Here is a 69,973-nt window from a genome sequence, read left to right as displayed (position 1 = left end):
TGGATCCAACGGGGTCCAGGTCAAAACAACAGCATATATGGACGATGTGTCACTCATTTGCACCAACACATCGTCGGTACCATCGGATTAGTAATATCCTTGAGAAGTACTGCACGGCGACCGGGGCAGTGATTAATAAGTCCAAGAGCGAAGTCTACGTGTCTAAAAATTGGCAGGTAGATAGGGAACTGTCGGACATGTACCCTGTCAAAAAGGACAAAATCAAGATTCTGGGCCTCATTTTCGAGAACAATAGCTCGGGGGCCCAGAGCTGGACGGCGGCCATTAACCAGGTCCGTAAAAAGATTGGCGGATGGAGCACAAGATCCTTAACAATGACGGGTAGAGTATTAATAACCAAGTCTATACTGTTCCCCATCCTCTCTTATGTAGGAAAAATCTTTCCCCCAGACAGGACCACCAAAAAAGTGGTGGACCGCATTATCCACCGCTTTATCTGGGGCAGCAAGATGGAGAGGGTAAAGCGAGCCACTCTGAGTAAAGCCGACAAGAAGGGAGGTAAGGGGGTCCCGGACGTTGTGCAGCTCACCCGAGTGCAGGGGCTCACGCAAACTATCAAGAACATCCAGGCCCTGGACAGGAAGGTATGTTACATGAATCGTTTCTATTTTGCCACCTGTCTCAGGGCCTTGGGCCTCTGCACTATTGATAACACCGTGCCGTACTCCTGGGACCCCCCATTGTATTATAGAACCTTAAGGGACACTATATATAAATTGGGCTTAGATAAAGCAAAATTGGCCTCCTGGGAATACAAGGCTGTAACTAAATATCTTGCCGGTTCCCAGGAAATTGAAAAAGTAGCTACTTTCTCCCTCACCCAAAGCCAAAAAATCTGGGAGAATGTGTCTCACAGCTGCCTCAGTAATGTCCAGAAGGATATAGCATGGAACACCGTCCACAGTGCACTCCCCACTCGAGCGTTCATGTTCAGGAGGGGACTAGCCCAAGTAGAAACATGCCCCTATGCAAAGTGCCGCAAGAGAGAAACACCAGCCCATATCTTCTGGGAGTGTGATGTGGCTGGCAGTGTCTGGCTCTCTGTCTCTGTCTTCCTAAACAGGTTTGCTGACACGGCCAAGATGACCGCTGAGACTGTGCTCTATGGGCCTGCGGGAGGAATCGCTACCAGCACAGCTAAGTGCGTTTGGCGTGTCATCAATGTTGTCAAGCAGATCCTGTGGGAAGGCCGTAACGTCTGTGTCTATCACAAGCAGGAGCTAGACACTATCACCACGACCAGAAGGGCACAAACTCTTATCAAGGACTTTGTAATTCTGGACATCCGGACCCTCGGGAAGGACAAGGCCTGCGCGGAGTGGAGGATCGCCGGACTTCAGGACGTGAAGATGGAATAAGGGAAAAAACTGGAACCGCTAGCTCCTAGGAGCGGGACTACGGGGCACCGCTAAGCCTTTTATTTATTTTGTCATGCCAGCATTCCGCCCTTTTTAGCTGGCATGACCGTTTTTCAACGGTGCCCTGGTTTTATGTAGTCTTTTTGTTTCAGTTTTATGGACCTTTGATTTAATTTGAATGTTTTATTTGATTTTGTTTTGTTTTGTTTTATGTATCTTTAAGATTTTTAATGTAAACTATTAAAAGTTACATTTTAAGTGTTTTAAAATTTTAGAATTTTAACTCACTGTTTTATACACTGTCCCTTTTCCCCTGTCCCTGTTTTAGATCTAGTTTTATGTTCACTTTTGAACCTTTTAGAGAGCACTCCCCGGCCCTCACAAGCACTGGTTTTTTATAGATGGTTCTTTTTTTCCAGTCACTTTTAAAGCAGCACAGGTTTTTTTCATGTTGATTTTAATCTGTGTCTGTTTTAACCATGTATAAAGCACAATTGTCTTGGTGTTTTTAAATGTGTTTTAAATGCTTTTAAAACAAAATGTATGTCTGTATGCATGAATGTCATCTTTAAAAGAAATGTAAAATGAATGAAAAAACGAATCTTTAGTAAAAGGCGAAAGATTTATTCGAACTGAAGAGAAGCCAGAGTGTGGTTTTACTGGTAGCCCAGCCCTTCCGGCCGGCCCAAAGGCCTTCTCCTCTACCCGGCGGCAAGGCCAAACAAAACCAAACAAAACAGGGAACTCTTCCCAAAACGCAAGTGCCGTTCGGTCCCGGCAAAGGGGCGCTTTGCTGCTGCCGCCTTGAAAGCGAGGGCTCCTTGCCCCACTAAACAGCTCCGTTTCTGCTTTACCGCTGCGCTCGTCCTCCTCCTCCCACGAGCGCAAGGCCTTCTGGGTACACTGGCCTGCTGCGCGAGCAGAGCAGACTGTCCATCAGTTAGGCAGGCCTGCCTTCCTTATTTGGAACAAACAAACAAACAAACAAAAAAAAAAAAAAAAAAAAAAAAAAAAACAACAAAAAGAGCGGGAAAAAATACAACCCAGAAAAAGGGAGAGGGAGAGGCTGGCTAGCGCTCTCTCTGTCTCTCTGTCTCTCTGTCTGCCTGTCTGTCTGTCTGCCTGCCTGCCTGTCTGTCTGCCTGCCTGTCTGTCTCTCTCTTTTTTGACCTTTCTTGTGCACCGTTCCCGGAGGTACTGCAATACCGGGTCGATGCGTGGAGTGGACGGAGCAAGCCCCGGTTCCATCTCCTGCTTCCAAAAATCAATTTAATATAGACGGGTCCCCCTATGGGGGACGTATCAGATATTAAACTGATAAGAACAGATACTACACTTGATCTGAGCCAAGAGGCCAAGAAGCGATGCCCACAATGGTTTTGACCAAACGCCCCGGGCGCGGCCGCCCGCCGGAGCTGCCGGGGTACTCGCTTCTTGGACTGAGGGGAAAAATGGGAAAAAGAAAAAAAAAAGAAAAAGAAAAAAAAAGGTGCCAGGCTCTAATTATTAACACGGCCGGCGCCGCTGTGCTCGTTCTGCTTTTAAACCCATGTCGAGCCCCACCCCGAGGGGCAGGCTAGCCAAAAATTGCATTGAACTCATAAATGCTCCTCTCCACGGAAATCTTTAGTAAAATACTCTTTTATTGAGATTTTACATTTTTTTTACATTTACACCCATTCGTTTTTTCATTTCATTTTACATTTCTTTTAAAGATGACATTCATGCATACAGACATACATTTTGTTTTAAAAGCATTTAAAACACATTTAAAAACACCAAGACAATTGTGCTTTGTACATGGTTAAAACAGACACAGATTAAAATCAACATGAAAAAAACCTGTGCTGTTTTAAAAGTGACTGGAAAAAAAGAACCATCTATAAAAAACCAGTGCTTGTGAGGGCCGGGGAGTGCTCTCTAAAAGTTCAAAAGTGAACATAAAACTATATTACTAAAACAGGGACAGGGGAAAAGGGACAGTGTGTGGAACAGTGAGTTAAAATTCTAAAATTTTAAAACACTTAAAATGTAACTTTTAATAGTTTACATTAAAAATCTTAAAGATACATAAAACAAAACAAAACAAAATCAAATAAAACATTCAACATAAATCAAATAAAAGTCCATAAAACTGAAACAAAAAGACTACATAAAACCAGGGCACCGTTGAAAAACGGTCATGCTAGCTAAAAAGGGCGGAATGCTGGCATGACAAAATAAATAAAAGGCTTAGCGGTGCCCCGTAGTCCCGCTCCTAGGAGCTAGCGGTTCCAGTTTTTTCCTTTATTCCATCTTCACGTCCTGAAGTCCGGCGATCCTCCACTCCGCGCAGGCCTTGTCCTTCCCGAGGGTCCGGATGTCCAGAATTACAAAGTCCTTGATAAGAGTTTGTGCCCTTCTGGTCGTGGTGATAGTGTCTAGCTCCTGCTTGTGATAGACACAGACGTTACGGCCTTCCCACAGGATCTGCTTGACAACATTGATGACACGCCAAACGCACTTAGCTGTGCTGGTAGCGATTCCTCCCGCAGGCCCATAGAGCACAGTCTCAGCGGTCATCTTGGCCGTGTCAGCAAACCTGTTTAGGAAGACAGAGACAGAGAGCCAGACACTGCCAGCCACATCACACTCCCAGAAGATATGGGCTGGTGTTTCTCTCTTGCGGCACTTTGCATAGGGGCATGTTTCTACTTGGGCTAGTCCCCTCCTGAACATGAACGCTCGAGTGGGGAGTGCACTGTGGACGGTGTTCCATGCTATATCCTTCTGGACATTACTGAGGCAGCTGTGAGACACATTCTCCCAGATTTTTTGGCTTTGGGTGAGGGAGAAAGTAGCTACTTTTTCAATTTCCTGGGAACCGGCAAGATATTTAGTTACAGCCTTGTATTCCCAGGAGGCCAATTTTGCTTTATCTAAGCCCAATTTATATATAGTGTCCCTTAAGGTTCTATAATACAATGGGGGGTCCCAGGAGTACGGCACGGTGTTATCAATAGTGCAGAGGCCCAAGGCCCTGAGACAGGTGGCAAAATAGAAACGATTCATGTAACATACCTTCCTGTCCAGGGCCTGGATGTTCTTGATAGTTTGCGTGAGCCCCTGCACTCGGGGAGCTGCACAACGTCCGGGACCCCCTTACCTCCCTTCTTGTCGGCTTTACTCAGAGTGGCTCGCTTTAACCCTCTCCATCTTGCTGCCCCAGATAAAGCGGTGGATAATGCGGGTCCACCACTTTTTTGGTGGTCCTGTCCTGGGGGAAAGATTTTTCCTACATAAGAGAGGATGGGGAACAGTATAGACTTGGTTATTAATACTCTACCCGTCATTGTTAAGGATCTTGTGCTCCATCCGCCAATCTTTTTACGGACCTGGTTAATGGCCGCCGTCCAGCTCTGGGCCCCCGAGCTATTGTTCTCGAAAATGAGGCCCAGAATCTTGATTTGTCCTTTTTGACAGGGTACATGTCCGACAGTTCCCTATCTACCTGCCAATTTTTAGACACGTAGACTTCGCTCTTGGACTTATTAATCACTGCCCCGGTCGCCGTGCAGTACTTCTCAAGGATATTACTAATCCGAGGGTACCGACGATGTGTTGGTGCAAATGAGTGACACATCGTCCATATATGCTGTTGTTTTGACCTGGACCCCGTTGGATCCAGGCAGCTGGAAACCAGTTATATTGGTATCCCTACGAATTGCCTGCAGGAGGGGTTCAATGCACACGACATATAGCAGTGGGGATAGTGGCAACCCTGTCTGACCCCTGACTGGATAGATATTTTACCAGTCAGGTGCCTGTTCACCAAGACTCGGGTACTAATGTTTGTATATATGGTTTTAAACCCACTCCCTAAGTCCAGGAGCGAATTTCATCTGGTCCATCACTTTGTACATATATTCATGGCTTACCCTATCGAACGCCTTCTCCTGGTCAAGGTTGAACAGGCAGAGGGGATGGTTCCGTTCTCTAGAATAAGCCAGAATGTCCCTTGTTAACATTAAAATATCCGTGATGGACCTCCCTGGGACGCCACAAGCCTGGTCAGGGCCAATGACCAAAGGGAGGTGTACTTGTAGCCGGAGCATCAGAGCTTTGGCTAGTATCTTGTAATCCACGCAAAGGAGGCTGATTGGGCGCCAATTCCGTAGATCTTTAACTTCCCCTTTCTTATGAAGGAGAGTAATTACACTCTCCCGCATAGAAGGGCCCAACCGCTTCTCCCTGTAGACCGCTCTGTAGACCTCCGCTAAATGGACTTTTAGCGTGTCCCAAAAAAGATGGTAATACTCACCCGGGATGCCATCTGGACCTGGCGTCTTACCGGTGTTCATGGTCTTAACCGCCTGGGTGAGCTCCTCCAGCGTGAGTTCTGGGTCCTTCTCCTCCTCCTCCTCGTCCCGCACTGAGTCAGGCTCCAACTGGCTCAGGAACCACTCTATCAGGGTGTCATCTGTAGCTTTGATGTTATACAGGTCCCTATAGAAGTTCTCTACCACTTTTTTCACTCCCTCACTATCCTCTACTATCCTCCCCCTGCTGTCGAGCATGGAGGACATCAAGTGCCGCTTCTCCCTCGTTTTCTGGAAGAAGAAGCGAGTACACTTTTCGTCTTCCTCCATTTTTTGCACTTTTGCATTGTGCATGACCTTTCGTTGTTCCTCCCTACAAAGCACTGAAAGATCTAGCTTGGTCTGGGCTATCTCGTCGCTTACAGGGAACCCCCGAAGCTGAAGCAGGCTCAGACGCTGGAGGGCAGCATTCAGGTATTTATATTTGGCCCTCCTTTCTTTTGCTTTCCTCTTGCCTGCTGCTATGAAATAACCCTTAGTTCTCATTTTGACCATCTCCCACCACTCTATAGGGGAGTTGAATAGGTCACGCAAAGTGGTCCACTCAACAAGCCTGCTCTTATAGGCTGCAGCTATGGAGGGGTCATCGAGTAAGGAGGTGTTTAATTTCCAGACCCCTGACCCCATCTGGGAGGTCTGAGGGACCTGCAATGTTACCTGCAGGAGCCTATGGTCAGAGAAGAAGACGGCCTGGGTGTCTACTGCCGTCTTCGTAAGGGAGCTGGTATGCAGGACGAGATCTATACGGGAGAAGGAGGTCCCAGATGAGCTCACCCAGGTAAAGGGAGGCACCAGGTCCTTACCTGCATCACACAGGGAGAAATCAGATATTACGGAGGACAAAACTCTACTAGAGCGGTCGTTGCGTGGCCTGCTCCGGTCTACGTCCCTGAGCACAATTGAAGTCACCTGACACGATGACGGGTACGTTCCCCAGCAGGAGTGGACGCAGCTGTGGAAAAAATTGAACTCTTTCGTTTTGGTTAGTGGGTGCGTAGACATTGACCAGTCTGAGGGGAGTGTTGTTGTATGTCACATCCACGCTCAGAATTCTACCAGGTTCTACCTCCCTGCTGCTGCGGGAGGTAATAAATGGGTTTTTAAACAGGATACCTACTCCGTCGGCTCTGGCTATGTTGGAGCCCGACCAGAAGGAGTCCCCCAGGGTCCAACTCTCCTTCAGGTCCCTATAATCAGGGCTCGACGAAATACCACACTCCTGCAGAAAGATGAGATCTGCTTTCAAGTTAGCTAGATAGTTTAGTACATCAAATCTTTTTTGTGTCTCCCTGATGCTCCTGACATTAACAGACACACATATCAGGGCCATCAGGGTAGCTAACAAGAAAAGGAGTCGCTGCGTCCACCCCATAGCGACTATGATTGGGAGGTCGGGACACTCTTCCTACTCTTAGCTCTACGCTTGCTTCGAGGGGGCTTGGGCTTATTTGCAACTCCCATCACCCCTGAGAAGGTACTCACTGCTGCCTCGTCCAAGAAGGCACCGTCTTTATATGCACAGTACGTGGAGTTGTTGGGGCTATTCAACTCCCCACAAGGTAAGTCTGGTGGAACTTGCTCAGGGCCCCTCGGAACGTGTGGGTCAGCTTTGTCCTGGGGGGGGGTTATGACAGACAGCATTCTTTGGCTGTTACCGTCTGTTGAATTGGAGCTGTTAGCAGACTTCTGGCTTACCGCGTCCAGGGGTATTCCCATGTCCTCCAGTGCTGTATCTAGGAGGACCTCTAGGGGGCCCCTGGTTTTGCCCATACAAGGGAGGGGGTCAAGGATGCTTTGAAGGGAGGCCCTTCGCTTGAAGAGGGTCATTGCTACCGAGGTACTGCTGGTCAGGGAAGGTGTTGACCCCGACCTCTCCCTCGGTGCATTAGTGAACACCTCTTCTGCGAGGTGTGCTAGGGTTTGTGCCAACGACTGGGAAGGCTGGCTGGGGATGCCCTGGCTGGCTGCTACCTGCCCACTAGGCGGCAGTGTAGCCGTCCCACTCGCCTCCGTCTCTGCCTGCGAGGGCAAGACTGGGGACTTTGTGTGGACATTAGCTGGTTTTGGATCTATGGGGGCCACCTGCAACTTGCTGTCTTTGATCCTGATCTTCTTTCTTTTCCCCCCCTCGTCTCTACCCTTTCTTTTCCCCACCCTCTGCTGGTTCTTCACTCCCTTCCCCTCCTTCTCACTCTCACTTTCACTGTCGCTTTCGCTTTCCTCCCCCACGGACTCAATCCTTATGGCATCATAACGAGAGCCGAGGGGGAGTGCTGGCGCTGAGAGGGCCCTACTCAGGGGGAGGCCGCTGCTGGGTCCGGGCTCCCTCCCTGCCTCGTGTTCTGCATCAGAGGAGCTACTGGAGGAGCTAGTGGAGTAGCTGTTGTACTCTCTCTCTGGGCTGGGGGAAGGGGTCCTCGTAAAACGGGACATGTCTCGGGGGCAGGGGGGTGAGGGGGGTGCTGGTGATGATGGTGGTGCTGGAGTCTGGGTCTTGGATACTGTTGGTGGTGATGTGGACTGATCTTTGTTACTTGCTCCCTCTTCCTGCTCAGGCCTAGGCTTGTTTGTGTTTGCCTTGCTGGCTCTGGCCATGTTGGCATAGGAAGAGGGGCAGTCCTTAAACAGGTGCCCCTTCTTTCCACACAAATTGCACTGCCTCTCTTCTCTGCAGTGGCTGGTCTCGTGGGGGGCGCCGCAGTTCCTGCACTTGACTACAGTACATGCGGCCGCCAGGTGTCCTAATTCCCCACATTTCCTGCAGAGTTTTGGCATCCCATTATAGAATACCAGCCCTCTGTTGGGCCCTAACACTATGGAGTTTGGAATGTGGCGGACGCCTCCAATGCCCGATGGATCAACATTAAGGCGTACCAGCCACTTTCTGGCTCCTGTCCAAACCCCATCTTCATCTGTAATTTTCCTCCCTTCTGATGACACCCTCCCATAGCGGTTAAGCCATGTTGTAATATCATAGTCGCTAACAGCCTCATTGAAAAATTGGACAGTAACAACTTTCATTTCTCTGTCTGTCAGTGCATCCACACAAAATTCTTTGTATGGAGCGAGATATTTATTCTCCCCCCAAAAGGACCACATTTCTTGTAACTTTTGGGGGTTCCTAAAACTGACCTCAAACACTTCCTTAAGCCCTGGCAATTTCACCAAACAATTCAAGTCAGAAGGGGAAAAACCCATACCCCTCTGAAGAATGGTCCGGCTGAACTCCAGTCTCGTCAGTCCTGGTTCCGTTTCCTCTTGCTGGGTCCTTGTGAAGCGCACCGCATTGTGCCTCCTGGTCTCCTGGGTTGGCCGGAACGCCATCCTTCAGCTGGCTCCTCCGATTGGGGTGGGAGAAGCCTCTGGACGTCCGGGTTGTCTCTCTCTACGGAAAAGAGACAACGTAAGCAGCAAATCTGGGCAGTTGAAGGAACTATTACTTTAGTCCCTGAGGAGATGGTCGCCTCGCAAGAGGACCCCCTCCCCAGGTGAACGGTGTCCTTCCCTGGCGGAGTAGGGGGCGCTGCTTGGCACCGAGACCACGTAGGAAGAATCGTGGCTGTGACGCCTCCTCGGGGTCCGGGGCTGCCCTCTGCTCCTCCCAGATGGCGCCCTCTGCTGGGCGCCTGCTGCTCTCTCGGTCTGGATCTCGATTACAATCAAGGGCTGGGGATGAGGTCGTCTAGGTCATCAAAGGGTCCTCAAAGGTCGTCTGGATGGTAGGTCCTCCTTCTCTCTAACTCCAGGAACGTCTGGAAAAGCCTGAAAAAGAAAAAAACTGGAACCGCCTGAAAAAGAAAAAACTGCTCTCAACAGTCAACAAAATCTTGAAAGACCCTCGGCCTGGATTGGGCAAGCCAAAACCAGACTGAGCATTAGTCTTCCAAAAAGTTGCCGAGCTGAAGAAAGCCAGTCAAAAATAAAAAAAAAATTCTGTTCCTCCTCACCCGAACAAACCTCTCACAGACCCTCGGAGGGAGCGGGCAATGCCACTACCCTCTAAGCCTTAGTCTTAGAAAGATTTATTCGAACTGAAGAGAAGCCAGAGTGTGGTTTTACTGGTAGCCCAGCCCTTCCGGCCGGCCCAAAGGCCTTCTCCTCTACCCGGCGGCAAGGCCAAACAAAACCAAACAAAACAGGGAACTCTTCCCAAAACGCAAGTGCCGTTCGGTCCCGGCAAAGGGGCGCTTTGCTGCTGCTGCTGCCGCCTTGAAAGCGAGGGCTCCTTGCCCCACTAAACAGCTCCGTTTCTGCTTTACCGCTGCGCTCGTCCTCCTCCTCCCACGAGCGCAAGGCCTTCTGGGTACACTGGCCTGCTGCGTGAGCAGAGCAGACTGTCCATCAGTTAGGCAGGCCTGCCTTCCTTATTTGGAACAAACAAACAAACAAACAAAAAAAAAAAAAAAAAAAAAAAAAAAACAACAAAAAGAGCGGGAAAAAATACAACCCAGAAAAAGGGAGAGGGAGAGGCTGGCTAGCGCTCTCTCTGTCTCTCTGTCTCTCTGTCTGCCTGTCTGTCTGCCTGTCTGTCTGTCTGCCTGTCTGTCTGTCTCTCTCTTTTTTGACCTTTCTTGTGCACCGTTCCCGGAGGTACTGCAATACCGGGTCGATGCGTGGAGTGGACGGAGCAAGCCCCGGTTCCATCTCCTGCTTCCAAAAATCAATTTAATATAGACGGGTCCCCCTATGGGGGACGTATCAGATATTAAACTGATAAGAACAGATACTACACTTGATCTGAGCCAAGAGGCCGAGAAGCGATGCCCACAATGGTTTTGACCAAACGCCCCGGGCGCGGCCGCCCGCCGGAGCTGCCGGGGTACTCGCTTCTTGGACTGAGGGGAAAAATGGGAAAAAGAAAAAAAAAAGAAAAAGAAAAAAAAAGGTGCCAGGCTCTAATTATTAACACGGCCGGCGCCGCTGTGCTCGTTCTGCTTTTAAACCCATGTCGAGCCCCACCCCGAGGGGCAGGGCTAGCCAAAAATTGCATTGAACTCATAAATGCTCCTCTCCACGGAAATCTTTAGTAAAATACTCTTTTATTGAGATTTTACATTTTTTTACATTTACACCCATTCGTTTTTTCATTCATTTTACATTTCTTTTAAAGATGACATTCATGCATACAGACATACATTTTGTTTTAAAAGCATTTAAAACACATTTAAAAACACCAAGACAATTGTGCTTTATACATGGTTAAAACAGACACAGATTAAAATCAACATGAAAAAAACCTGTGCTGCTTTAAAAGTGACTGGAAAAAAAGAACCATCTATAAAAAACCAGTGCTTGTGAGGGCCGGGGAGTGCTCTCTAAAAGGTTCAAAAGTGAACATAAAACTAGATCTAAAACAGGGACAGGGGAAAAGGGACAGTGTATAAAACAGTGAGTTAAAATTCTAAAATTTTAAAACACTTAAAATGTAACTTTTAATAGTTTACATTAAAAATCTTAAAGATACATAAAACAAAACAAAACAAAATCAAATAAAACATTCAACGTAAATCAAATAAAAGTCCATAAAACTGAAACAAAAGACTACATAAAACCAGGGCACCGTTGAAAAACGGTCATGCCAGCTAAAAAGGGCGGAATGCTGGCATGACAAAATAAATAAAAGGCTTAGCGGTGCCCCGTAGTCCCGCTCCTAGGAGCTAGCGGTTCCAGTTTTTTCCTTTATTCCATCTTCACGTCCTGAAGTCCGGCGATCCTCCACTCCGCGCAGGCCTTGTCCTTCCCGAGGGTCCGGATGTCCAGAATTACAAAGTCCTTGATAAGAGTTTGTGCCCTTCTGGTCGTGGTGATAGTGTCTAGCTCCTGCTTGTGATAGACACAGACGTTACGGCCTTCCCACAGGATCTGCTTGACAACATTGATGACACGCCAAACGCACTTAGCTGTGCTGGTAGTGATTCCTCCCGCAGGCCCATAGAGCACAGTCTCAGCGGTCATCTTGGCCGTGTCAGCAAACCTGTTTAGGAAGACAGAGACAGAGAGCCAGACACTGCCAGCCACATCACACTCCCAGAAGATATGGGCTGGTGTTTCTCTCTTGCGGCACTTTGCATAGGGGCATGTTTCTACTTGGGCTAGTCCCCTCCTGAACATGAACGCTCGAGTGGGGAGTGCACTGTGGACGGTGTTCCATGCTATATCCTTCTGGACATTACTGAGGCAGCTGTGAGACACATTCTCCCAGATTTTTTGGCTTTGGGTGAGGGAGAAAGTAGCTACTTTTTCAATTTCCTGGGAACCGGCAAGATATTTAGTTACAGCCTTGTATTCCCAGGAGGCCAATTTTGCTTTATCTAAGCCCAATTTATATATAGTGTCCCTTAAGGTTCTATAATACAATGGGGGGTCCCAGGAGTACGGCACGGTGTTATCAATAGTGCAGAGGCCCAAGGCCCTGAGACAGGTGGCAAAATAGAAACGATTCATGTAACATACCTTCCTGTCCAGGGCCTGGATGTTCTTGATAGTTTGCGTGAGCCCCTGCACTCGGGTGAGCTGCACAACGTCCGGGACCCCCTTACCTCCCTTCTTGTCGGCTTTACTCAGAGTGGCTCGCTTTACCCTCTCCATCTTGCTGCCCCAGATAAAGCGGTGGATAATGCGGTCCACCACTTTTTTGGTGGTCCTGTCTGGGGGAAAGATTTTTCCTACATAAGAGAGGATGGGGAACAGTATAGACTTGGTTATTAATACTCTACCCGTCATTGTTAAGGATCTTGTGCTCCATCCGCCAATCTTTTTACGGACCTGGTTAATGGCCGCCGTCCAGCTCTGGGCCCCGAGCTATTGTTCTCGAAAATGAGGCCCAGAATCTTGATTTTGTCCTTTTTGACAGGGTACATGTCCGACAGTTCCCTATCTACCTGCCAATTTTTAGACACGTAGACTTCGCTCTTGGACTTATTAATCACTGCCCCGGTCGCCGTGCAGTACTTCTCAAGGATATTACTAATCCGAGGTACCGACGATGTGTTGGTGCAAATGAGTGACACATCGTCCATATATGCTGTTGTTTTGACCTGGACCCCGTTGGATCCAGGCAGCTGGAAACCAGTTATATTGGTATCCCTACGAATTGCCTGCAGGAGGGGTTCAATGCACACGACATATAGCAGTGGGGATAGTGGGCAACCCTGTCTGACCCCTGACTGGATAGATATTTTACCAGTCAGGTGCCTGTTCACCAAGACTCGGGTACTAATGTTTGTATATATGGTTTTAACCCACTCCCTAAGTCCAGGAGCGAATTTCATCTGGTCCATCACTTTGTACATATATTCATGGCTTACCCTATCGAACGCCTTCTCCTGGTCAAGGTTGAACAGGCAGAGGGGATGGTTCCGTTCTCTAGAATAAGCCAGAATGTCCCTTGTTAACATTAAAATATCCGTGATGGACCTCCCTGGGACGCCACAAGCCTGGTCAGGGCCAATGACCAAAGGGAGGTGTACTTGTAGCCGGAGCATCAGAGCTTTGGCTAGTATCTTGTAATCCACGCAAAGGAGGCTGATTGGGCGCCAATTCCGTAGATCTTTAACTTCCCCTTTCTTATGAAGGAGAGTAATTACACTCTCCCGCATAGAAGGGCCCAACCGCTTCTCCCTGTAGACCGCTCTGTAGACCTCCGCTAAATGGACTTTTAGCGTGTCCCAAAAAAGATGGTAATACTCACCCGGGATGCCATCTGGACCTGGCGTCTTACCGGTGTTCATGGTCTTAACCGCCTGGGTGAGCTCCTCCAGCGTGAGTTCTGGGTCCTTCTCCTCCTCCTCCTCGTCCCGCACTGAGTCAGGCTCCAACTGGCTCAGGAACCACTCTATCAGGGTGTCATCTGTAGCTTTGATGTTATACAGGTCCCTATAGAAGTTCTCTACCACTTTTTTCACTCCCTCACTATCCTCTACTATCCTCCCCCTGCTGTCGAGCATGGAGGACATCAAGTGCCGCTTCTCCCTCGTTTTCTGGAAGAAGAAGCGAGTACACTTTTCGTCTTCCTCCATTTTTTGCACTTTTGCATTGTGCATGACCTTTCGTTGTTCCTCCCTACAAAGCACTGAAAGATCTAGCTTGGTCTGGGCTATCTCGTCGCTTACAGGAACCCCCGAAGCTGAAGCAGGCTCAGACGCTGGAGGGCAGCATTCAGGTATTTATATTTGGCCCTCCTTTCTTTTGCTTTCCTCTTGCCTGCTGCTATGAAATAACCCTTAGTTCTCATTTTGACCATCTCCCACCACTCTATAGGGGAGTTGAATAGGTCACGCAAAGTGGTCCACTCAACAAGCCTGCTCTTATAGGCTGCAGCTATGGAGGGGTCATCGAGTAAGGAGGTGTTTAATTTCCAGACCCCTGACCCCATCTGGGAGGTCTGAGGGACCTGCAATGTTACCTGCAGGAGCCTATGGTCAGAGAAGAAGACGGCCTGGGTGTCTACTGCCGTCTTCGTAAGGGAGCTGGTATGCAGGACGAGATCTATACGGGAGAAGGAGGTCCCAGATGAGCTCACCCAGGTAAAGGGAGGCACCAGGTCCTTACCTGCATCACACAGGGAGAAATCAGATATTACGGAGGACAAAACTCTACTAGAGCGGTCGTTGCGTGGCCTGCTCCGGTCTACGTCCCTCAGAGCACAATTGAAGTCACCTGACACGATGACGGGTACGTTCCCCAGCAGGAGTGGACGCAGCTGTGGAAAAAATTGAACTCTTTCGTTTTGGTTAGTGGGTGCGTAGACATTGACCAGTCTGAGGGGAGTGTTGTTGTATGTCACATCCACGCTCAGAATTCTACCAGGTTCTACCTCCCTGCTGCTGCGGGAGGTAATAAATGGGTTTTTAAACAGGATACCTACTCCGTCGGCTCTGGCTATGTTGGAGCCCGACCAGAAGGAGTCCCCAGGGTCCAACTCTCCTTCAGGTCCCTATAATCAGGGCTCGACGAAATACCACACTCCTGCAGAAAGATGAGATCTGCTTTCAAGTTAGCTAGATAGTTTAGTACATCAAATCTTTTTTGTGTCTCCCTGATGCTCCTGACATTAACAGACACACATATCAGGGCCATCAGGGTAGCTAACAAGAAAAGGAGTCGCTGCGTCCACCCCATAGCGACTATGATTGGGAGGTCGGGACACTCTTCCTACTCTTAGCTCTACGCTTGCTTCGAGGGGGCTTGGGCTTATTTGCAACTCCCATCACCCCTGAGAAGGTACTCACTGCTGCCTCGTCCAAGAAGGCACCGTCTTTATATGCACAGTACGTGGAGTTGTTGGGGCTATTCAACTCCCCACAAGGTAAGTCTGGTGGAACTTGCTCAGGGCCCCTCGGAACGTGTGGGTCAGCTTTGTCCTGGGGGGGGGTTATGACAGACAGCATTCTTTGGCTGTTACCGTCTGTTGAATTGGAGCTGTTAGCAGACTTCTGGCTTACCGCGTCCAGGGGTATTCCCATGTCCTCCAGTGCTGTATCTAGGAGGACCTCTAGGGGGCCCCTGGTTTTGCCCATACAAGGGAGGGGGTCAAGGATGCTTTGAAGGGAGGCCCTTCGCTTGAAGAGGGTCATTGCTACCGAGGTACTGCTGGTCAGGGAAGGTGTTGACCCCGACCTCTCCCTCGGTGCATTAGTGAACACCTCTTCTGCGAGGTGTGCTAGGGTTTGTGCCAACGACTGGGAAGGCTGGCTGGGGATGCCCTGGCTGGCTGCTACCTGCCCACTAGGCGGCAGTGTAGCCGTCCCACTCGCCTCCGTCTCTGCCTGCGAGGGCAAGACTGGGGACTTTGTGTGGACATTAGCTGGTTTTGGATCTATGGGGGCCACCTGCAACTTGCGGTCTTTGATCCTGATCTTCTTTCTTTTCCCCCCCTCGTCTCTACCCTTTCTTTTCCCCACCCTCTGCTGGTTCTTCACTCCCTTCCCCTCCTTCTCACTCTCACTTTCACTGTCGCTTTCGCTTTCCTCCCCCACGGACTCAATCCTTATGGCGTCATAACGAGAGCCGAGGGGGAGTGCTGGCGCTGAGAGGGCCCTACTCAGGGGGGGGCCGCTGCTGGGTCCGGGCTCCCTCCCTGCCTCGTGTTCTGCATCAGAGGAGCTACTGGAGGAGCTAGTGGAGTAGCTGTTGTACTCTCTCTCTGGGCTGGGGGAAGGGGTCCTCGTAAAACGGGACATGTCTCGGGGGCGGGGGGGTGAGGGGGGTGCTGGTGATGATGGTGGTGCTGGAGTCTGGGTCTTGGATACTGTTGGTGGTGATGTGGACTGATCTTTGTTACTTGCTCCCTCTTCCTGCTCAGGCCTAGGCTTGTTTGTGTTTGCCTTGCTGGCTCTGGCCATGTTGGCATAGGAAGAGGGGCAGTCCTTAAACAGGTGCCCCTTCTTTCCACACAAATTGCACTGCCTCTCTTCTCTGCAGTGGCTGGTCTCGTGGGGGGCGCCGCAGTTCCTGCACTTGACTACAGTACACGCGGCCGCCAGGTGTCCTAATTCCCCACATTTCCTGCAGAGTTTTGGCATCCCATTATAGAATACCAGCCCTCTGTTGGGCCCTAACACTATGGAGTTTGGAATGTGGCGGACGCCTCCAATGCCCGATGGATCAACATTAAGGCGTACCAGCCACTTTCTGGCTCCTGTCCAAACCCCATCTTCGTCTGTAATTTTCCTCCCTTCTGATGACACCCTCCCATAGCGGTTAAGCCATGTTGTAATATCATAGTCGCTAACAGCCTCATTGAAAAATTGGACAGTAACAACTTTCATTTCTCTGTCTGTCAGTGCATCCACACAAAATTCTTTGTATGGAGCGAGATATTTATTCTCCCCCCAAAAGGACCACATTTCTTGTAACTTTTGGGGGTTCCTAAAACTGACCTCAAACACTTCCTTAAGCCCTGGCAATTTCACCAAACAATTCAAGTCAGAAGGGGAAAAACCCATACCCCTCTGAAGAATGGTCCGGCTGAACTCCAGTCTCGTCAGTCCTGGTTCCGTTTCATCTTGCTGGGTCCTTGTGAAGCGCACCGCATTGTGCCTCCTGGTCTCCTGGGTTGGCCGGAACGCCATCCTTCAGCTGGCTCCTCCGATTGGGGTGGGAGAAGCCTCTGGACGTCCGGGTTGTCTCTCTCTACGGAAAAGAGACAACGTAAGCAGCAAATCTGGGCAGTTGAAGGAACTATTACTTTAGTCCCTGAGGAGATGGTCGCCTCGCAAGAGGGACCCCCTCCCCAGGTGAACGGTGTCCTTCCCTGGCGGAGTAGGGGGCGCTGCTTGGCACCGAGACCACGTAGGAAGAATCGTGGCTGTGACGCCTCCTCGGGGTCCGGGGCTGCCCTCTGCTCCTCCCAGATGGCGCCCTCTGCTGGGCGCCTGCTGCTCTCTCGGTCTGGATCTCGATTACAATCAAGGGCTGGGGATGAGGTCGTCTAGGTCATCAAAGGGTCCTCAAAGGTCGTCTGGATGGTAGGTCCTCCTTCTCTCTAACTCCAGGAACGTCTGGAAAAGCCTGAAAAAGAAAAAAACTGGAACCGCCTGAAAAAGAAAAAACTGCTCTCAACAGTCAACAAAATCTTGAAAGACCCTCGGCCTGGATTGGGCAAGCCAAAACCAGACTGAGCATTAGTCTTCCAAAAAGTTGCCGAGCTGAAGAAAGCCAGTCAAAAATAAAAAAAAAATTCTGTTCCTCCTCACCCGAACAAACCTCTCACAGACCCTCGGAGGGAGCGGGCAATGCCACTACCCTCTAAGCCTTAGTCTTAGAAAGATTTATTCGAACTGAAGAGAAGCCAGAGTGTGGTTTTACTGGTAGCCCAGCCCTTCCGGCCGGCCCAAAGGCCTTCTCCTCTACCCGGCGGCAAGGCCAAACAAAACCAAACAAAACAGGGAACTCTTCCCAAAACGCAAGTGCCGTTCGGTCCCGGCAAAGGGGCGCTTTGCTGCTGCTGCTGCCGCCTTGAAAGCGAGGGCTCCTTGCCCCACTAAACAGCTCCGTTTCTGCTTTACCGCTGCGCTCGTCCTCCTCCTCCCACGAGCGCAAGGCCTTCTGGGTACACTGGCCTGCTGCGTGAGCAGAGCAGACTGTCCATCAGTTAGGCAGGCCTGCCTTCCTTATTTGGAACAAACAAACAAACAAACAAAAAAAAAAAAAAAAAAAAAAAAAAAACAACAAAAAGAGCGGGAAAAAATACAACCCAGAAAAAGGGAGAGGGAGAGGCTGGCTAGCGCTCTCTCTGTCTCTCTGTCTCTCTGTCTGCCTGTCTGTCTGCCTGTCTGTCTGTCTGCCTGCCTGCCTGCCTGTCTGTCTGCCTGCCTGCCTGTCTGTCTCTCTCTTTTTTGACCTTTCTTGTGCACCGTTCCCGGAGGTACTGCAATACCGGGTCGATGCGTGGAGTGGACGGAGCAAGCCCCGGTTCCATCTCCTGCTTCCAAAAATCAATTTAATATAGACGGGTCCCCCTATGGGGGACGTATCAGATATTAAACTGATAAGAACAGATACTACACTTGATCTGAGCCAAGAGGCCGAGAAGCGATGCCCACAATGGTTTTGACCAAACGCCCCGGGCGCGGCCGCCCGCCGGAGCTGCCGGGGTACTCGCTTCTTGGACTGAGGGGAAAAATGGGAAAAAGAAAAAAAAAAGAAAAAGAAAAAAAAAGGTGCCAGGCTCTAATTATTAACACGGCCGGCGCCGCTGTGCTCGTTCTGCTTTTAAACCCATGTCGAGCCCCACCCCGAGGGGCAGGGCTAGCCAAAAATTGCATTGAACTCATAAATGCTCCTCTCCACGGAAATCTTTAGTAAAATACTCTTTTATTGAGATTTTACATTTTTTACATTTACACCCATTCGTTTTTTCATTCATTTTACATTTCTTTTAAAGATGACATTCATGCATACAGACATACATTTTGTTTTAAAAGCATTTAAAATACATTTAAAAACACCAAGACAATTGTGCTTTGTACATGGTTAAAACAGACACAGATTAAAATCAACATGAAAAAAACCTGTGCTGTTTTAAAAGTGACTGGAAAAAAAGAACCATCTATAAAAAACCAGTGCTTGTGAGGGCCGGGGAGTGCTCTCTAAAAGGTTCAAAAGTGAACATAAACCTAGATCTAAAACAGGGACAGGGGAAAAGGGACAGTGTATAAACAGTGAGTTAAAATTCTAAAATTTTAAAACACTTAAAATGTAACTTTTAATAGTTTACATTAAAAATCTTAAAGATACATAAAACAAAACAAAACAAAATCAAATAAAACATTCAAATTAAATCAAAGGTCCATAAAACTGAAACAAAAAGACTACATAAAACCAGGGCACCGTTGAAAAACGGTCATGCCAGCTAAAAAGGGCGGAATGCTGGCATGACAAAATAAATAAAAGGCTTAGCGGTGCCCCGTAGTCCCGCTCCTAGGAGCTAGCGGTTCCAGTTTTTTCCTTTATTCCATCTTCACGTCCTGAAGTCCGGCGATCCTCCACTCCGCGCAGGCCTTGTCCTTCCCGAGGGTCCGGATGTCCAGAATTACAAAGTCCTTGATAAGAGTTTGTGCCCTTCTGGTCGTGGTGATAGTGTCTAGCTCCTGCTTGTGATAGACACAGACGTTACGGCCTTCCCACAGGATCTGCTTGACAACATTGATGACACGCCAAACGCACTTAGCTGTGCTGGTAGTGATTCCTCCCGCAGGCCCATAGAGCACAGTCTCAGCGGTCATCTTGGCCGTGTCAGCAAACCTGTTTAGGAAGACAGAGACAGAGAGCCAGACACTGCCAGCCACATCACACTCCCAGAAGATATGGGCTGGTGTTTCTCTCTTGCGGCACTTTGCATAGGGGCATGTTTCTACTTGGGCTAGTCCCCTCCTGAACATGAACGCTCGAGTGGGGAGTGCACTGTGGACGGTGTTCCATGCTATATCCTTCTGGACATTACTGAGGCAGCTGTGAGACACATTCTCCCAGATTTTTTGGCTTTGGGTGAGGGAGAAAGTAGCTACTTTTTCAATTTCCTGGGAACCGGCAAGATATTTAGTTACAGCCTTGTATTCCCAGGAGGCCAATTTTGCTTTATCTAAGCCCAATTTATATATAGTGTCCCTTAAGGTTCTATAATACAATGGGGGGTCCCAGAAGTACGGCACAGTGTTATCAATAGTGCAGAGGCCCAAGGCCCTGAGACAGGTGGCAAAATAGAAACGATTCATGTAACATACCTTCCTGTCCAGGGCCTGGATGTTCTTGATAGTTTGCGTGAGCCCCTGCACTCGGGTGAGCTGCACAACGTCCGGGACCCCCTTACCTCCCTTCTTGTCGGCTTTACTCAGAGTGGCTCGCTTTACCCTCTCCATCTTGCTGCCCCAGATAAAGCGGTGGATAATGCGGTCCACCACTTTTTTGGTGGTCCTGTCTGGGGGAAAGATTTTTCCTACATAAGAGAGGATGGGGAACAGTATAGACTTGGTTATTAATACTCTACCCGTCATTGTTAAGGATCTTGTGCTCCATCCGCCAATCTTTTTACGGACCTGGTTAATGGCCGCCGTCCAGCTCTGGGCCCCCGAGCTATTGTTCTCGAAAATGAGGCCCAGAATCTTGATTTTGTCCTTTTTGACAGGGTACATGTCCGACAGTTCCCTATCTACCTGCCAATTTTTAGACACGTAGACTTCGCTCTTGGACTTATTAATCACTGCCCCGGTCGCCGTGCAGTACTTCTCAAGGATATTACTAATCCGAGGTACCGACGATGTGTTGGTGCAAATGAGCGACACATCGTCCATATATGCTGTTGTTTTGACCTGGACCCCGTTGGATCCAGGCAGCTGGAAACCAGTTATATTGGTATCCCTACGAATTGCCTGCAGGAGGGGTTCAATGCACACGACATATAGCAGTGGGGATAGTGGGCAACCCTGTCTGACCCCTGACTGGATAGATATTTTACCAGTCAGGTGCCTGTTCACCAAGACTCGGGTACTAATGTTTGTATATATGGTTTTAACCCACTCCCTAAGTCCAGGAGCGAATTTCATCTGGTCCATCACTTTGTACATATATTCATGGCTTACCCTATCGAACGCCTTCTCCTGGTCAAGGTTGAACAGGCAGAGGGGATGGTTCCGTTCTCTAGAATAAGCCAGAATGTCCCTTGTTAACATTAAAATATCCATGATGGACCTCCCTGGGACGCCACAAGCCTGGTCAGGGCCAATGACCAAAGGGAGGTGTACTTGTAGCCGGAGCATCAGAGCTTTGGCTAGTATCTTGTAATCCACGCAAAGGAGGCTGATTGGGCGCCAATTCCGTAGATCTTTAACTTCCCCTTTCTTATGAAGGAGAGTAATTACACTCTCCCGCATAGAAGGGCCCAACCGCTTCTCCCTGTAGACCGCTCTGTAGACCTCCGCTAAATGGACTTTTAGCGTGTCCCAAAAAAGATGGTAATACTCACCCGGGATGCCATCTGGACCTGGCGTCTTACCGGTGTTCATGGTCTTAACCGCCTGGGTGAGCTCCTCCAGCGTGAGTTCTGGGTCCTTCTCCTCCTCCTCCTCGTCCCGCACTGAGTCAGGCTCCAACTGGCTCAGGAACCACTCTATCAGGGTGTCATCTGTAGCTTTGATGTTATACAGGTCCCTATAGAAGTTCTCTACCACTTTTTTCACTCCCTCACTATCCTCTACTATCCTCCCCCTGCTGTCGAGCATGGAGGACATCAAGTGCCGCTTCTCCCTCGTTTTCTGGAAGAAGAAGCGAGTACACTTTTCGTCTTCCTCCATTTTTTGCACTTTTGCATTGTGCATGACCTTTCGTTGTTCCTCCCTACAAAGCACTGAAAGATCTAGCTTGGTCTGGGCTATCTCGTCGCTTACAGGGAACCCCCGAAGCTGAAGCAGGCTCAGACGCTGGAGGGCAGCATTCAGGTATTTATATTTGGCCCTCCTTTCTTTTGCTTTCCTCTTGCCTGCTGCTATGAAATAACCCTTAGTTCTCATTTTGACCATCTCCCACCACTCTATAGGGGAGTTGAATAGGTCACGCAAAGTGGTCCACTCAACAAGCCTGCTCTTATAGGCTGCAGCTATGGAGGGGTCATCGAGTAAGGAGGTGTTTAATTTCCAGACCCCTGACCCCATCTGGGAGGTCTGAGGGACCTGCAATGTTACCTGCAGGAGCCTATGGTCAGAGAAGAAGACGGCCTGGGTGTCTACTGCCGTCTTCGTAAGGGAGCTGGTATGCAGGACGAGATCTATACGGGAGAAGGAGGTCCCAGATGAGCTCACCCAGGTAAAGGGAGGCACCAGGTCCTTACCTGCATCACACAGGGAGAAATCAGATATTACGGAGGACAAAACTCTACTAGAGCGGTCGTTGCGTGGCCTGCTCCGGTCTACGTCCCTCAGAGCACAATTGAAGTCACCTGACACGATGACGGGTACGTTCCCCAGCAGGAGTGGACGCAGCTGTGGAAAAAATTGAACTCTTTCGTTTTGGTTAGTGGGTGCGTAGACATTGACCAGTCTGAGGGGAGTGTTGTTGTATGTCACATCCACGCTCAGAATTCTACCAGGTTCTACCTCCCTGCTGCTGCGGGAGGTAATAAATGGGTTTTTAAACAGGATACCTACTCCGTCGGCTCTGGCTATGTTGGAGCCCGACCAGAAGGAGTCCCCCAGGGTCCAACTCTCCTTCAGGTCCCTATAATCAGGGCTCGACGAAATACCACACTCCTGCAGAAAGATGAGATCTGCTTTCAAGTTAGCTAGATAGTTTAGTACATCAAATCTTTTTTGTGTCTCCCTGATGCTCCTGACATTAACAGACACACATATCAGGGCCATCAGGGTAGCTAACAAGAAAAGGAGTCGCTGCGTCCACCCCATAGCGACTATGATTGGGAGGTCGGGACACTCTTCCTACTCTTAGCTCTACGCTTGCTTCGAGGGGGCTTGGGCTTATTTGCAACTCCCATCACCCCTGAGAAGGTACTCACTGCTGCCTCGTCCAAGAAGGCACCGTCTTTATATGCACAGTACGTGGAGTTGTTGGGGCTATTCAACTCCCCACAAGGTAAGTCTGGTGGAACTTGCTCAGGGCCCCTCGGAACGTGTGGGTCAGCTTTGTCCTGGGGGGGGGTTATGACAGACAGCATTCTTTGGCTGTTACCGTCTGTTGAATTGGAGCTGTTAGCAGACTTCTGGCTTACCGCGTCCAGGGGTATTCCCATGTCCTCCAGTGCTGTATCTAGGAGGACCTCTAGGGGGCCCCTGGTTTTGCCCATACAAGGGAGGGGGTCAAGGATGCTTTGAAGGGAGGCCCTTCGCTTGAAGAGGGTCATTGCTACCGAGGTACTGCTGGTCAGGGAAGGTGTTGACCCCGACCTCTCCCTCGGTGCATTAGTGAACACCTCTTCTGCGAGGTGTGCTAGGGTTTGTGCCAACGACTGGGAAGGCTGGCTGGGGATGCCCTGGCTGGCTGCTACCTGCCCACTAGGCGGCAGTGTAGCCGTCCCACTCGCCTCCGTCTCTGCCTGCGAGGGCAAGACTGGGGACTTTGTGTGGACATTAGCTGGTTTTGGATCTATGGGGGCCACCTGCAACTTGCTGTCTTTGATCCTGATCTTCTTTCTTTTCCCCCCCTCGTCTCTACCCTTTCTTTTCCCCACCCTCTGCTGGTTCTTCACTCCCTTCCCCTCCTTCTCACTCTCACTTTCACTGTCGCTTTCGCTTTCCTCCCCCACGGACTCAATCCTTATGGCGTCATAACGAGAGCCGAGGGGGAGTGCTGGCGCTGAGAGGGCCCTACTCAGGGGGAGGCCGCTGCTGGGTCCGGGCTCCCTCCCTGCCTCGTGTTCTGCATCAGAGGAGCTACTGGAGGAGCTAGTGGAGTAGCTGTTGTACTCTCTCTCTGGGCTGGGGGAAGGGGTCCTCGTAAAACGGGACATGTCTCGGGGGCAGGGGGGTGAGGGGGGTGCTGGTGATGATGGTGGTGCTGGAGTCTGGGTCTTGGATACTGTTGGTGGTGATGTGGACTGATCTTTGTTACTTGCTCCCTCTTCCTGCTCAGGCCTAGGCTTGTTTGTGTTTGCCTTGCTGGCTCTGGCCATGTTGGCATAGGAAGAGGGGCAGTCCTTAAACAGGTGCCCCTTCTTTCCACACAAATTGCACTGCCTCTCTTCTCTGCAGTGGCTGGTCTCGTGGGGGGCGCCGCAGTTCCTGCACTTGACTACAGTACATGCGGCCGCCAGGTGTCCTAATTCCCCACATTTCCTGCAGAGTTTTGGCATCCCATTATAGAATACCAGCCCTCTGTTGGGCCCTAACACTATGGAGTTTGGAATGTGGCGGACGCCTCCAATGCCCGATGGATCAACATTAAGGCGTACCAGCCACTTTCTGGCTCCTGTCCAAACCCCATCTTCATCTGTAATTTTCCTCCCTTCTGATGACACCCTCCCATAGCGGTTAAGCCATGTTGTAATATCATAGTCGCTAACAGCCTCATTGAAAAATTGGACAGTAACAACTTTCATTTCTCTGTCTGTCAGTGCATCCACACAAAATTCTTTGTATGGAGCGAGATATTTATTCTCCCCCCAAAAGGACCACATTTCTTGTAACTTTTGGGGGTTCCTAAAACTGACCTCAAACACTTCCTTAAGCCCTGGCAATTTCACCAAACAATTCAAGTCAGAAGGGGAAAAACCCATACCCCTCTGAAGAATGGTCCGGCTGAACTCCAGTCTCGTCAGTCCTGGTTCCGTTTCATCTTGCTGGGTCCTTGTGAAGCGCACCGCATTGTGCCTCCTGGTCTCCTGGGTTGGCCGGAACGCCATCCTTCAGCTGGCTCCTCCGATTGGGGTGGGAGAAGCCTCTGGACGTCCGGGTTGTCTCTCTCTACGGAAAAGAGACAACGTAAGCAGCAAATCTGGGCAGTTGAAGGAACTATTACTTTAGTCCCTGAGGAGATGGTCGCCTCGCAAGAGGGACCCCCTCCCCAGGTGAACGGTGTCCTTCCCTGGCGGAGTAGGGGGCGCTGCTTGGCACCGAGACCACGTAGGAAGAATCGTGGCTGTGACGCCTCCTCGGGGTCCGGGGCTGCCCTCTGCTCCTCCCAGATGGCGCCCTCTGCTGGGCGCCTGCTGCTCTCTCGGTCTGGATCTCGATTACAATCAAGGGCTGGGGATGAGGTCGTCTAGGTCATCAAAGGGTCCTCAAAGGTCGTCTGGATGGTAGGTCCTCCTTCTCTCTAACTCCAGGAACGTCTGGAAAAGCCTGAAAAAGAAAAAAACTGGAACCGCCTGAAAAAGAAAAAACTGCTCTCAACAGTCAACAAAATCTTGAAAGACCCTCGGCCTGGATTGGGCAAGCCAAAACCAGACTGAGCATTAGTCTTCCAAAAAGTTGCCGAGCTGAAGAAAGCCAGTCAAAAATAAAAAAAAAATTCTGTTCCTCCTCACCCGAACAAACCTCTCACAGACCCTCGGAGGGAGCGGGCAATGCCACTACCCTCTAAGCCTTAGTCTTAGAAAGATTTATTCGAACTGAAGAGAAGCCAGAGTGTGGTTTTACTGGTAGCCCAGCCCTTCCGGCCGGCCCAAAGGCCTTCTCCTCTACCCGGCGGCAAGGCCAAACAAAACCAAACAAAACAGGGAACTCTTCCCAAAACGCAAGTGCCGTTCGGTCCCGGCAAAGGGGCGCTTTGCTGCTGCTGCTGCCGCCTTGAAAGCGAGGGCTCCTTGCCCCACTAAACAGCTCCGTTTCTGCTTTACCGCTGCGCTCGTCCTCCTCCTCCCACGAGCGCAAGGCCTTCTGGGTACACTGGCCTGCTGCGTGAGCAGAGCAGACTGTCCATCAGTTAGGCAGGCCTGCCTTCCTTATTTGGAACAAACAAACAAACAAACAAAAAAAAAAAAAAAAAAAAAAAAAAACAACAAAAAGAGCGGGAAAAAATACAACCCAGAAAAAGGGAGAGGGAGAGGCTGGCTAGCGCTCTCTCTGTCTCTCTGTCTCTCTGTCTGCCTGTCTGTCTGCCTGTCTGTCTGTCTGCCTGCCTGCCTGCCTGTCTGTCTGCCTGCCTGCCTGTCTGTCTCTCTCTTTTTTGACCTTTCTTGTGCACCGTTCCCGGAGGTACTGCAATACCGGGTCGATGCGTGGAGTGGACGGAGCAAGCCCCGGTTCCATCTCCTGCTTCCAAAAATCAATTTAATATAGACGGGTCCCCCTATGGGGGACGTATCAGATATTAAACTGATAAGAACAGATACTACACTTGATCTGAGCCAAGAGGCCGAGAAGCGATGCCCACAATGGTTTTGACCAAACGCCCCGGGCGCGGCCGCCCGCCGGAGCTGCCGGGGTACTCGCTTCTTGGACTGAGGGGAAAAATGGGAAAAAGAAAAAAAAAAGAAAAAGAAAAAAAAAGGTGCCAGGCTCTAATTATTAACACGGCCGGCGCCGCTGTGCTCGTTCTGCTTTTAAACCCATGTCGAGCCCCACCCCGAGGGGCAGGGCTAGCCAAAAATTGCATTGAACTCATAAATGCTCCTCTCCACGGAAATCTTTAGTAAAATACTCTTTTATTGAGATTTTACATTTTTTACATTTACACCCATTCGTTTTTTCATTCATTTTACATTTCTTTTAAAGATGACATTCATGCATACAGACATACATTTTGTTTTAAAAGCATTTAAAATACATTTAAAAACACCAAGACAATTGTGCTTTGTACATGGTTAAAACAGACACAGATTAAAATCAACATGAAAAAAACCTGTGCTGTTTTAAAAGTGACTGGAAAAAAAGAACCATCTATAAAAAACCAGTGCTTGTGAGGGCCGGGGAGTGCTCTCTAAAAGGTTCAAAAGTGAACATAAACCTAGATCTAAAACAGGGACAGGGGAAAAGGGACAGTGTATAAACAGTGAGTTAAAATTCTAAAATTTTAAAACACTTAAAATGTAACTTTTAATAGTTTACATTAAAAATCTTAAAGATACATAAAACAAAACAAAACAAAATCAAATAAAACATTCAAATTAAATCAAAGGTCCATAAAACTGAAACAAAAAGACTACATAAAACCAGGGCACCGTTGAAAAACGGTCATGCCAGCTAAAAAGGGCGGAATGCTGGCATGACAAAATAAATAAAAGGCTTAGCGGTGCCCCGTAGTCCCGCTCCTAGGAGCTAGCGGTTCCAGTTTTTTCCTTTATTCCATCTTCACGTCCTGAAGTCCGGCGATCCTCCACTCCGCGCAGGCCTTGTCCTTCCCGAGGGTCCGGATGTCCAGAATTACAAAGTCCTTGATAAGAGTTTGTGCCCTTCTGGTCGTGGTGATAGTGTCTAGCTCCTGCTTGTGATAGACACAGACGTTACGGCCTTCCCACAGGATCTGCTTGACAACATTGATGACACGCCAAACGCACTTAGCTGTGCTGGTAGTGATTCCTCCCGCAGGCCCATAGAGCACAGTCTCAGCGGTCATCTTGGCCGTGTCAGCAAACCTGTTTAGGAAGACAGAGACAGAGAGCCAGACACTGCCAGCCACATCACACTCCCAGAAGATATGGGCTGGTGTTTCTCTCTTGCGGCACTTTGCATAGGGGCATGTTTCTACTTGGGCTAGTCCCCTCCTGAACATGAACGCTCGAGTGGGGAGTGCACTGTGGACGGTGTTCCATGCTATATCCTTCTGGACATTACTGAGGCAGCTGTGAGACACATTCTCCCAGATTTTTTGGCTTTGGGTGAGGGAGAAAGTAGCTACTTTTTCAATTTCCTGGGAACCGGCAAGATATTTAGTTACAGCCTTGTATTCCCAGGAGGCCAATTTTGCTTTATCTAAGCCCAATTTATATATAGTGTCCCTTAAGGTTCTATAATACAATGGGGGGTCCCAGAAGTACGGCACAGTGTTATCAATAGTGCAGAGGCCCAAGGCCCTGAGACAGGTGGCAAAATAGAAACGATTCATGTAACATACCTTCCTGTCCAGGGCCTGGATGTTCTTGATAGTTTGCGTGAGCCCCTGCACTCGGGTGAGCTGCACAACGTCCGGGACCCCCTTACCTCCCTTCTTGTCGGCTTTACTCAGAGTGGCTCGCTTTACCCTCTCCATCTTGCTGCCCCAGATAAAGCGGTGGATAATGCGGTCCACCACTTTTTTGGTGGTCCTGTCTGGGGGAAAGATTTTTCCTACATAAGAGAGGATGGGGAACAGTATAGACTTGGTTATTAATACTCTACCCGTCATTGTTAAGGATCTTGTGCTCCATCCGCCAATCTTTTTACGGACCTGGTTAATGGCCGCCGTCCAGCTCTGGGCCCCCGAGCTATTGTTCTCGAAAATGAGGCCCAGAATCTTGATTTTGTCCTTTTTGACAGGGTACATGTCCGACAGTTCCCTATCTACCTGCCAATTTTTAGACACGTAGACTTCGCTCTTGGACTTATTAATCACTGCCCCGGTCGCCGTGCAGTACTTCTCAAGGATATTACTAATCCGAGGTACCGACGATGTGTTGGTGCAAATGAGCGACACATCGTCCATATATGCTGTTGTTTTGACCTGGACCCCGTTGGATCCAGGCAGCTGGAAACCAGTTATATTGGTATCCCTACGAATTGCCTGCAGGAGGGGTTCAATGCACACGACATATAGCAGTGGGGATAGTGGGCAACCCTGTCTGACCCCTGACTGGATAGATATTTTACCAGTCAGGTGCCTGTTCACCAAGACTCGGGTACTAATGTTTGTATATATGGTTTTAACCCACTCCCTAAGTCCAGGAGCGAATTTCATCTGGTCCATCACTTTGTACATATATTCATGGCTTACCCTATCGAACGCCTTCTCCTGGTCAAGGTTGAACAGGCAGAGGGGATGGTTCCGTTCTCTAGAATAAGCCAGAATGTCCCTTGTTAACATTAAAATATCCGTGATGGACCTCCCTGGGACGCCACAAGCCTGGTCAGGGCCAATGACCAAAGGGAGGTGTACTTGTAGCCGGAGCATCAGAGCTTTGGCTAGTATCTTGTAATCCACGCAAAGGAGGCTGATTGGGCGCCAATTCCGTAGATCTTTAACTTCCCCTTTCTTATGAAGGAGAGTAATTACACTCTCCCGCATAGAAGGGCCCAACCGCTTCTCCCTGTAGACCGCTCTGTAGACCTCCGCTAAATGGACTTTTAGCGTGTCCCAAAAAAGATGGTAATACTCACCCGGGATGCCATCTGGACCTGGCGTCTTACCGGTGTTCATGGTCTTAACCGCCTGGGTGAGCTCCTCCAGCGTGAGTTCTGGGTCCTTCTCCTCCTCCTCCTCGTCCCGCACTGAGTCAGGCTCCAACTGGCTCAGGAACCACTCTATCAGGGTGTCATCTGTAGCTTTGATGTTATACAGGTCCCTATAGAAGTTCTCTACCACTTTTTTCACTCCCTCACTATCCTCTACTATCCTCCCCCTGCTGTCGAGCATGGAGGACATCAAGTGCCGCTTCTCCCTCGTTTTCTGGAAGAAGAAGCGAGTACACTTTTCGTCTTCCTCCATTTTTTGCACTTTTGCATTGTGCATGACCTTTCGTTGTTCCTCCCTACAAAGCACTGAAAGATCTAGCTTGGTCTGGGCTATCTCGTCGCTTACAGGGAACCCCCGAAGCTGAAGCAGGCTCAGACGCTGGAGGGCAGCATTCAGGTATTTATATTTGGCCCTCCTTTCTTTTGCTTTCCTCTTGCCTGCTGCTATGAAATAACCCTTAGTTCTCATTTTGACCATCTCCCACCACTCTATAGGGGAGTTGAATAGGTCACGCAAAGTGGTCCACTCAACAAGCCTGCTCTTATAGGCTGCAGCTATGGAGGGGTCATCGAGTAAGGAGGTGTTTAATTTCCAGACCCCTGACCCCATCTGGGAGGTCTGAGGGACCTGCAATGTTACCTGCAGGAGCCTATGGTCAGAGAAGAAGACGGCCTGGGTGTCTACTGCCGTCTTCGTAAGGGAGCTGGTATGCAGGACGAGATCTATACGGGAGAAGGAGGTCCCAGATGAGCTCACCCAGGTAAAGGGAGGCACCAGGTCCTTACCTGCATCACACAGGGAGAAATCAGATATTACGGAGGACAAAACTCTACTAGAGCGGTCGTTGCGTGGCCTGCTCCGGTCTACGTCCCTCAGAGCACAATTGAAGTCACCTGACACGATGACGGGTACGTTCCCCAGCAGGAGTGGACGCAGCTGTGGAAAAAATTGAACTCTTTCGTTTTGGTTAGTGGGTGCGTAGACATTGACCAGTCTGAGGGGAGTGTTGTTGTATGTCACATCCACGCTCAGAATTCTACCAGGTTCTACCTCCCTGCTGCTGCGGGAGGTAATAAATGGGTTTTTAAACAGGATACCTACTCCGTCGGCTCTGGCTATGTTGGAGCCCGACCAGAAGGAGTCCCCCAGGGTCCAACTCTCCTTCAGGTCCCTATAATCAGGGCTCGACGAAATACCACACTCCTGCAGAAAGATGAGATCTGCTTTCAAGTTAGCTAGATAGTTTAGTACATCAAATCTTTTTTGTGTCTCCCTGATGCTCCTGACATTAACAGACACACATATCAGGGCCATCAGGGTAGCTAACAAGAAAAGGAGTCGCTGCGTCCACCCCATAGCGACTATGATTGGGAGGTCGGGACACTCTTCCTACTCTTAGCTCTACGCTTGCTTCGAGGGGGCTTGGGCTTATTTGCAACTCCCATCACCCCTGAGAAGGTACTCACTGCTGCCTCGTCCAAGAAGGCACCGTCTTTATATGCACAGTACGTGGAGTTGTTGGGGCTATTCAACTCCCCACAAGGTAAGTCTGGTGGAACTTGCTCAGGGCCCCTCGGAACGTGTGGGTCAGCTTTGTCCTGGGGGGGGGTTATGACAGACAGCATTCTTTGGCTGTTACCGTCTGTTGAATTGGAGCTGTTAGCAGACTTCTGGCTTACCGCGTCCAGGGGTATTCCCATGTCCTCCAGTGCTGTATCTAGGAGGACCTCTAGGGGGCCCCTGGTTTTGCCCATACAAGGGAGGGGGTCAAGGATGCTTTGAAGGGAGGCCCTTCGCTTGAAGAGGGTCATTGCTACCGAGGTACTGCTGGTCAGGGAAGGTGTTGACCCCGACCTCTCCCTCGGTGCATTAGTGAACACCTCTTCTGCGAGGTGTGCTAGGGTTTGTGCCAACAACTGGGAAGGCTGGCTGGGGATGCCCTGGCTGGCTGCTACCTGCCCACTAGGCGGCAGTGTAGCCGTCCCACTCGCCTCCGTCTCTGCCTGCGAGGGCAAGACTGGGGACTTTGTGTGGACATTAGCTGGTTTTGGATCTATGGGGGCCACCTGCAACTTGCTGTCTTTGATCCTGATCTTCTTTCTTTTCCCCCCCTCGTCTCTACCCTTTCTTTTCCCCACCCTCTGCTGGTTCTTCACTCCCTTCCCCTCCTTCTCACTCTCACTTTCACTGTCGCTTTCGCTTTCCTCCCCCACGGACTCAATCCTTATGGCGTCATAACGAGAGCCGAGGGGGAGTGCTGGCGCTGAGAGGGCCCTACTCAGGGGGGGGCCGCTGCTGGGTCCGGGCTCCCTCCCTGCCTCGTGTTCTGCATCAGAGGAGCTACTGGAGGAGCTAGTGGAGTGGCTGTTGTACTCTCTCTCTGGGCTGGGGGAAGGGGTCCTCGTAAAACGGGACATGTCTCGGGGGTGGGGGGGTGAGGGGGGTGCTGGTGATGATGGTGGTGCTGGAGTCTGGGTCTTGGATACTGTTGGTGGTGATGTGGACTGATCTTTGTTACTTGCTCCCTCTTCCTGCTCAGGCCTAGGCTTGTTCGTGTTTGCCTTGCTGGCTCTGGCCATGTTGGCATAGGAAGAGGGGCAGTCCTTAAACAGGTGCCCCTTCTTTCCACACAAATTGCACTGCCTCTCTTCTCTGCAGTGGCTGGTCTCGTGGGGGGCGCCGCAGTTCCTGCACTTGACTACAGTACACGCGGCCGCCAGGTGTCCTAATTCCCCACATTTCCTGCAGAGTTTTGGCATCCCATTATAGAATACCAGCCCTCTGTTGGGCCCTAACACTATGGAGTTTGGAATGTGGCGGACGCCTCCAATGCCCGATGGATCAACATTAAGGCGTACCAGCCACTTTCTGGCTCCTGTCCAAACCCCATCTTCATCTGTAATTTTCCTCCCTTCTGATGACACCCTCCCATAGCGGTTAAGCCATGTTGTAATATCATAGTCGCTAACAGCCTCATTGAAAAATTGGACAGTAACAACTTTCATTTCTCTGTCTGTCAGTGCATCCACACAAAATTCTTTGTATGGAGCGAGATATTTATTCTCCCCCCAAAAGGACCACATTTCTTGTAACTTTTGGGGGTTCCTAAAACTGACCTCAAACACTTCCTTAAGCCCTGGCAATTTCACCAAACAATTCAAGTCAGAAGGGGAAAAACCCATACCCCTCTGAAGAATGGTCCGGCTGAACTCCAGTCTCGTCAGTCCTGGTTCCGTTTCATCTTGCTTGTTTCTTGTGAAGCGCACCGCATTGTGCCTCCTGGTCTCCTGGGTTGGCCGGAACGCCATCCTTCAGCTGGCTCCTCCGATTGGGGTGGGAGAAGCCTCTGGACGTCCGGGTTGTCTCTCTCTACGGAAAAGAAACAACGTAAGCAGCAAATCTGGGCAGTTGAAGGAACTATTACTTTAGTCCCTGAGGAGATGGTCGCCTCGCAAGAGGGACCCCCTCCCCAGGTGAACGGTGTCCTTCCCTGGCGGAGTAGGGGGCGCTGCTTGGCACCGAGACCACGTAGGAAGAATCGTGGCTGTGACGCCTCCTCGGGGTCCGGGGCCGCCCTCTGCTCCTCCCAGATGGCGCCCTCTGCTGGGCGCCTGCTGCTCTCTCGGTCTGGATCTCGATTACAATCAAGGGCTGGGGATGAGGTCGTCTAGGTCATCAAAGGGTCCTCAAAGGTCGTCTGGATGGTAGGTCCTCCTTCTCTCTAACTCCAGGAACGTCTGGAAAAGCCTGAAAAAGAAAAAAACTGGAACCGCCTGAAAAAGAAAAAACTGCTCTCAACAGTCAACAAAATCTTGAAAGACCCTCGGCCTGGATTGGGCAAGCCAAAACCAGACTGAGCATTAGTCTTCCAAAAAGTTGCCGAGCTGAAGAAAGCCAGTCAAAAATAAAAAAAAAAATTCTGTTCCTCCTCACCCGAACAAACCTCTCACAGACCCTCGGAGGGAGCGGGCAATGCCACTACCCTCTAAGCCTTAGTCTTAGAAAGATTTATTCGAACTGAAGAGAAGCCAGAGTGTGGTTTTACTGGTAGCCCAGCCCTTCCGGCCGGCCCAAAGGCCTTCTCCTCTACCCGGCGGCAAGGCCAAACAAAACCAAACAAAACAGGGAACTCTTCCCAAAACGCAAGTGCCGTTCGGTCCCGGCAAAGGGGCGCTTTGCTGCTGCTGCCGCCTTGAAAGCGAGGGCTCCTTGCCCCACTAAACAGCTCCGTTTCTGCTTTACCGCTGCGCTCGTCCTCCTCCTCCCACGAGCGCAAGGCCTTCTGGGTACACTGGCCTGCTGCGTGAGCAGAGCAGACTGTCCATCAGTTAGGCAGGCCTGCCTTCCTTATTTGGAACAAACAAACAAACAAACAAAAAAAAAAAAACAACAAAAAGAGCGGGAAAAAATACAACCCAGAAAAAGGGAGAGGGAGAGGCTGGCTAGCGCTCTCTCTGTCTCTCTGTCTGCCTGTCTGTCTGCCTGTCTGTCTGTCTGCCTGCCTGCCTGTCTGTCTGCCTGCCTGTCTGTCTCTCTCTTTTTTGACCTTTCTTGTGCACCGTTCCCGGAGGTACTGCAATACCGGGTCGATGCGTGGAGTGGACGGAGCAAGCCCCGGTTCCATCTCCTGCTTCCAAAAATCAATTTAATATAGACGGGTCCCCCTATGGGGGACGTATCAGATATTAAACTGATAAGAACAGATACTACACTTGATCTGAGCCAAGAGGCCGAGAAGCGATGCCCACAATGGTTTTGACCAAACGCCCCGGGCGCGGCCGCCCGCCGGAGCTGCCGGGGTACTCGCTTCTTGGACTGAGGGGAAAAATGGGAAAAAGAAAAAAAAAAGAAAAAGAAAAAAAAAGGTGCCAGGCTCTAATTATTAACACGGCCGGCGCCGCTGTGCTCGTTCTGCTTTTAAACCCATGTCGAGCCCCACCCCGAGGGGCAGGGCTAGCCAAAAATTGCATTGAACTCATAAATGCTCCTCTCCACGGAAATCTTTAGTAAAATACTCTTTTATTGAGATTTTACATTTTTTACATTTACACCCATTCGTTTTTTCATTCATTTTACATTTCTTTTAAAGATGACATTCATGCATACAGACATACATTTTGTTTTAAAAGCATTTAAAATACATTTAAAAACACCAAGACAATTGTGCTTTGTACATGGTTAAAACAGACACAGATTAAAATCAACATGAAAAAAACCTGTGCTGTTTTAAAAGTGACTGGAAAAAAAGAACCATCTATAAAAAACCAGTGCTTGTGAGGGCCGGGGAGTGCTCTCTAAAAGTTCAAAAGTGAACATAAAACTATATTACTAAAACAGGGACAGGGGAAAAGGGACAGTGTGTGGAACAGTGAGTTAAAATTCTAAAATTTTAAAACACTTAAAATGTAACTTTTAATAGTTTACATTAAAAATCTTAAAGATACATAAAACAAAACAAAACAAAATCAAATAAAACATTCAACATAAATCAAATAAAAGTCCATAAAACTGAAACAAAAAGACTACATAAAACCAGGGCACCGTTGAAAAAACGGTCATGCCAGCTAAAAAGGGCGGAATGCTGGCATGACAAAATAAATAAAAGGCTTAGCGGTGCCCCGTAGTCCCGCTCCTAGGAGCTAGCGGTTCCAGTTTTTTCCTTTATTCCATCTTCACGTCCTGAAGTCCGGCGATCCTCCACTCCGCGCAGGCCTTGTCCTTCCCGAGGGTCCGGATGTCCAGAATTACAAAGTCCTTGATAAGAGTTTGTGCCCTTCTGGTCGTGGTGATAGTGTCTAGCTCCTGCTTGTGATAGACACAGACGTTACGGCCTTCCCACAGGATCTGCTTGACAACATTGATGACACGCCAAACGCACTTAGCTGTGCTGGTAGTGATTCCTCCCGCAGGCCCATAGAGCACAGTCTCAGCGGTCATCTTGGCCGTGTCAGCAAACCTGTTTAGGAAGACAAAGACAGAGAGCCAGACACTGCCAGCCACATCACACTCCCAGAAGATATGGGCTGGTGTTTCTCTCTTGCGGCACTTTGCATAGGGGCATGTTTCTACTTGGGCTAGTCCCCTCCTGAACATGAACGCTCGAGTGGGGAGTGCACTGTGGACGGTGTTCCATGCTATATCCTTCTGGACATTACTGAGGCAGCTGTGAGACACATTCTCCCAGATTTTTTGGCTTTGGGTGAGGGAGAAAGTAGCTACTTTTTCAATTTCCTGGGAACCGGCAAGATATTTAGTTACAGCCTTGTATTCCCAGGAGGCCAATTTTGCTTTATCTAAGCCCAATTTATATATAGTGTCCCTTAAGGTTCTATAATACAATGGGGGGTCCCAGGAGTACGGCACGGTGTTATCAATAGTGCAGAGGCCCAAGGCCCTGAGACAGGTGGCAAAATAGAAACGATTCATGTAACATACCTTCCTGTCCAGGGCCTGGATGTTCTTGATAGTTTGCGTGAGCCCCTGCACTCGGGTGAGCTGCACAACGTCCGGGACCCCCTTACCTCCCTTCTTGTCGGCTTTACTCAGGGTGGCTCGCTTTACCCTCTCCATCTTGCTGCCCCAGATAAAGCGGTGGATAATGCGGTCCACCACTTTTTTGGTGGTCCTGTCTGGGGGAAAGATTTTTCCTACATAAGAGAGGATGGGGAACAGTATAGACTTGGTTATTAATACTCTACCCGTCATTGTTAAGGATCTTGTGCTCCATCCGCCAATCTTTTTACGGACCTGGTTAATGGCCGCCGTCCAGCTCTGGGCCCCCGAGCTATTGTTCTCGAAAATGAGGCCCAGAATCTTGATTTTGTCCTTTTTGACAGGGTACATGTCCGACAGTTCCCTATCTACCTGCCAATTTTTAGACACGTAGACTTCGCTCTTGGACTTATTAATCACTGCCCCGGTCGCCGTGCAGTACTTCTCAAGGATATTACTAATCCTAGGTACCGACGATGTGTTGGTGCAAATGAGTGACACATCGTCCATATATGCTGTTGTTTTGACCTGGACCCCGTTGGATCCAGGCAGCTGGAAACCAGTTATATTGGTATCCCTACGAATTGCCTGCAGGAGGGGTTCAATGCACACGACATATAGCAGTGGGGATAGTGGGCAACCCTGTCTGACCCCTGACTGGATAGATATTTTACCAGTCAGGTGCCTGTTCACCAAGACTCGGGTACTAATGTTTGTATATATGGTTTTAACCCACTCCCTAAGTCCAGGAGCGAATTTCATCTGGTCCATCACTTTGTACATATATTCATGGCTTACCCTATCGAACGCCTTCTCCTGGTCAAGGTTGAACAGGCAGAGGGGATGGTTCCGTTCTCTAGAATAAGCCAGAATGTCCCTTGTTAACATTAAAATATCGGTGATGGACCTCCCTGGGACGCCACAAGCCTGGTCGGGGCCAATGACCAAAGGGAGGTGTACTTGTAGCCGGAGCATCAGAGCTTTGGCTAGTATCTTGTAATCCACGCAAAGGAGGCTGATTGGGCGCCAATTCCGTAGATCTTTAACTTCCCCTTTCTTATGAAGGAGAGTAATTACACTCTCCCGCATAGAAGGGCCCAACCGCTTCTCCCTGTAGACCGCTCTGTAGACCTCCGCTAAATGGACTTTTAGCGTGTCCCAAAAAAGATGGTAATACTCACCCGGGATGCCATCTGGACCTGGCGTCTTACCGGTGTTCATGGTCTTAACCGCCTGGGTGAGCTCCTCCAGCGTGAGTTCTGGGTCCTTCTCCTCCTCCTCGTCGTCCCGCACTGAGTCAGGCTCCAACTGGCTCAGGAACCACTCTATCAGGGTGTCATCTGTAGCTTTGATGTTATACAGGTCCCTATAGAAGTTCTCTACCACTTTTTTCACTCCCTCACTATCCTCTACTATCCTCCCCCTGCTGTCGAGCATGGAGGACATCAAGTGCCGCTTCTCCCTCGTTTTCTGGAAGAAGAAGCGAGTACACTTTTCGTCTTCCTCCATTTTTTGCACTTTTGCATTGTGCATGACCTTTCGTTGTTCCTCCCTACAAAGCACTGAAAGATCTAGCTTGGTCTGGGCTATCTCGTCGCTTACAGGGAACCCCCGAAGAAATCTTTAGTAAAATACTCTTTTATTGAGATTTTACATTTTTTTACATTTACACCCATTCGTTTTTTCATTCATTTTACATTTCTTTTAAAGATGACATTCATGCATACAGACATACATTTTGTTTTAAAAGCATTTAAAATACATTTAAAAACACCAAGACAATTGTGCTTTGTACATGGTTAAAACAGACACAGATTAAAATCAACATGAAAAAAACCTGTGCTGTTTTAAAAGTGACTGGAAAAAAAGAACCATCTATAAAAAACCAGTGCTTGTGAGGGCCGGGGAGTGCTCTCTAAAAAGGTTCAAAAGTGAACATAAAACTAGATCTAAAACAGGGACAGGGGAAAAGGGACAGTGTATAAAACAGTGAGTTAAAATTCTAAAATTTTAAAACACTTAAAATGTAACTTTTAATAGTTAACATTAAAAATCTTTTAGATACATAAAACAAAACAAAACAAAAATCAAATAAAACATTCAAAATAAATCAAATCAAAATCCATAAAACTGAAACAAAAAGACTACATAAAACCAGGGCACCGTTCAAAAACGGTCATGCCAGCTAAAAAGGGCGGAATGCTGGCATGACAAAATAAATAAAAGGCTTAGCGGTGCCCCGTAGTCCCGCTCCTAGGAGCTAGCGGTTCCAGTTTTTTCCTTTATTCCATCTTCACGTCCTGAAGTCCGGCGATCCTCCACTCCGCGCAGGCCTTGTCCTTCCCGAGGGTCCGGATGTCCAGAATTACAAAGTCCTTGATAAGAGTTTGTGCCCTTCTGGTCGTGGTGATAGTGTCTAGCTCCTGCTTGTGATAGACACAGACGTTACGGCCTTCCCACAGGATCTGCTTGACAACATTGATGACACGCCAAACGCACTTAGCTGTGCTGGTAGTGATTCCTCCCGCAGGCCCATAGAGCACAGTCTCAGCGGTCATCTTGGCCGTGTCAGCAAACCTGTTTAGGAAGACAGAGACAGAGAGCCAGACACTGCCAGCCACATCACACTCCCAGAAGATATGGGCTGGTGTTTCTCTCTTGCGGCACTTTGCATAGGGGCATGTTTCTACTTGGGCTAGTCCCCTCCTGAACATGAACGCTCGAGTGGGGAGTGCACTGTGGACGGTGTTCCATGCTATATCCTTCTGGACATTACTGAGGCAGCTGTGAGACACATTCTCCCAGATTTTTTGGCTTTGGGTGAGGGAGAAAGTAGCTACTTTTTCAATTTCCTGGGAACCGGCAAGATATTTAGTTACAGCCTTGTATTCCCAGGAGGCCAATTTTGCTTTATCTAAGCCCAATTTATATATAGTGTCCCTTAAGGTTCTATAATACAATGGGGGGTCCCAGGAGTACGGCACGGTGTTATCAATAGTGCAGAGGCCCAAGGCCCTGAGACAGGTGGCAAAATAGAAACGATTCATGTAACATACCTTCCTGTCCAGGGCCTGGATGTTCTTGATAGTTTGCGTGAGCCCCTGCACTCGGGTGAGCTGCACAACGTCCGGGACCCCCTTACCTCCCTTCTTGTCGGCTTTACTCAGAGTGGCTCGCTTTACCCTCTCCATCTTGCTGCCCCAGATAAAGCGGTGGATAATGCGGTCCACCACTTTTTTGGTGGTCCTGTCTGGGGGAAAGATTTTTCCTACATAAGAGAGGATGGGGAACAGTATAGACTTGGTTATTAATACTCTACCCGTCATTGTTAAGGATCTTGTGCTCCATCCGCCAATCTTTTTACGGACCTGGTTAATGGCCGCCGTCCAGCTCTGGGCCCCCGAGCTATTGTTCTCGAAAATGAGGCCCAGAATCTTGATTTTGTCCTTTTTGACAGGGTACATGTCCGACAGTTCCCTATCTACCTGCCAATTTTTAGACACGTAGACTTCGCTCTTGGACTTATTAATCACTGCCCCGGTCGCCGTGCAGTACTTCTCAAGGATATTACTAATCCGAGGTACCGACGATGTGTTGGTGCAAATGAGTGACACATCGTCCATATATGCTGTTGTTTTGACCTGGACCCCGTTGGATCCAGGCAGCTGGAAACCAGTTATATTGGTATCCCTACGAATTGCCTGCAGGAGGGGTTCAATGCACACGACATATAGCAGTGGGGATAGTGGGCAACCCTGTCTGACCCCTGACTGGATAGATATTTTACCAGTCAGGTGCCTGTTCACCAAGACTCGGGTACTAATGTTTGTATATATGGTTTTAACCCACTCCCTAAGTCCAGGAGCGAATTTCATCTGGTCCATCACTTTGTACATATATTCATGGCTTACCCTATCGAACGCCTTCTCCTGGTCAAGGTTGAACAGGCAGAGGGGATGGTTCCGTTCTCTAGAATAAGCCAGAATGTCCCTTGTTAACATTAAAATATCGGTGATGGACCTCCCTGGGACGCCACAAGCCTGGTCGGGGCCAATGACCAAAGGGAGGTGTACTTGTAGCCGGAGCATCAGAGCTTTGGCTAGTATCTTGTAATCCACGCAAAGGAGGCTGATTGGGCGCCAATTCCGTAGATCTTTAACTTCCCCTTTCTTATGAAGGAGAGTAATTACACTCTCCCGCATAGAAGGGCCCAACCGCTTCTCCCTGTAGACCGCTCTGTAGACCTCCGCTAAATGGACTTTTAGCGTGTCCCAAAAAAGATGGTAATACTCACCCGGGATGCCATCTGGACCTGGCGTCTTACCGGTGTTCATGGTCTTAACCGCCTGGGTGAGCTCCTCCAGCGTGAGTTCTGGGTCCTTCTCCTCCTCCTCGTCGTCCCGCACTGAGTCAGGCTCCAACTGGCTCAGGAACCACTCTATCAGGGTGTCATCTGTAGCTTTGATGTTATACAGGTCCCTATAGAAGTTCTCTACCACTTTTTTCACTCCCTCACTATCCTCTACTATCCTCCCCCTGCTGTCGAGCATGGAGGACATCAAGTGCCGCTTCTCCCTCGTTTTCTGGAAGAAGAAGCGAGTACACTTTTCGTCTTCCTCCATTTTTTGCACTTTTGCATTGTGCATGACCTTTCGTTGTTCCTCCCTACAAAGCACTGAAAGATCTAGCTTGGTCTGGGCTATCTCGTCGCTTACAGGGAACCCCCGAAGCTGAAGCAGGCTCAGACGCTGGAGGGCAGCATTCAGGTATTTATATTTGGCCCTCCTTTCTTTTGCTTTCCTCTTGCCTGCTGCTATGAAATAACCCTTAGTTCTCATTTTGACCATCTCCCACCACTCTATAGGGGAGTTGAATAGGTCACGCAAAGTGGTCCACTCAACAAGCCTGCTCTTATAGGCTGCAGCTATGGAGGGGTCATCGAGTAAGGAGGTGTTTAATTTCCAGACCCCTGACCCCATCTGGGAGGTCTGAGGGACCTGCAATGTTACCTGCAGGAGCCTATGGTCAGAGAAGAAGACGGCCTGGGTGTCTACTGCCGTCTTCGTAAGGGAGCTGGTATGCAGGACGAGATCTATACGGGAGAAGGAGGTCCCAGATGAGCTCACCCAGGTAAAGGGAGGCACCAGGTCCTTACCTGCATCACACAGGGAGAAATCAGATATTACGGAGGACAAAACTCTACTAGAGCGGTCGTTGCGTGGCCTGCTCCGGTCTACGTCCCTCAGAGCACAATTGAAGTCACCTGACACGATGACGGGTACGTTCCCCAGCAGGAGTGGACGCAGCTGTGGAAAAAATTGAACTCTTTCGTTTTGGTTAGTGGGTGCGTAGACATTGACCAGTCTGAGGGGAGTGTTGTTGTATGTCACATCCACGCTCAGAATTCTACCAGGTTCTACCTCCCTGCTGCTGCGGGAGGTAATAAATGGGTTTTTAAACAGGATACCTACTCCGTCGGCTCTGGCTATGTTGGAGCCCGACCAGAAGGAGTCCCCCAGGGTCCAACTCTCCTTCAGGTCCCTATAATCAGGGCTCGACGAAATACCACACTCCTGCAGAAAGATGAGATCTGCTTTCAAGTTAGCTAGATAGTTTAGTACATCAAATCTTTTTTGTGTCTCCCTGATGCTCCTGACATTAACAGACACACATATCAGGGCCATCAGGGTAGCTAACAAGAAAAGGAGTCGTTGCGTCCACCCCATAGCGACTATGATTGGGAGGTCTGGACACTCTTCCTACTCTTAGCTCTACGCTTGCTTCGAGGGGGCTTGGGCTTATTTGCAACTCCCATCACCCCTGAGAAGGTACTCACTGCTGCCTCGTCCAAGAAGGCACCGTCTTTATATGCACAGTACTTGGAGTTGTTGGGGCTATTCAACTCCCCACAAGGTAAGTCTGGTGGAACTTGCTCAGGGCCCCTCGGAACGTGTGGGTCAGCTTTGTCCTGGGGGGGGGTTATGACAGACAGCATTCTTTGGCTGTTACCGTCTGTTGAATTGGAGCTGTTAGCAGACTTCTGGCTTACCGCGTCCAGGGGTATTCCCATGTCCTCCAGTGCTGTATCTAGGAGGACCTCTAGGGGGCCCCTGGTTTTGCCCATACAAGGGAGGGGGTCAAGGATGCTTTGAAGGGAGGCCCTTCGCTTGAAGAGGGTCATTGCTACCGAGGTACTGCTGGTCAGGGAAGGTGTTGACCCCGACCTCTCCCTCGGTGCATTAGTGAACACCTCTTCTGCGAGGTGTGCTAGGGTTTGTGCCAACGACTGGGAAGGCTGGCTGGGGATGCCCTGGCTGGCTGCTACCTGCCCACTAGGCGGCAGTGTAGCCGTCCCACTCGCCTCCGTCTCTGCCTGCGAGGGCAAGACTGGGGACTTTGTGTGGACATTAGCTGGTTTTGGATCTATGGGGGGCACCTGCAACTTGCTGTCTTTGATCCTGATCTTCTTTCTTTCCCCCCCCTCGTCTCTACCCTTTCTTTTCCCCACCCTCTGCTGGTTCTTCACTCCCTTCCCCTCCTTCTCACTCTCACTTTCACTGTCGCTTTCGCTTTCCTCCCCCACGGACTCAATCCTTATGGCGTCATAACGAGAGCCGAGGGGGAGTGCTGGCGCTGAGAGGGCCCTACTCAGGGGGGGGCCGCTGCTGGGTCCGGGCTCCCTCCCTGCCTCGTGTTCTGCATCAGAGGAGCTACTGGAGGAGCTAGTGGAGTAGCTGTTGTACTCTCTCTCTGGGCTGGGGGAAGGGGTCCTCGTAAAACGGGACATGTCTCGGGGGCGGGGGGGTGAGGGGGGTGCTGGTGATGATGGTGGTGCTGGAGTCTGGGTCTTGGATACTGTTGGTGGTGATGTGGACTGATCTTTGTTACTTGCTCCCTCTTCCTGCTCAGGCCTAGGCTTGTTGGTATTTGCCTTGCTGGCTCTGGCCATGTTGGCATAGGAAGAGGGGCAGTCCTTAAACAGGTGCCCCTTTTTTCCACACAAATTGCACTGCCTCTCTTCTCTGCAGTGGCTGGTCTCGTGGGGGGCGCCGCAGTTCCTGCACTTGACTACAGTACATGCGGCCGCCAGGTGTCCTAATTCCCCACATTTCCTGCAGAGTTTTGGCATCCCATTATAGAATACCAGCCCTCTGTTGGGCCCTAACACTATGGAGTTTGGAATGTGGCGGACGCCTCCAATGCCCGATGGATCAACATTAAGGCGTACCAGCCACTTTCTGGCTCCTGTCCAAACCCCATCTTCATCTGTAATTTTCCTCCCTTCTGATGACACCCTCCCATAGCGGTTAAGCCATGTTGTAATATCATAGTCGCTAACAGCCTCATTGAAAAATTGGACAGTAACAACTTTCATTTCTCTGTCTGTCAGTGCATCCACACAAAATTCTTTGTATGGAGCGAGATATTTATTCTCCCCCCAAAAGGACCACATTTCTTGTAACTTTTGGGGGTTCCTAAAACTGACCTCAAACACTTCCTTAAGCCCTGGCAATTTCACCAAACAATTCAAGTCAGAAGGGGAAAAACCCATACCCCTCTGAAGAATGGTCCGGCTGAACTCCAGTCTCGTCAGTCCTGGTTCCGTTTCCTCTTGCTGGGTCCTTGTGAAGCGCACCGCATTGTGCCTCCTGGTCTCCTGGGTTGGCCGGAACGCCATCCTTCAGCTGGCTCCTCCGATTGGGGTGGGAGAAGCCTCTGGACGTCCGGGTTGTCTCTCTCTACGAAAAAGAGACAACGTAAGCAGCAAATCTGGGCAGTTGAAGGAACTATTACTTTAGTCCCTGAGGAGATGGTCGCCTCGCAAGAGGGACCCCCTCCCCAGGTGAACGGTGTCCTTCCCTGGCGGAGTAGGGGGCGCTGCTTGGCACCGAGACCACGTAGGAAGAATCGTGGCTGTGACGCCTCCTCGGGGTTCGGGGCCGCCCTCTGCTCCTCCCAGATGGCGCCCTCTGCTGGGCGCCTGCTGCTCTCTCGGTCTGGATCTCGATTACAATCAAAGGCTGGGGATGAGGTCGTCTAGGTCATCAAAGGGTCCTCAAAGGTCGTCTGGATGGTAGGTCCTCCTTCTCTCTAACTCCAGGAACGTCTGGAAAAGCCGGAACCGCCTGAAAAAGAAAAAAACTGGAACCGCCTGAAAAAGAAAAAACTGCTCTCAACAGTCAACAAAATCTTGAAAGACCCTCGGCCTGGATTGGGCAAGCCAAAACCAGACTGAGCATTAGTCTTCCAAAAAGTTGCCGAGCTGAAGAAAGCCAGTCAAAAATAAAAAAAAATTCTGTTCCTCCTCACCCGAACAAACCTCTCACAGACCCTCGGAGGGAGCGGGCAATGCCACTACCCTCTAAGCCTTAGTCTTAGAAAGATTTATTCGAACTGAAGAGAAGCCAGAGTGTGGTTTTACTGGTAGCCCAGCCCTTCCGGCCGGCCCAAAGGCCTTCTCCTCTACCCGGCGGCAAGGCCAAACAAAACCAAACAAAACAGGGAACTCTTCCCAAAACGCAAGTGCCGTTCGGTCCCGGCAAAGGGGCGCTTTGCTGCTGCTGCCGCCTTGAAAGCGAGGGCTCCTTGCCCCACTAAACAGCTCCGTTTCTGCTTTACCGCTGCGCTCGTCCTCCTCCTCCCACGAGCGCAAGGCCTTCTGGGTACACTGGCCTGCTGCGTGAGCAGAGCAGACTGTCCATCAGTTAGGCAGGCCTGCCTTCCTTATTTGGAACAAACAAACAAACAAACAAAAAAAAAAAAAAAACAAAAAAAAAAAAAACAACAAAAAGAGCGGGAAAAAATACAACCCAGAAAAAGGGAGAGGGAGAGGCTGGCTAGCGCTCTCTCTGTCTCTCTGTCTCTCTGTCTGCCTGTCTGTCTGCCTGCCTGCCTGCCTGTCTGTCTCTCTCTTTTTTGACCTTTCTTGTGCACCGTTCCCGGAGGTACTGCAATACCGGGTCGATGCGTGGAGTGGACGGAGCAAGCCCCGGTTCCATCTCCTGCTTCCAAAAATCAATTTAATATAGACGGGTCCCCCTATGGGGGACGTATCAGATATTAAACTGATAAGAACAGATACTACACTTGATCTGAGCCAAGAGGCCGAGAAGCGATGCCCACAATGGTTTTGACCAAACGCCCCGGGCGCGGCCGCCCGCCGGAGCTGCCGGGGTACTCGCTTCTTGGACTGAGGGGAAAAATGGGAAAAAGAAAAAAAAAAGAAAAAGAAAAAAAAAGGTGCCAGGCTCTAATTATTAACACGGCCGGCGCCGCTGTGCTCGTTCTGCTTTTAAACCCATGTCGAGCCCCACCCCGAGGGGCAGGGCTAGCCAAAAATTGCATTGAACTCATAAATGCTCCTCTCCACGGAAATCTTTAGTAAAATACTCTTTTATTGAGATTTTACATTTTTTTTTTTTTTTACATTTACACCCATTCGTTTTTTCATTCATTTTACATTTCTTTTAAAGATGACATTCATGCATACAGACATACATTTTGTTTTAAAAGCATTTAAAATACATTTAAAAACACCAAGACAATTGTGCTTTGTACATGGTTAAAACAGACACAGATTAAAATCAACATGAAAAAAACCTGTGCTGTTTTAAAAGTGACTGGAAAAAAAGAACCATCTATAAAAAACCAGTGCTTGTGAGGGCCGGGGAGTGCTCTCTAAAAGTTCAAAAGTGAACATAAAACTATATTACTAAAACAGGGACAGGGGAAAAGGGACAGTGTGTGGAACAGTGAGTTAAAATTCTAAAATTTTAAAACACTTAAAATGTAACTTTTAATAGTTTACATTAAAAATCTTAAAGATACATAAAACAAAACAAAACAAAATCAAATAAAACATTCAACATAAATCAAATAAAAGTCCATAAAACTGAAACAAAAAGACTACATAAAACCAGGGCACCGTTCAAAAACGGTCATGCCAGCTAGAAAGGGCGGAATGCTGGCATGACAAAATAAATAAAAGGCTTAGCGGTGCCCCGTAGTCCCGCTCCTAGGAGCTAGCGGTTCCAGTTTTTTCCTTTATTCCATCTTCACGTCCTGAAGTCCGGCGATCCTCCACTCCGCGCAGGCCTTGTCCTTCCCGAGGGTCCGGATGTCCAGAATTACAAAGTCCTTGATAAGAGTTTGTGCCCTTCTGGTCGTGGTGATAGTGTCTAGCTCCTGCTTGTGATAGACACAGACGTTACGGCCTTCCCACAGGATCTGCTTGACAACATTGATGACACGCCAAACGCACTTAGCTGTGCTGGTATCGATTCCTCCCGCAGGCCCATAGAGCACAGTCTCAGCGGTCATCTTGGCCGTGTCAGCAAACCTGTTTAGGAAGACAGAGACAGAGAGCCAGACACTGCCAGCCACATCACACTCCCAGAAGATATGGGCTGGTGTTTCTCTCTTGCGGCACTTTGCATAGGGGCATGTTTCTACTTGGGCTAGTCCCCTCCTGAACATGAACGCTCGTGTGGGGAGTGCACTGTGGACGGTGTTCCATGCTATATCCTTCTGGACATTACTGAGGCAGCTGTGAGACACATTCTCCCAGATTTTTTGGCTTTGGGTGAGGGAGAAAGTAGCTACTTTTTCAATTTCCTGGGAACCGGCAAGATATTTAGTTACAGCCTTGTATTCCCAGGAGGCCAATTTTGCTTTATCTAAGCCCAATTTATATATAGTGTCCCTTAAGGTTCTATAATACAATGGGGGGTCCCAGGAGTACGGCACGGTGTTATCAATAGTGCAGAGGCCCAAGGCCCTGAGACAGGTGGCAAAATAGAAACGATTCATGTAACATACCTTCCTGTCCAGGGCCTGGATGTTCTTGATAGTTTGCGTGAGCCCCTGCACTCGGGTGAGCTGCACAACGTCCGGGACCCCCTTACCTCCCTTCTTGTCGGCTTTACTCAGGGTGGCTCGCTTTACCCTCTCCATCTTGCTGCCCCAGATAAAGCGGTGGATAATGCGGTCCACCACTTTTTTGGTGGTCCTGTCTGGGGGAAAGATTTTTCCTACATAAGAGAGGATGGGGAACAGTATAGACTTGGTTATTAATACTCTACCCGTCATTGTTAAGGATCTTGTGCTCCATCCGCCAATCTTTTTACGGACCTGGTTAATGGCCGCCGTCCAGCTCTGGGCCCCCGAGCTATTGTTCTCGAAAATGAGGCCCAGAATCTTGATTTTGTCCTTTTTGACAGGGTACATGTCCGACAGTTCCCTATCTACCTGCCAATTTTTAGACACGTAGACTTCGCTCTTGGACTTATTAATCACTGCCCCGGTCGCCGTGCAGTACTTCTCAAGGATATTACTAATCCGAGGTACCGACGATGTGTTGGTGCAAATGAGTGACACATCGTCCATATATGCTGTTGTTTTGACCTGGACCCCGTTGGATCCAGGCAGCTGGAAACCAGTTATATTGGTATCCCTACGAATTGCCTGCAGGAGGGGTTCAATGCACACGACATATAGCAGTGGGGATAGTGGGCAACCCTGTCTGACCCCTGACTGGATAGATATTTTACCAGTCAGGTGCCTGTTCACCAAGACTCGGGTACTAATGTTTGTATATATGGTTTTAACCCACTCCCTAAGTCCAGGAGCGAATTTCATCTGGTCCATCACTTTGTACATATATTCATGGCTTACCCTATCGAACGCCTTCTCCTGGTCAAGGTTGAACAGGCAGAGGGGATGGTTCCGTTCTCTAGAATAAGCCAGAATGTCCCTTGTTAACATTAAAATATCCGTGATGGACCTCCCTGGGACGCCACAAGCCTGGTCGGGGCCAATGACCAAAGGGAGGTGTACTTGTAGCCGGAGCATCAGAGCTTTGGCTAGTATCTTGTAATCCACGCAAAGGAGGCTGATTGGGCGCCAATTCCGTAGATCTTTAACTTCCCCTTTCTTATGAAGGAGAGTAATTACACTCTCCCGCATAGAAGGGCCCAACCGCTTCTCCCTGTAGACCGCTCTGTAGACCTCCGCTAAATGGACTTTTAGCGTGTCCCAAAAAAGATGGTAATACTCACCCGGGATGCCATCTGGACCTGGCGTCTTACCGGTGTTCATGGTCTTAACCGCCTGGGTGAGCTCCTCCAGCGTGAGTTCTGGGTCCTTCTCCTCCTCCTCCTCGTCCCGCACTGAGTCAGGCTCCAACTGGCTCAGGAACCACTCTATCAGGGTGTCATCTGTAGCTTTGATGTTATACAGGTCCCTATAGAAGTTCTCTACCACTTTTTTCACTCCCTCACTATCCTCTACTATCCTCCCCCTGCTGTCGAGCATGGAGGACATCAAGTGCCGCTTCTCCCTCGTTTTCTGGAAGAAGAAGCGAGTACACTTTTCGTCTTCCTCCATTTTTTGCACTTTTGCATTGTGCATGACCTTTCGTTGTTCCTCCCTACAAAGCACTGAAAGATCTAGCTTGGTCTGGGCTATCTCGTCGCTTACAGGGAACCCCCGAAGCTGAAGCAGGCTCAGACGCTGGAGGGCAGCATTCAGGTATTTATATTTGGCCCTCCTTTCTTTTGCTTTCCTCTTGCCTGCTGCTATGAAATAACCCTTAGTTCTCATTTTGACCATCTCCCACCACTCTATAGGGGAGTTGAATAGGTCACGCAAAGTGGTCCACTCAACAAGCCTGCTCTTATAGGCTGCAGCTATGGAGGGGTCATCGAGTAAGGAGGTGTTTAATTTCCAGACCCCTGACCCCATCTGGGAGGTCTGAGGGACCTGCAATGTTACCTGCAGGAGCCTATGGTCAGAGAAGAAGACGGCCTGGGTGTCTACTGCCGTCTTCGTAAGGGAGCTGGTATGCAGGACGAGATCTATACGGGAGAAGGAGGTCCCAGATGAGCTCACCCAGGTAAAGGGAGGCACCAGGTCCTTACCTGCATCACACAGGGAGAAATCAGATATTACGGAGGACAAAACTCTACTAGAGCGGTCGTTGCGTGGCCTGCTCCGGTCTACGTCCCTCAGAGCACAATTGAAGTCACCTGACACGATGACGGGTACGTTCCCCAGCAGGAGTGGACGCAGCTGTGGAAAAAATTGAACTCTTTCGTTTTGGTTAGTGGGTGCGTAGACATTGACCAGTCTGAGGGGAGTGTTGTTGTATGTCACATCCACGCTCAGAATTCTACCAGGTTCTACCTCCCTGCTGCTGCGGGAGGTAATAAATGGGTTTTTAAACAGGATACCTACTCCGTCGGCTCTGGCTATGTTGGAGCCCGACCAGAAGGAGTCCCCCAGGGTCCAACTCTCCTTCAGGTCCCTATAATCAGGGCTCGACGAAATACCACACTCCTGCAGAAAGATGAGATCTGCTTTCAAGTTAGCTAGATAGTTTAGTACATCAAATCTTTTTTGTGTCTCCCTGATGCTCCTGACATTAACAGACACACATATCAGGGCCATCAGGGTAGCTAACAAGAAAAGGAGTCGCTGCGTCCACCCCATAGCGACTATGATTGGGAGGTCGGGACACTCTTCCTACTCTTAGCTCTACGCTTGCTTCGAGGGGGCTTGGGCTTATTTGCAACTCCCATCACCCCTGAGAAGGTACTCACTGCTGCCTCGTCCAAGAAGGCACCGTCTTTATATGCACAGTACGTGGAGTTGTTGGGGCTATTCAACTCCCCACAAGGTAAGTCTGGTGGAACTTGCTCAGGGCCCCTCGGAACGTGTGGGTCAGCTTTGTCCTGGGGGGGGGTTATGACAGACAGCATTCTTTGGCTGTTACCGTCTGTTGAATTGGAGCTGTTAGCAGACTTCTGGCTTACCGCGTCCAGGGGTATTCCCATGTCCTCCAGTGCTGTATCTAGGAGGACCTCTAGGGGGCCCCTGGTTTTGCCCATACAAGGGAGGGGGTCAAGGATGCTTTGAAGGGAGGCCCTTCGCTTGAAGAGGGTCATTGCTACCGAGGTACTGCTGGTCAGGGAAGGTGTTGACCCCGACCTCTCCCTCGGTGCATTAGTGAACACCTCTTCTGCGAGGTGTGCTAGGGTTTGTGCCAACGACTGGGAAGGCTGGCTGGGGATGCCCTGGCTGGCTGCTACCTGCCCACTAGGCGGCAGTGTAGCCGTCCCACTCGCCTCCGTCTCTGCCTGCGAGGGCAAGACTGGGGACTTTGTGTGGACATTAGCTGGTTTTGGATCTATGGGGGCCACCTGCAACTTGCGGTCTTTGATCCTGATCTTCTTTCTTTTCCCCCCCTCGTCTCTACCCTTTCTTTTCCCCACCCTCTGCTGGTTCTTCACTCCCTTCCCCTCCTTCTCACTCTCACTTTCACTGTCGCTTTCGCTTTCCTCCCCCACGGACTCAATCCTTATGGCGTCATAACGAGAGCCGAGGGGGAGTGCTGGCGCTGAGAGGGCCCTACTCAGGGGGGGGCCGCTGCTGGGTCCGGGCTCCCTCCCTGCCTCGTGTTCTGCATCAGAGGAGCTACTGGAGGAGCTAGTGGAGTAGCTGTTGTACTCTCTCTCTGGGCTGGGGGAAGGGGTCCTCGTAAAACGGGACATGTCTCGGGGGCGGGGGGGTGAGGGGGGTGCTGGTGATGATGGTGGTGCTGGAGTCTGGGTCTTGGATACTGTTGGTGGTGATGTGGACTGATCTTTGTTACTTGCTCCCTCTTCCTGCTCAGGCCTAGGCTTGTTTGTGTTTGCCTTGCTGGCTCTGGCCATGTTGGCATAGGAAGAGGGGCAGTCCTTAAACAGGTGCCCCTTCTTTCCACACAAATTGCACTGCCTCTCTTCTCTGCAGTGGCTGGTCTCGTGGGGGGCGCCGCAGTTCCTGCACTTGACTACAGTACACGCGGCCGCCAGGTGTCCTAATTCCCCACATTTCCTGCAGAGTTTTGGCATCCCATTATAGAATACCAGCCCTCTGTTGGGCCCTAACACTATGGAGTTTGGAATGTGGCGGACGCCTCCAATGCCCGATGGATCAACATTAAGGCGTACCAGCCACTTTCTGGCTCCTGTCCAAACCCCATCTTCGTCTGTAATTTTCCTCCCTTCTGATGACACCCTCCCATAGCGGTTAAGCCATGTTGTAATATCATAGTCGCTAACAGCCTCATTGAAAAATTGGACAGTAACAACTTTCATTTCTCTGTCTGTCAGTGCATCCACACAAAATTCTTTGTATGGAGCGAGATATTTATTCTCCCCCCAAAAGGACCACATTTCTTGTAACTTTTGGGGGTTCCTAAAACTGACCTCAAACACTTCCTTAAGCCCTGGCAATTTCACCAAACAATTCAAGTCAGAAGGGGAAAAACCCATACCCCTCTGAAGAATGGTCCGGCTGAACTCCAGTCTCGTCAGTCCTGGTTCCGTTTCCTCTTGCTGGGTCCTTGTGAAGCGCACCGCATTGTGCCTCCTAGTCTCCTGGGTTGGCCGGAACGCCATCCTTCAGCTGGCTCCTCCGATTGGGGTGGGAGAAGCCTCTGGACGTCCGGGTTGTCTCTCTCTACGGAAAAGAAACAACGTAAGCAGCAAATCTGGGCAGTTGAAGGAACTATTACTTTAGTCCCTGAGGAGATGGTCGCCTCGCAAGAGGGACCCCCTCCCCAGGTGAACGGTGTCCTTCCCTGGCGGAGTAGGGGGCGCTGCTTGGCACCGAGACCACGTAGGAAGAATCGTGGCTGTGACGCCTCCTCGGGGTCCGGGGCCGCCCTCTGCTCCTCCCAGATGGCGCCCTCTGCTGGGCGCCTGCTGCTCTCTCGGTCTGGATCTCGATTACAATCAAGGGCTGGGGATGAGGTCGTCTAGGTCATCAAAGGGTCCTCAAAGGTCGTCTGGATGGTAGGTCCTCCTTCTCTCTAACTCCAGGAACGTCTGGAAAAGCCTGAAAAAGAAAAAAACTGGAACCGCCTGAAAAAGAAAAAACTGCTCTCAACAGTCAACAAAATCTTGAAAGACCCTCGGCCTGGATTGGGCAAGCCAAAACCAGACTGAGCATTAGTCTTCCAAAAAGTTGCCGAGCTGAAGAAAGCCAGTCAAAAATAAAAAAAAAATTCTGTTCCTCCTCACCCGAACAAACCTCTCACAGACCCTCGGAGGGAGCGGGCAATGCCACTACCCTCTAAGCCTTAGTCTTAGAAAGATTTATTCGAACTGAAGAGAAGCCAGAGTGTGGTTTTACTGGTAGCCCAGCCCTTCCGGCCGGCCCAAAGGCCTTCTCCTCTACCCGGCGGCAAGGCCAAACAAAACCAAACAAAACAGGGAACTCTTCCCAAAACGCAAGTGCCGTTCGGTCCCGGCAAAGGGGCGCTTTGCTGCTGCTGCTGCCGCCTTGAAAGCGAGGGCTCCTTGCCCCACTAAACAGCTCCGTTTCTGCTTTACCGCTGCGCTCGTCCTCCTCCTCCCACGAGCGCAAGGCCTTCTGGGTACACTGGCCTGCTGCGTGAGCAGAGCAGACTGTCCATCAGTTAGGCAGGCCTGCCTTCCTTATTTGGAACAAACAAACAAACAAACAAAAAAAAAAAAAAAAAAAAAAAAAAAACAACAAAAAGAGCGGGAAAAAATACAACCCAGAAAAAGGGAGAGGGAGAGGCTGGCTAGCGCTCTCTCTGTCTCTCTGTCTCTCTGTCTGCCTGTCTGTCTGCCTGCCTGCCTGCCTGCCTGCCTGCCTGTCTGTCTCTCTCTTTTTTGACCTTTCTTGTGCACCGTTCCCGGAGGTACTGCAATACCGGGTCGATGCGTGGAGTGGACGGAGCAAGCCCCGGTTCCATCTCCTGCTTCCAAAAATCAATTTAATATAGACGGGTCCCCCTATGGGGGACGTATCAGATATTAAACTGATAAGAACAGATACTACACTTGATCTGAGCCAAGAGGCCGAGAAGCGATGCCCACAATGGTTTTGACCAAACGCCCCGGGCGCGGCCGCCCGCCGGAGCTGCCGGGGTACTCGCTTCTTGGACTGAGGGGAAAAATGGGAAAAAGAAAAAAAAAAGAAAAAGAAAAAAAAAGGTGCCAGGCTCTAATTATTAACACGGCCGGCGCCGCTGTGCTCGTTCTGCTTTTAAACCCATGTCGAGCCCCACCCCGAGGGGCAGGGCTAGCCAAAAATTGCATTGAACTCATAAATGCTCCTCTCCACGGAAATCTTTAGTAAAAGGCGAAAGATTTATTCGAACTGAAGAGAAGCCAGAGTGTGGTTTTACTGGTAGCCCAGCCCTTCCGGCCGGCCCAAAGGCCTTCTCCTCTACCCGGCGGCAAGGCCAAACAAAACCAAACAAAACAGGGAACTCTTCCCAAAACGCAAGTGCCGTTCGGTCCCGGCAAAGGGGCGCTTTGCTGCTGCTGCCGCCTTGAAAGCGAGGGCTCCTTGCCCCACTAAACAGCTCCGTTTCTGCTTTACCGCTGCGCTCGTCCTCCTCCTCCCACGAGCGCAAGGCCTTCTGGGTACACTGGCCTGCTGCGTGAGCAGAGCAGACTGTCCATCAGTTAGGCAGGCCTGCCTTCCTTATTTGGAACAAACAAACAAACAAACAAAAAAAAAAAAAAAAAAAAAAAAAAAAAAACAACAAAAAGAGCGGGAAAAAATACAACCCAGAAAAAGGGAGAGGGAGAGGCTGGCTAGCGCTCTCTCTGTCTCTCTGTCTCTCTGTCTGCCTGTCTGTCTGCCTGTCTGCCTGCCTGCCTGCCTGCCTGCCTGCCTGTCTGTCTCTCTCTTTTTTGACCTTTCTTGTGCACCGTTCCCGGAGGTACTGCAATACCGGGTCGATGCGTGGAGTGGACGGAGCAAGCCCCGGTTCCATCTCCTGCTTCCAAAAATCAATTTAATATAGACGGGTCCCCCTATGGGGGACGTATCAGATATTAAACTGATAAGAACAGATACTACACTTGATCTGAGCCAAGAGGCCGAGAAGCGATGCCCACAATGGTTTTGACCAAACGCCCCGGGCGCGGCCGCCCGCCGGAGCTGCCGGGGTACTCGCTTCTTGGACTGAGGGGAAAAATGGGAAAAAGAAAAAAAAAAGAAAAAGAAAAAAAAAGGTGCCAGGCTCTAATTATTAACACGGCCGGCGCCGCTGTGCTCGTTCTGCTTTTAAACCCATGTCGAGCCCCACCCCGAGGGGCAGGGCTAGCCAAAAATTGCATTGAACTCATAAATGCTCCTCTCCACGGAAATCTTTAGTAAAATACTCTTTTATTGAGATTTTACATTTTTTTACATTTACACCCATTCGTTTTTTCATTCATTTTACATTTCTTTTAAAGATGACATTCATGCATACAGACATACATTTTGTTTTAAAAGCATTTAAAACACATTTAAAAACACCAAGACAATTGTGCTTTATACATGGTTAAAACAGACACAGATTAAAATCAACATGAAAAAAACCTGTGCTGCTTTAAAAGTGACTGGAAAAAAAGAACCATCTATAAAAAACCAGTGCTTGTGAGGGCCGGGGAGTGCTCTCTAAAAGGTTCAAAAGTGGACATAAAACTAGATCTAAAACAGGGACAGGGGAAAAGGGACAGTGTATAAAACAGTGAGTTAAAATTCTAAAATTTTAAAACACTTAAAATGTAACTTTTAATAGTTTACATTAAAAATCTTAAAGATACATAAAACAAAACAAAACAAAATCAAATAAAACATTCAACGTAAATCAAATAAAAGTCCATAAAACTGAAACAAAAGACTACATAAAACCAGGGCACCGTTGAAAAACGGTCATGCCAGCTAAAAAGGGCGGAATGCTGGCATGACAAAATAAATAAAAGGCTTAGCGGTGCCCCGTAGTCCCGCTCCTAGGAGCTAGCGGTTCCAGTTTTTTCCTTTATTCCATCTTCACGTCCTGAAGTCCGGCGATCCTCCACTCCGCGCAGGCCTTGTCCTTCCCGAGGGTCCGGATGTCCAGAATTACAAAGTCCTTGATAAGAGTTTGTGCCCTTCTGGTCGTGGTGATAGTGTCTAGCTCCTGCTTGTGATAGACACAGACGTTACGGCCTTCCCACAGGATCTGCTTGACAACATTGATGACACGCCAAACGCACTTAGCTGTGCTGGTAGTGATTCCTCCCGCAGGCCCATAGAGCACAGTCTCAGCGGTCATCTTGGCCGTGTCAGCAAACCTGTTTAGGAAGACAGAGACAGAGAGCCAGACACTGCCAGCCACATCACACTCCCAGAAGATATGGGCTGGTGTTTCTCTCTTGCGGCACTTTGCATAGGGGCATGTTTCTACTTGGGCTAGTCCCCTCCTGAACATGAACGCTCGAGTGGGGAGTGCACTGTGGACGGTGTTCCATGCTATATCCTTCTGGACATTACTGAGGCAGCTGTGAGACACATTCTCCCAGATTTTTTGGCTTTGGGTGAGGGAGAAAGTAGCTACTTTTTCAATTTCCTGGGAACCGGCAAGATATTTAGTTACAGCCTTGTATTCCCAGGAGGCCAATTTTGCTTTATCTAAGCCCAATTTATATATAGTGTCCCTTAAGGTTCTATAATACAATGGGGGGTCCCAGGAGTACGGCACGGTGTTATCAATAGTGCAGAGGCCCAAGGCCCTGAGACAGGTGGCAAAATAGAAACGATTCATGTAACATACCTTCCTGTCCAGGGCCTGGATGTTCTTGATAGTTTGCGTGAGCCCCTGCACTCGGGTGAGCTGCACAACGTCCGGGACCCCCTTACCTCCCTTCTTGTCGGCTTTACTCAGAGTGGCTCGCTTTACCCTCTCCATCTTGCTGCCCCAGATAAAGCGGTGGATAATGCGGTCCACCACTTTTTTGGTGGTCCTGTCTGGGGGAAAGATTTTTCCTACATAAGAGAGGATGGGGAACAGTATAGACTTGGTTATTAATACTCTACCCGTCATTGTTAAGGATCTTGTGCTCCATCCGCCAATCTTTTTACGGACCTGGTTAATGGCCGCCGTCCAGCTCTGGGCCCCCGAGCTATTGTTCTCGAAAATGAGGCCCAGAATCTTGATTTTGTCCTTTTTGACAGGGTACATGTCCGACAGTTCCCTATCTACCTGCCAATTTTTAGACACGTAGACTTCGCTCTTGGACTTATTAATCACTGCCCCGGTCGCCGTGCAGTACTTCTCAAGGATATTACTAATCCGAGGTACCGACGATGTGTTGGTGCAAATGAGTGACACATCGTCCATATATGCTGTTGTTTTGACCTGGACCCCGTTGGATCCAGGCAGCTGGAAACCAGTTATATTGGTATCCCTACGAATTGCCTGCAGGAGGGGTTCAATGCACACGACATATAGCAGTGGGGATAGTGGGCAACCCTGTCTGACCCCTGACTGGATAGATATTTTACCAGTCAGGTGCCTGTTCACCAAGACTCGGGTACTAATGTTTGTATATATGGTTTTAACCCACTCCCTAAGTCCAGGAGCGAATTTCATCTGGTCCATCACTTTGTACATATATTCATGGCTTACCCTATCGAACGCCTTCTCCTGGTCAAGGTTGAACAGGCAGAGGGGATGGTTCCGTTCTCTAGAATAAGCCAGAATGTCCCTTGTTAACATTAAAATATCCGTGATGGACCTCCCTGGGACGCCACAAGCCTGGTCAGGGCCAATGACCAAAGGGAGGTGTACTTGTAGCCGGAGCATCAGAGCTTTGGCTAGTATCTTGTAATCCACGCAAAGGAGGCTGATTGGGCGCCAATTCCGTAGATCTTTAACTTCCCCTTTCTTATGAAGGAGAGTAATTACACTCTCCCGCATAGAAGGGCCCAACCGCTTCTCCCTGTAGACCGCTCTGTAGACCTCCGCTAAATGGACTTTTAGCGTGTCCCAAAAAAGATGGTAATACTCACCCGGGATGCCATCTGGACCTGGCGTCTTACCGGTGTTCATGGTCTTAACCGCCTGGGTGAGCTCCTCCAGCGTGAGTTCTGGGTCCTTCTCCTCCTCCTCCTCGTCCCGCACTGAGTCAGGCTCCAACTGGCTCAGGAACCACTCTACCAGGGTGTCATCTGTAGCTTTGATGTTATACAGGTCCCTATAGAAGTTCTCTACCACTTTTTTCACTCCCTCACTATCCTCTACTATCCTCCCCCTGCTGTCGAGCATGGAGGACATCAAGTGCCGCTTCTCCCTCGTTTTCTGGAAGAAGAAGCGAGTACACTTTTCGTCTTCCTCCATTTTTTGCACTTTTGCATTGTGCATGACCTTTCGTTGTTCCTCCCTACAAAGCACTGAAAGATCTAGCTTGGTCTGGGCTATCTCGTCGCTTACAGGGAACCCCCGAAGCTGAAGCAGGCTCAGACGCTGGAGGGCAGCATTCAGGTATTTATATTTGGCCCTCCTTTCTTTTGCTTTCCTCTTGCCTGCTGCTATGAAATAACCCTTAGTTCTCATTTTGACCATCTCCCACCACTCTATAGGGGAGTTGAATAGGTCACGCAAAGTGGTCCACTCAACAAGCCTGCTCTTATAGGCTGCAGCTATGGAGGGGTCATCGAGTAAGGAGGTGTTTAATTTCCAGACCCCTGACCCCATCTGGGAGGTCTGAGGGACCTGCAATGTTACCTGCAGGAGCCTATGGTCGGAGAAGAAGACGGCCTGGGTGTCTACTGCCGTCTTCGTAAGGGAGCTGGTATGCAGGACGAGATCTATACGGGAGAAGGAGGTCCCAGATGAGCTCACCCAGGTAAAGGGAGGCACCAGGTCCTTACCTGCATCACACAGGGAGAAATCAAATATTACGGAGGACAAAACTCTACTAGAGCGGTCGTTGCGTGGCCTGCTCCGGTCTACGTCCCTCAGAGCACAATTGAAGTCACCTGACACGATGACGGGTACGTTCCCCAGCAGGAGTGGACGCAGCTGTGGAAAAAATTGAACTCTTTCGTTTTGGTTAGTGGGTGCGTAGACATTGACCAGTCTGAGGGGAGTGTTGTTGTATGTCACATCCACGCTCAGAATTCTACCAGGTTCTACCTCCCTGCTGCTGCGGGAGGTAATAAATGGGTTTTTAAACAGGATACCTACTCCGTCGGCTCTGGCTATGTTGGAGCCCGACCAGAAGGAGTCCCCCAGGGTCCAACTCTCCTTCAGGTCCCTATAATCAGGGCTCGACGAAATACCACACTCCTGCAGAAAGATGAGATCTGCTTTCAAGTTAGCTAGATAGTTTAGTACATCAAATCTTTTTTGTGTCTCCCTGATGCTCCTGACATTAACAGACACACATATCAGGGCCATCAGGGTAGCTAACAAGAAAAGGAGTCGCTGCGTCCACCCCATAGCAACTATGATTGGGAGGTCGGGACACTCTTCCTACTCTTAGCTCTACGCTTGCTTCGAGGGGGCTTGGGCTTATTTGCAACTCCCATCACCCCTGAGAAGGTACTCACTGCTGCCTCGTCCAAGAAGGCACCGTCTTTATATGCACAGTACGTGGAGTTGTTGGGGCTATTCAACTCCCCACAAGGTAAGTCTGGTGGAACTTGCTCAGGGCCCCTCGGAACGTGTGGGTCAGCTTTGTCCTGGGGGGGGGTTATGACAGACAGCATTCTTTGGCTGTTACCGTCTGTTGAATTGGAGCTGTTAGCAGACTTCTGGCTTACCGCGTCCAGGGGTATTCCCATGTCCTCCAGTGCTGTATCTAGGAGGACCTCTAGGGGGCCCCTGGTTTTGCCCATACAAGGGAGGGGGTCAAGGATGCTTTGAAGGGAGGCCCTTCGCTTGAAGAGGGTCATTGCTACCGAGGTACTGCTGGTCAGGGAAGGTGTTGACCCCGACCTCTCCCTCGGTGCATTAGTGAACACCTCTTCTGCGAGGTGTGCTAGGGTTTGTGCCAACAACTGGGAAGGCTGGCTGGGGATGCCCTGGCTGGCTGCTACCTGCCCACTAGGCGGCAGTGTAGCCGTCCCACTCGCCTCCGTCTCTGCCTGCGAGGGCAAGACTGGGGACTTTGTGTGGACATTAGCTGGTTTTGGATCTATGGGGGCCACCTGCAACTTGCTGTCTTTGATCCTGATCTTCTTTCTTTTCCCCCCCTCGTCTCTACCCTTTCTTTTCCCCACCCTCTGCTGGTTCTTCACTCCCTTCCCCTCCTTCTCACTCTCACTTTCACTGTCGCTTTCGCTTTCCTCCCCCACGGACTCAATCCTTATGGCGTCATAACGAGAGCCGAGGGGGAGTGCTGGCGCTGAGAGGGCCCTACTCAGGGGGGGGCCGCTGCTGGGTCCGGGCTCCCTCCCTGCCTCGTGTTCTGCATCAGAGGAGCTACTGGAGGAGCTAGTGGAGTGGCTGTTGTACTCTCTCTCTGGGCTGGGGGAAGGGGTCCTCGTAAAACGGGACATGTCTCGGGGGCGGGGGGGTGAGGGGGGTGCTGGTGATGATGGTGGTGCTGGAGTCTGGGTCTTGGATACTGTTGGTGGTGATGTGGACTGATCTTTGTTACTTGCTCCCTCTTCCTGCTCAGGCCTAGGCTTGTTCGTGTTTGCCTTGCTGGCTCTGGCCATGTTGGCATAGGAAGAGGGGCAGTCCTTAAACAGGTGCCCCTTCTTTCCACACAAATTGCACTGCCTCTCTTCTCTGCAGTGGCTGGTCTCGTGGGGGGCGCCGCAGTTCCTGCACTTGACTACAGTACACGCGGCCGCCAGGTGTCCTAATTCCCCACATTTCCTGCAGAGTTTTGGCATCCCATTATAGAATACCAGCCCTCTGTTGGGCCCTAACACTATGGAGTTTGGAATGTGGCGGACGCCTCCAATGCCCGATGGATCAACATTAAGGCGTACCAGCCACTTTCTGGCTCCTGTCCAAACCCCATCTTCATCTGTAATTTTCCTCCCTTCTGATGACACCCTCCCATAGCGGTTAAGCCATGTTGTAATATCATAGTCGCTAACAGCCTCATTGAAAAATTGGACAGTAACAACTTTCATTTCTCTGTCTGTCAGTGCATCCACACAAAATTCTTTGTATGGAGCGAGATATTTATTCTCCCCCCAAAAGGACCACATTTCTTGTAACTTTTGGGGGTTCCTAAAACTGACCTCAAACACTTCCTTAAGCCCTGGCAATTTCACCAAACAATTCAAGTCAGAAGGGGAAAAACCCATACCCCTCTGAAGAATGGTCCGGCTGAACTCCAGTCTCGTCAGTCCTGGTTCCGTTTCATCTTGCTTGTTTCTTGTGAAGCGCACCGCATTGTGCCTCCTGGTCTCCTGGGTTGGCCGGAACGCCATCCTTCAGCTGGCTCCTCCGATTGGGGTGGGAGAAGCCTCTGGACGTCCGGGTTGTCTCTCTCTACGGAAAAGAAACAACGTAAGCAGCAAATCTGGGCAGTTGAAGGAACTATTACTTTAGTCCCTGAGGAGATGGTCGCCTCGCAAGAGGGACCCCCTCCCCAGGTGAACGGTGTCCTTCCCTGGCGGAGTAGGGGGCGCTGCTTGGCACCGAGACCACGTAGGAAGAATCGTGGCTGTGACGCCTCCTCGGGGTCCGGGGCCGCCCTCTGCTCCTCCCAGATGGCACCCACTGCTGGGCGCCTGCTGCTCTCTCGGTCTGGATCTCGATTACAATCAAGGGCTGGGGATGAGGTCGTCTAGGTCATCAAAGGGTTCTCAAAGGTCGTCTGGATGGTAGGTCCTCCTTCTCTCTAACTCCAGGAACGTCTGGAAAAGCCTGAAAAAGAAAAAAACTGGAACCGCCTGAAAAAGAAAAAACTGCTCTCAACAGTCAACAAAATCTTGAAAGACCCTCGGCCTGGATTGGGCAAGCCAAAACCAGACTGAGCATTAGTCTTCCAAAAAGTTGCCGAGCTGAAGAAAGCCAGTCAAAAATAAAAAAAAATTCTGTTCCTCCTCACCCGAACAAACCTCTCACAGACCCTCGGAGGGAGCGGGCAATGCCACTACCCTCTAAGCCTTAGTCTTAGAAAGATTTATTCGAACTGAAGAGAAACCAGAGTGTGGTTTTACTGGTAGCCCAGCCCTTCCGGCCGGCCCAAAGGCCTTCTCCTCTACCCGGCGGCAAGGCCAAACAAAACCAAACAAAACAGGGAACTCTTCCCAAAACGCAAGTGCCGTTCGGTCCCGGCAAAGGGGCGCTTTGCTGCTGCTGCCGCCTTGAAAGCGAGGGCTCCTTGCCCCACTAAACAGCTCCGTTTCTGCTTTACCGCTGCGCTCGTCCTCCTCCTCCCACGAGCGCAAGGCCTTCTGGGTACACTGGCCTGCTGCGTGAGCAGAGCAGACTGTCCATCAGTTAGGCAGGCCTGCCTTCCTTATTTGGAACAAACAAACAAACAAACAAAAAAAAAAAAAAAAAAAAAAAAAAAAAAACAACAAAAAGAGCGGGAAAAAATACAACCCAGAAAAAGGGAGAGGGAGAGGCTGGCTAGCGCTCTCTCTGTCTCTCTGTCTCTCTGTCTGCCTGTCTGTCTGCCTGCCTGCCTGCCTGCCTGCCTGCCTGTCTGTCTCTCTCTTTTTTGACCTTTCTTGTGCACCGTTCCCGGAGGTACTGCAATACCGGGTCGATGCGTGGAGTGGACGGAGCAAGCCCCGGTTCCATCTCCTGCTTCCAAAAATCAATTTAATATAGACGGGTCCCCCTATGGGGGACGTATCAGATATTAAACTGATAAGAACAGATACTACACTTGATCTGAGCCAAGAGGCCGAGAAGCGATGCCCACAATGGTTTTGACCAAACGCCCCGGGCGCGGCCGCCCGCCGGAGCTGCCGGGGTACTCGCTTCTTGGACTGAGGGGAAAAATGGGAAAAAGAAAAAAAAAAGAAAAAGAAAAAAAAAGGTGCCAGGCTCTAATTATTAACACGGCCGGCGCCGCTGTGCTCGTTCTGCTTTTAAACCCATGTCGAGCCCCACCCCGAGGGGCAGGGCTAGCCAAAAATTGCATTGAACTCATAAATGCTCCTCTCCACGGAAATCTTTAGTAAAATACTCTTTTATTGAGATTTTACATTTTTTACATTTACACCCATTCGTTTTTTCATTCATTTTACATTTCTTTTAAAGATGACATTCATGCATACAGACATACATTTTGTTTTAAAAGCATTTAAAATACATTTAAAAACACCAAGACAATTGTGCTTTGTACATGGTTAAAACAGACACAGATTAAAATCAACATGAAAAAAACCTGTGCTGTTTTAAAAGTGACTGGAAAAAAAGAACCATCTATAAAAAACCAGTGCTTGTGAGGGCCGGGGAGTGCTCTCTAAAAAAGTGAACATAAACCTAGATCTAAAACAGGGACAGGGGAAAAGGGACAGTGTATAAACAGTGAGTTAAAATTCTAAAATTTTAAAACACTTAAAATGTAACTTTTAATAGTTTACATTAAAAATCTTAAAGATACATAAAACAAAACAAAATCAAATAAAACATTCAAATTAAATCAAAGGTCCATAAAACTGAAACAAAAAGACTACATAAAACCAGGGCACCGTTGAAAAACGGTCATGCCAGCTAAAAAGGGCGGAATGCTGGCATGACAAAATAAATAAAAGGCTTAGCGGTGCCCCGTAGTCCCGCTCCTAGGAGCTAGCGGTTCCAGTTTTTTCCTTTATTCCATCTTCACGTCCTGAAGTCCGGCGATCCTCCACTCCGCGCAGGCCTTGTCCTTCCCGAGGGTCCGGATGTCCAGAATTACAAAGTCCTTGATAAGAGTTTGTGCCCTTCTGGTCGTGGTGATAGTGTCTAGCTCCTGCTTGTGATAGACACAGACGTTACGGCCTTCCCACAGGATCTGCTTGACAACATTGATGACACGCCAAACGCACTTAGCTGTGCTGGTAGTGATTCCTCCCGCAGGCCCATAGAGCACAGTCTCAGCGGTCATCTTGGCCGTGTCAGCAAACCTGTTTAGGAAGACAGAGACAGAGAGCCAGACACTGCCAGCCACATCACACTCCCAGAAGATATGGGCTGGTGTTTCTCTCTTGCGGCACTTTGCATAGGGGCATGTTTCTACTTGGGCTAGTCCCCTCCTGAACATGAACGCTCGAGTGGGGAGTGCACTGTGGACGGTGTTCCATGCTATATCCTTCTGGACATTACTGAGGCAGCTGTGAGACACATTCTCCCAGATTTTTTGGCTTTGGGTGAGGGAGAAAGTAGCTACTTTTTCAATTTCCTGGGAACCGGCAAGATATTTAGTTACAGCCTTGTATTCCCAGGAGGCCAATTTTGCTTTATCTAAGCCCAATTTATATATAGTGTCCCTTAAGGTTCTATAATACAATGGGGGGTCCCAGGAGTACGGCACGGTGTTATCAATAGTGCAGAGGCCCAAGGCCCTGAGACAGGTGGCAAAATAGAAACGATTCATGTAACATACCTTCCTGTCCAGGGCCTGGATGTTCTTGATAGTTTGCGTGAGCCCCTGCACTCGGGTGAGCTGCACAACGTCCGGGACCCCCTTACCTCCCTTCTTGTCGGCTTTACTCAGGGTGGCTCGCTTTACCCTCTCCATCTTGCTGCCCCAGATAAAGCGGTGGATAATGCGGTCCACCACTTTTTTGGTGGTCCTGTCTGGGGGAAAGATTTTTCCTACATAAGAGAGGATGGGGAACAGTATAGACTTGGTTATTAATACTCTACCCGTCATTGTTAAGGATCTTGTGCTCCATCCGCCAATCTTTTTACGGACCTGGTTAATGGCCGCCGTCCAGCTCTGGGCCCCCGAGCTATTGTTCTCGAAAATGAGGCCCAGAATCTTGATTTTGTCCTTTTTGACAGGGTACATGTCCGACAGTTCCCTATCTACCTGCCAATTTTTAGACACGTAGACTTCGCTCTTGGACTTATTAATCACTGCCCCGGTCGCCGTGCAGTACTTCTCAAGGATATTACTAATCCGAGGTACCGACGATGTGTTGGTGCAAATGAGTGACACATCGTCCATATATGCTGTTGTTTTGACCTGGACCCCGTTGGATCCAGGCAGCTGGAAACCAGTTATATTGGTATCCCTACGAATTGCCTGCAGGAGGGGTTCAATGCACACGACATATAGCAGTGGGGATAGTGGGCAACCCTGTCTGACCCCTGACTGGATAGATATTTTACCAGTCAGGTGCCTGTTCACCAAGACTCGGGTACTAATGTTTGTATATATGGTTTTAACCCACTCCCTAAGTCCAGGAGCGAATTTCATCTGGTCCATCACTTTGTACATATATTCATGGCTTACCCTATCGAACGCCTTCTCCTGGTCAAGGTTGAACAGGCAGAGGGGATGGTTCCGTTCTCTAGAATAAGCCAGAATGTCCCTTGTTAACATTAAAATATCCGTGATGGACCTCCCTGGGACGCCACAAGCCTGGTCGGGGCCAATGACCAAAGGGAGGTGTACTTGTAGCCGGAGCATCAGAGCTTTGGCTAGTATCTTGTAATCCACGCAAAGGAGGCTGATTGGGCGCCAATTCCGTAGATCTTTAACTTCCCCTTTCTTATGAAGGAGAGTAATTACACTCTCCCGCATAGAAGGGCCCAACCGCTTCTCCCTGTAGACCGCTCTGTAGACCTCCGCTAAATGGACTTTTAGCGTGTCCCAAAAAAGATGGTAATACTCACCCGGGATGCCATCTGGACCTGGCGTCTTACCGGTGTTCATGGTCTTAACCGCCTGGGTGAGCTCCTCCAGCGTGAGTTCTGGGTCCTTCTCCTCCTCCTCCTCGTCCCGCACTGAGTCAGGCTCCAACTGGCTCAGGAACCACTCTATCAGGGTGTCATCTGTAGCTTTGATGTTATACAGGTCCCTATAGAAGTTCTCTACCACTTTTTTCACTCCCTCACTATCCTCTACTATCCTCCCCCTGCTGTCGAGCATGGAGGACATCAAGTGCCGCTTCTCCCTCGTTTTCTGGAAGAAGAAGCGAGTACACTTTTCGTCTTCCTCCATTTTTTGCACTTTTGCATTGTGCATGACCTTTCGTTGTTCCTCCCTACAAAGCACTGAAAGATCTAGCTTGGTCTGGGCTATCTCGTCGCTTACAGGGAACCCCCGAAGCTGAAGCAGGCTCAGACGCTGGAGGGCAGCATTCAGGTATTTATATTTGGCCCTCCTTTCTTTTGCTTTCCTCTTGCCTGCTGCTATGAAATAACCCTTAGTTCTCATTTTGACCATCTCCCACCACTCTATAGGGGAGTTGAATAGGTCACGCAAAGTGGTCCACTCAACAAGCCTGCTCTTATAGGCTGCAGCTATGGAGGGGTCATCGAGTAAGGAGGTGTTTAATTTCCAGACCCCTGACCCCATCTGGGAGGTCTGAGGGACCTGCAATGTTACCTGCAGGAGCCTATGGTCAGAGAAGAAGACGGCCTGGGTGTCTACTGCCGTCTTCGTAAGGGAGCTGGTATGCAGGACGAGATCTATACGGGAGAAGGAGGTCCCAGATGAGCTCACCCAGGTAAAGGGAGGCACCAGGTCCTTACTTGCATCACACAGGGAGAAATCAAATATTACGGAGGACAAAACTCTACTAGAGCGGTCGTTGCGTGGCCTGCTCCGGTCTACGTCCCTCAGAGCACAATTGAAGTCACCTGACACGATGACGGGTACGTTCCCCAGCAGGAGTGGACGCAGCTGTGGAAAAAATTGAACTCTTTCGTTTTGGTTAGTGGGTGCGTAGACATTGACCAGTCTGAGGGGAGTGTTGTTGTATGTCACATCCACGCTCAGAATTCTACCAGGTTCTACCTCCCTGCTGCTGCGGGAGGTAATAAATGGGTTTTTAAACAGGATACCTACTCCGTCGGCTCTGGCTATGTTGGAGCCCGACCAGAAGGACCCCAGGGTCCAACTCTCCTTCAGGTCCCTATAATCAGGGCTCGACGAAATACCACACTCCTGCAGAAAGATGAGATCTGCTTTCAAGTTAGCTAGATAGTTTAGTACATCAAATCTTTTTTGTGTCTCCCTGATGCTCCTGACATTAACAGACACACATATCAGGGCCATCAGGGTAGCTAACAAGAAAAGGAGTCGCTGCGTCCACCCCATAGCGACTATGATTGGGAGGTCGGGACACTCTTCCTACTCTTAGCTCTACGCTTGCTTCGAGGGGGCTTGGGCTTATTTGCAACTCCCATCACCCCTGAGAAGGTACTCACTGCTGCCTCGTCCAAGAAGGCACCGTCTTTATATGCACAGTACTTGGAGTTGTTGGGGCTATTCAACTCCCCACAAGGTAAGTCTGGTGGAACTTGCTCAGGGCCCCTCGGAACGTGTGGGTCAGCTTTGTCCTGGGGGGGGGTTATGACAGACAGCATTCTTTGGCTGTTACCGTCTGTTGAATTGGAGCTGTTAGCAGACTTCTGGCTTACCGCGTCCAGGGGTATTCCCATGTCCTCCAGTGCTGTATCTAGGAGGACCTCTAGGGGGCCCCTGGTTTTGCCCATACAAGGGAGGGGGTCAAGGATGCTTTGAAGGGAGGCCCTTCGCTTGAAGAGGGTCATTGCTACCGAGGTACTGCTGGTCAGGGAAGGTGTTGACCCCGACCTCTCCCTCGGTGCATTAGTGAACACCTCTTCTGCGAGGTGTGCTAGGGTTTGTGCCAACGACTGGGAAGGCTGGCTGGGGATGCCCTGGCTGGCTGCTACCTGCCCACTAGGCGGCAGTGTAGCCGTCCCACTCGCCTCCGTCTCTGCCTGCGAGGGCAAGACTGGGGACTTTGTGTGGACATTAGCTGGTTTTGGATCTATGGGGGCCACCTGCAACTTGCTGTCTTTGATCCTGATCTTCTTTCTTTTCCCCCCCTCGTCTCTACCCTTTCTTTTCCCCACCCTCTGCTGGTTCTTCACTCCCTTCCCCTCCTTCTCACTCTCACTTTCACTGTCGCTTTCGCTTTCCTCCCCCACGGACTCAATCCTTATGGCGTCATAACGAGAGCCGAGGGGGAGTGCTGGCGCTGAGAGGGCCCTACTCAGGGGGGGGCCGCTGCTGGGTCCGGGCTCCCTCCCTGCCTCGTGTTCTGCATCAGAGGAGCTACTGGAGGAGCTAGTGGAGTAGCTGTTGTACTCTCTCTCTGGGCTGGGGGAAGGGGTCCTCGTAAAACGGGACATATCTCGAGGGCGGGGGGGTGAGGGGGGTGCTGGTGATGATGGTGGTGCTGGAGTCTGGGTCTTGGATACTGTTGGTGGTGATGTGGACTGATCTTTGTTACTTGCTCCCTCTTCCTGCTCAGGCCTAGGCTTGTTCGTATTTGCCTTGCTGGCTCTGGCCATGTTGGCATAGGAAGAGGGGCAGTCCTTAAACAGGTGCCCCTTCTTTCCACACAAATTGCACTGCCTCTCTTCTCTGCAGTGGCTGGTCTCGTGGGGGGCGCCGCAGTTCCTGCACTTGACTACAGTACATGCGGCCGCCAGGTGTCCTAATTCCCCACATTTCCTGCAGAGTTTTGGCATCCCATTATAGAATACCAGCCCTCTGTTGGGCCCTAACACTATGGAGTTTGGAATGTGGCGGACGCCTCCAATGCCCGATGGATCAACATTAAGGCGTACCAGCCACTTTCTGGCTCCTGTCCAAACCCCATCTTCATCTGTAATTTTCCTCCCTTCTGATGACACCCTCCCATAGCGGTTAAGCCATGTTGTAATATCATAGTCGCTAACAGCCTCATTGAAAAATTGGACAGTAACAACTTTCATTTCTCTGTCTGTCAGTGCATCCACACAAAATTCTTTGTATGGAGCGAGATATTTATTCTCCCCCCAAAAGGACCACATTTCTTGTAACTTTTGGGGGTTCCTAAAACTGACCTCAAACACTTCCTTAAGCCCTGGCAATTTCACCAAACAATTCAAGTCAGAAGGGGAAAAACCCATACCCCTCTGAAGAATGGTCCGGCTGAACTCCAGTCTCGTCAGTCCTGGTTCCGTTTCCTCTTGCTGGGTCCTTGTGAAGCGCACCGCATTGTGCCTCCTGGTCTCCTGGGTTGGCCGGAACGCCATCCTTCAGCTGGCTCCTCCGATTGGGGTGGGAGAAGCCTCTGGACGTCCGGGTTGTCTCTCTCTACGGAAAAGAAACAACGTAAGCAGCAAATCTGGGCAGTTGAAGGAACTATTACTTTAGTCCCTGAGGAGATGGTCGCCTCGCAAGAGGGACCCCCTCCCCAGGTGAACGGTGTCCTTCCCTGGCGGAGTAGGGGGCGCTGCTTGGCACCGAGACCACGTAGGAAGAATCGTGGCTGTGACGCCTCCTCGGGGTCCGGGGCCGCCCTCTGCTCCTCCCAGATGGCGCCCTCTGCTGGGCGCCTGCTGCTCTCTCGGTCTGGATCTCGATTGCAATCAAGGGCTGGGGATGAGGTCGTCTAGGTCATCAAAGGGTCCTCAAAGGTCGTCTGGATGGTAGGTCCTCCTTCTCTCTAACTCCAGGAACGTCTGGAAAAGCCTGAAAAAGAAAAAAACTGGAACCGCCTGAAAAAGAAAAAACTGCTCTCAACAGTCAACAAAATCTTGAAAGACCCTCGGCCTGGATTGGGCAAGCCAAAACCAGACTGAGCATTAGTCTTCCAAAAAGTTGCCGAGCTGAAGAAAGCCAGTCAAAAATAAAAAAAAAATTCTGTTCCTCCTCACCCGAACAAACCTCTCACAGACCCTCGGAGGGAGCGGGCAATGCCACTACCCTCTAAGCCTTAGTCTTAGAAAGATTTATTCGAACTGAAGAGAAGCCAGAGTGTGGTTTTACTGGTAGCCCAGCCCTTCCGGCCGGCCCAAAGGCCTTCTCCTCTACCCGGCGGCAAGGCCAAACAAAACCAAACAAAACAGGGAACTCTTCCCAAAACGCAAGTGCCGTTCGGTCCCGGCAAAGGGGCGCTTTGCTGCTGCTGCCGCCTTGAAAGCGAGGGCTCCTTGCCCCACTAAACAGCTCCGTTTCTGCTTTACCGCTGCGCTCGTCCTCCTCCTCCCACGAGCGCAAGGCCTTCTGGGTACACTGGCCTGCTGCGTGAGCAGAGCAGACTGTCCATCAGTTAGGCAGGCCTGCCTTCCTTATTTGGAACAAACAAACAAACAAACAAAAAAAAAAAAAAAAAAAACAACAAAAAGAGCGGGAAAAAATACAACCCAGAAAAAGGGAGAGGGAGAGGCTGGCTAGCGCTCTCTCTGTCTCTCTGTCTCTCTGTCTGCCTGTCTGTCTGCCTGTCTGCCTGTCTGTCTCTCTCTTTTTTGACCTTTCTTGTGCACCGTTCCCGGAGGTACTGCAATACCGGGTCGATGCGTGGAGTGGACGGAGCAAGCCCCGGTTCCATCTCCTGCTTCCAAAAATCAATTTAATATAGACGGGTCCCCCTATGGGGGACGTATCAGATATTAAACTGATAAGAACAGATTTTTTTTTTTTTTTTTTTTTTTTTTTTTTTTATTTTTCTTCTACATCAAAAACCACATTTACAATTAACATATATGCATATTATTCAACACAAAAATCAACAAATTCAAAAACAGTCATCATTTCAACCATTCACCAAAATCAAAATTATTCACACTCACATCCTCACTCACACTTTTATCCATTTTCCTTTCTTTTCCTTTTTCACAGTGTTTTCAAAACCACATTTACAAAACAAATTTCCATATATGCAAATCATTTCCTCTAACTTTTAAGTCATTTACTTTTTCCACAAAAAAACAAAAAAACTATTACATAAAATAATAAGCAAAAAGAAAACCAGACATTTATCACTTTTTATCCGTCTTTTTCCCACTAGTCTCTTTTCGCTTTTCAGCCTCTTCCATTCGATCAGCCCAGTCTTTCTTTTGTTCCTTCCCAGACTCTATAACAGGCTCCCTCACTCCCGCTTCTTCTGCTGTCCTTTTCTCCGCAGGCTGTCTCTGCTGCTTCCCCTTCACAGACTCGCTCACCTTCCCGGATTCAGCCGATGGCACTGTAACTAGTTTCTCCGCAGTCATCTTCTTTCCACCTTTATCCTCTGCACCTTTCTTTCCAGACACCTCCATACTTTCCGCTCCGTCCACTCCATCACTGCTGTCCTCCTCATCACCACTGTCCTCCTCACCGCTCCCCGCACCAGCAGCCCCAGCATAGCTTTTGGCCCTGTGTGGACACTTATAAAACAAATGATTAACACTCCCACACAAATTACACTTTCTCTTTTCTTTGCAGTCTTTCGTGTTATGCCCCTTTTTATTACAGTTCCTGCAGAACAAGTCCTTACACTCTTCAGCCTTGTGTCCCATTTCATTACATTTCCTGCAGACTTCAGGCTGTCCAAAATAAAACAAAAATCCTCTATTCGATCCAATCGAAAAGGAGGAAGGCGGATGCCTCACCCCCTCATACCCCTTTTCACTAGGGCGGAACCTCGTCCACACCCTCCAAGTGCCATTCCACATCTCGAACTCATCCAAACATTTCTCTGGCGGCCTAACCACATTAACATATTGTCCCAAAAAAGTAG

At 49.8% G+C, this 69,973-nt stretch overlaps 10 non-coding genes and 1 pseudogene across 10 annotated transcripts; all 11 read right to left on the bottom strand.

Annotated features, from left to right (window-relative positions):
• Window positions 1-2,551: 2,551 nt before the first annotated feature.
• LOC131697079 (U2 spliceosomal RNA) lies at window positions 2,552-2,745 on the bottom strand. The gene has a single exon (XR_009306961.1). It is a non-coding gene; the product is annotated as a U2 spliceosomal RNA (small nuclear RNA).
• Window positions 2,746-10,305: 7,560 nt separating this feature from the next.
• On the bottom strand, window positions 10,306-10,499 carry LOC131697078 (U2 spliceosomal RNA). The gene has a single exon (XR_009306960.1). It is a non-coding gene; the product is annotated as a U2 spliceosomal RNA (small nuclear RNA).
• Window positions 10,500-18,082: 7,583 nt separating this feature from the next.
• On the bottom strand, window positions 18,083-18,276 carry LOC131697077 (U2 spliceosomal RNA). The gene has a single exon (XR_009306959.1). It is a non-coding gene; the product is annotated as a U2 spliceosomal RNA (small nuclear RNA).
• Window positions 18,277-25,856: 7,580 nt separating this feature from the next.
• Window positions 25,857-26,050, bottom strand: LOC131697076 (U2 spliceosomal RNA). The gene has a single exon (XR_009306958.1). It is a non-coding gene; the product is annotated as a U2 spliceosomal RNA (small nuclear RNA).
• A 7,548-nt stretch (window positions 26,051-33,598) lies between these two features.
• LOC131697075 (U2 spliceosomal RNA) lies at window positions 33,599-33,792 on the bottom strand. The gene has a single exon (XR_009306957.1). It is a non-coding gene; the product is annotated as a U2 spliceosomal RNA (small nuclear RNA).
• Window positions 33,793-44,465: 10,673 nt separating this feature from the next.
• LOC131697074 (U2 spliceosomal RNA) lies at window positions 44,466-44,659 on the bottom strand. Its single transcript, XR_009306956.1, has one exon. It is a non-coding gene; the product is annotated as a U2 spliceosomal RNA (small nuclear RNA).
• Window positions 44,660-52,231: 7,572 nt separating this feature from the next.
• On the bottom strand, window positions 52,232-52,425 carry LOC131697073 (U2 spliceosomal RNA). The gene has a single exon (XR_009306955.1). It is a non-coding gene; the product is annotated as a U2 spliceosomal RNA (small nuclear RNA).
• Window positions 52,426-52,619: 194 nt separating this feature from the next.
• LOC131697323 (U5 spliceosomal RNA) lies at window positions 52,620-52,734 on the bottom strand. The gene has a single exon (XR_009307169.1). It is a non-coding gene; the product is annotated as a U5 spliceosomal RNA (small nuclear RNA).
• Window positions 52,735-53,263: 529 nt separating this feature from the next.
• LOC131697072 (U2 spliceosomal RNA) lies at window positions 53,264-53,457 on the bottom strand. The gene has a single exon (XR_009306954.1). It is a non-coding gene; the product is annotated as a U2 spliceosomal RNA (small nuclear RNA).
• A 7,561-nt stretch (window positions 53,458-61,018) lies between these two features.
• Window positions 61,019-61,212, bottom strand: LOC131697070 (U2 spliceosomal RNA). The gene has a single exon (XR_009306952.1). It is a non-coding gene; the product is annotated as a U2 spliceosomal RNA (small nuclear RNA).
• Window positions 61,213-68,727: 7,515 nt separating this feature from the next.
• LOC131697135 (U2 spliceosomal RNA) lies at window positions 68,728-68,940 on the bottom strand (annotated as a pseudogene).
• Between the last annotated feature and the right edge of the window lie 1,033 nt (window positions 68,941-69,973).

Source organism: Acipenser ruthenus, chromosome 13 (genome assembly GCF_902713425.1).
Source record: "Acipenser ruthenus chromosome 13, fAciRut3.2 maternal haplotype, whole genome shotgun sequence".
NCBI classification, from domain to species: Eukaryota; Metazoa; Chordata; class Actinopteri; order Acipenseriformes; family Acipenseridae; genus Acipenser; species Acipenser ruthenus.
The sequence above is the reverse complement of the archived record's forward strand: the minus strand, read 5'-3'. Positions and strand labels throughout refer to the sequence as shown.